The sequence below is a fragment of the Aedes aegypti genome, chromosome 1 (genome assembly GCF_002204515.2).
Source record: "Aedes aegypti strain LVP_AGWG chromosome 1, AaegL5.0 Primary Assembly, whole genome shotgun sequence".
Classification (NCBI taxonomy): Eukaryota; Metazoa; Arthropoda; class Insecta; order Diptera; family Culicidae; genus Aedes; species Aedes aegypti.
Window position 1 is genome coordinate 263,017,129 of NC_035107.1, and position 72,089 is coordinate 263,089,217.

At 37.0% G+C, this 72,089-nt stretch overlaps 1 protein-coding gene across 1 annotated transcript; it reads right to left on the reverse strand.

Annotated features, from left to right (window-relative positions):
• Nucleotides 1-11,584: 11,584 nt before the first annotated feature.
• On the reverse strand, nucleotides 11,585-59,662 carry LOC5564494. The gene is made up of 5 exons (XM_021838626.1): nucleotides 59,062-59,662; nucleotides 42,011-42,201; nucleotides 20,184-20,906; nucleotides 19,679-19,698; nucleotides 11,585-12,321 (listed from the first exon to the last, which is right to left on the reverse strand). The coding sequence occupies exons 1-5, from the start codon at nucleotides 59,349-59,351 to the stop codon at nucleotides 11,644-11,646; spliced, it is 1,902 nt and encodes a 633-aa protein (XP_021694318.1). The 5' UTR covers nucleotides 59,352-59,662; the 3' UTR covers nucleotides 11,585-11,643.
• Between the last annotated feature and the right edge of the window lie 12,427 nt (nucleotides 59,663-72,089).

A 72,089-nucleotide genomic window follows, 5' to 3' on the forward strand; every position in this document is an offset into this window, starting at 1 on the left:
AAAAAAGGTATATGCTGAATATTGGCAGGTTCTAAAGTAATTATCATTCTAACAACACATCTGGCATTGATAAAACAGCAAAATATAAAAATAAATAACATTCAGCTTTAAATAATAAAAAATCAAAACGGTATACATATAAAGAACAGCCTATTTTTAAAAGAAGGCAAAATTTATAATTAAACCAATAGAAGAATGAACGCCAAAAACTATTGCGGCATAATAAAACAAAAAGACATAAAAAGGGCGTTAAGAATCATCGAAGTGAATGTGTTACTTTTCCCCGAATGCCATTTCTCCGAATGACTGGTTTCCTCGAAAAGTGGTGAAGAGAAAGAACGATAAACAGTCAAAAGAAGGAAGTTTTCTGTCATTCTCGGCTATACACATGTTGGCAAAAATGCTGAGGACGGTAAAACTCGGAAGAACCGCCAATTAAATAAAGAAGGGTGTATAAAGTTACGACAATTATGAGTGCTAAAAACTTTTCGGGGAAGTTAGATTGTCGGGGAAACGGGATATTCGGGGAACTGGCGTTCGAGGAAACGACATTTGAGGAAAAGTAGCACAACCCATCGAAGTAACAGCAGTAATCGATTTCTCTTTTCGCTAATAATTTAAGCAGATCAATGTTATCGAGTGCCGCCCTTTTGTCAGTCAGAAACAAAAAAAATACTTTAAAAATATAGATCCAAAGAACAGCCTATGCATAAAAGAAATTTATTGAAATTTAAATCAACAGTTTTCATGCCTATAATTATGGTAGCATCATATTTAGAAAAAAATAGAACAATTAAAAGAAGGAAAAATTTGTGCTAAATATATAAAAATCTTCAGTGCAAAAAATTGTTCCAATAGCGAAACTCAAAAGAAGAATTAATATTTGAAAGAAGGGCAATTTCTGGATAAATAATAAAATACTATTGTCAATAACTTTCCTTATGTGCACAATTAAAAATATGTAGTAAATTTCAGTTTATTTTCATGCACATATTTGGAGCATCAAAATAAACTGTAATGTCAACGACAAATAGCTTATTTATCAATCGGATGGACTTTAGATTTACACGACCATGTAACATACACGTATCTTAAGTTGAAAATAAACCGTGATGCTGTAACAATAGATGAATTTGATTTACTTTTACTATACTGTTCTGTTTACGCTACATTCAAATTTAAATATTTTAATCTGTGTGCTTAAATTCATTCAAGAGCAAATGATTGTTGAATAAAGTGTCATTTTGTATCAATTGACTCCAAAACAAGCCGGATGTCATCAGAAATATTCAATAGAAACGTGAAACGGAGAATTGAGAAATTTTTGGTTTATTATGCCAAACGACTATTATGCCAAACGACTATTATGCCAAACGACCTTTATGCCAAACGACCATTATGCCAAACGACTTTACGCCAAATGACCATTATGCCAAACGACTTTATGCCAAACGGCTTTATGCCAAACGACTTTATGCCAAATGACCTACCACCGTGCTGCCAATCCCTTTGTCGAGTTGGCGTGAAATCCGTCATAGCCTTAATATCTGACACTAAACTTCGTATGAGAAATGTTTCACTAGAAATTTTTAAAACTTACAGCTAAAAGTGTCCACTTGAGAGGCACGTTTCAATAAATAAACTTCATAGATATCTATCAAAATTCGAGTTGAAAAAAATCATTTTACTCCCCATGATGTGTTCCAAAAGCTGTCCGAATATGAATCAAGTGTGCGGAGTTTGAAGCAAATGAAGAAGAATCATGAAAATACGCACATTACTTTCGATCTACGAAGATGATTAATGTTTCTGAATCAAAATCTTGCCCCATTTAGTGGGTAGGATAGGTAAGACATGTACTATGCACAAAAACACCTGGGTATGACAGTCAGAAGATTGTCCTACCCATGATACAAAAAAAACACTAGTTAATCGTTAAATTATAAAATTTATCATCTGTTCAATGTACAAACAAACTCGATCATACTAAACATCGTACTTATTCATATGAAGGATGAAAGACACGATAATGTTTTTCAAGGTATTCTTATGCCTTGTAAAGCGTGAAATGATTTGTGCATGACTCCTGGCTCATGAAAACGATTGAGAATATCTACAGTGAAAATCCTCGGAAACTAACTGTAATAATAGCTACCAGAAACATCTTTAATTGTTAGAAAAACAAATGGAGCAATCTACTATGGCAATTCTGCATGAATCAGTGAATAGTTTTTTAAAAATATCTACGGCCAACCCTGCATATGTTGTGGAACAAATTGTCGTGACCATTCCAGGAAGTAATTCTTGAGAAGTTTCTGGAGCATCCATGAAGAATTATCAAGAGATTATTGAAGAATCTTTGGATGAAGTGATGGACTAATCTAATAGTCAGTAACATCGTGTTACATACAACACGGGTGTGATGGTGCTAACGATTTCTCAACGTGCGATCACTCGTGATAAGATCTATCAAAGCATTGCTGTATTTCTTGACGATTTGAGGAGCCATTTATATAGAACTCTCACAGCACACTCTCTCTAGAAGCTCTTGGCTTATTCCGAATTGCCGTAGAAATTTCTGGAAGTAGTTCTAAGTTTATACCGGAAAAAAAAAAATAATCAATTTCTACTGGTATTTTAAGGCATCAATCATCAAAATATTTAGAGCAGATTATGGCGATTTTCTGATAGAGCGCGTGGATTATTTTTTTCATAATTTCACCCATAATTTGTCCGTCTCTACCACGCGTAATGAGTTAATTAATTTTGGTAATAAAAGGTGATCCAATGAATTCAGCTAGGGTCCAAGATAGACGAACTCGTTGACCCTTCGAACGTATCCCCGTCTATCGTAACACTGCTACCTAGATGATCCCTGTCGCGCTCGGCCAAACCAGCTAACATGTACTTCGTCTTGTTCGCATTTACCACCAGTCCAACTTTCGCTGCCTCGCGTTTCAGGCGAATGTACAGGTCTGCCACCTTTTCAAATGTTTGGCCGACAATGTCCATATCATCCGCGAAGCAAACAAATTGACTGGAATGGTAGTTTTTCGACTGGACAATTTTGCTATATTGTCAGTGCAGACAAAAGCAAGAACGAACACAAACTTCGCTCAACTCGCGATCAATACGTCGCTGGTCGCTGACGACCTTTTCATGTTAGTGCTCGAGCGAAACAGGCTATTTTAATGCGTCGCTGGAGCACTAAACTGCAAAGCGCTCAACAGTCCAGCGACGCGACAGTTGAGCGACGTTGCAGCGATTACTTGGATGCACAATATAAGGATATTTTTCGCCCTTAGCAGTCTTGAATAACGGCGAAAACAAGTTTGCCTTTTCATCCGACAGTTTCGGTTGTTTTATTCAACCTTTATCTAGGATTCTAAAAAGATTGAATAGTTTCTTATCTGTTTTTAACTCTACCCTACCATTACTTACAAAGACGTGTTTCGTTGTTAAGGAAGGGGTGGGGAAGGGGTGTTCTACATACGGTCCTCATCTAATGGCCACCCACTGTGGCTAGAAGTGGGAAAAATCACATTCACTTTTTATCTTATTCTTTGGATTTTGTCTCCTACTCACTGTGCTTGTATCAATATTTTGGGATTACACTGTAACCCAGTGCTTCCCAAACTTTTTCAACTTTCGCCCCCTTGAGGCCAATATTTATCTGGAATCGCCCCCCTGATACATGATTCAAATATTTAACAAGGACAAAAAATGTCTTCGCCATGCATATCCAAAGAATTATAATACAATAACTATTATGTAAATTTAAAAATTTTCTTAAATATCGGTAACCTGGACTGTAAATTTAAATAGCGATTTTAAAAAGATCTAAAAAATTACAGGCTACTGATTTTGTCGGTAAAAGTTTGGTCCAGTTTCAACTTAACAAATGTAAGGTATTCATAGGCGCCTTTTGACGTAGTTGGGGGGTAAAGTTCTCCAATACTGAACCAAATGCAATGTTTTCCAAGCAAACGCATTTATTTGTACATGTCATATTTGGGTGAACTGCAATGATTCTGTTCGCAATTGTTCGTTTTTGAAAGATCGCACCCCGTGAATTGTGATATATCTGCTTTTTCTAAAATTACTGCAATAAGTAACATGAGTAATAATTGCCTGATGTTTCTAACGCTTTTCTTTATCCAAACCAAAAACCCTGAAAAATATCTTAAAATCTAGAATGTTTTAACTTAATTATTTATCAAAAGGATGTTTTTCTAACACCAAGAAAAACTCAAATTGAAAGTTCTGGAGATATAACCCGAATAAAAACGCATCATTCGGTGAATGGAATAAACCATTAATGTAAAATATAACGTATTGGACACAATACAACGTATTGCTATTGAATGTCGAAGCAACATTATTCTTGATTAGATATACAATTCAAAAACAATATAATATATTGTAACAGAACACTGCATTGTTTTTAATTGGTTTTATACCTTACAATTTTGGTCAAATTCCTATTTTCGCGTAAAACAACTGTTGCTTTTTTCTATGTAGCTTTGCTGAAAGAAGTAAACAAAATAAGTTCAGAAAGCAAGAAATGTTGGGTGAAAATATTCAAAAAGTAAAAATAAGTAGTTTTGTAGAAGTCACTTGACATTAGCTGTAACGACGAATGCAACCATGATAAATATCTTTACTTCTATTAAAGTTAAAATTATTTTGCTACTTTTGGCACGAATATCCGGTTAGTTGGGGGACAATCCATACAAAATACAAATTCTATACTTCTTTCGGTGCAGACAAATGGCCAGCCTCTACGGGCCCATCTTTATGAGCTCAGCTCCGATACCACCCTTACCAGCAGCTTTATTGTTCTTGAGCTAGTGAATGGCATCCTTAACCTCCCTCAAAGTGGGGGCTGGTTGGTTTTCATCCTCCGCAGTACCGACGAAGGCATTTCCTCCGTTGTCCCGACCTTCAATGCCTGTGCTCTCAGCGCCACACTATGGGCGGTTTGCATACAGACTGGCGGCCAAAAATATTTTTTCCATCTCATGTCGTATTTATGAGTTTTATGATACAAATTTGATGTTTTATTTTCAAAAACAAGTTTTCGAGACTAACTATTGAATAGGGCCCATAGCGAAATATTAAACTTTGTTACTTATGATGCATATAAGCCATTAATGCGATTAACGTTGTACAAACCATTATAAATATTAAAACTTGCATAGAAATGATGATATGAATGATGTAACGAAATTCAGTTATTTTCTGAATTATAGTTTTAAGCTGTTTTCAATAGAAAATGGTTAAAAATATTGGAAGAATTCAAAAAGCCTTATATTAAAAAAGTGCAAATAGGTGCAGCTAAATTCTTCACGATCCTTTAGTTTAGATCACAAAGTACCCTTGGAAGTAAATTTAAGCCTGGAACAACTTGGGACAAAAAAGTACTCGATGTGTTAACTATAAGCTTATTCGATTTTTTAAACCGCTTTTTAAAAAATCATCATTAAAGCCACTATTTTGAAGGTTTTTTTTTATTTTTAATTGTTTCTAGGAAGCCTTTTTTGTAAGCTTTCAAATGGTGTAAAAACATTTTACGTAAGTATTATAGAAAAAAAAAAGTTATATTCATTTGACTAAACCATAGTTTTTGTTAATAAAAACAAGTGTTTCTCCATAGTCTCAACTTTGGCACCTCATATCTGAGTGTGCAATGCAAATCATGCCCTAATATTTTGGGGATTTCTTAGCAGACATGTTTACAATGAAATGGCGAACAAGAATTGAAATTTGGGGCACATCACTTTTTTTAATAATTGGCCACCTGATAAGCCATAGTGCGCCATTCAGATGTTCGTCGAAGTGCTGCTTCCACCTTTCGATCACCTCACGCTCGTCCGTCAAAATCCTTATCCCTGCACATCTCGGCTCGCGGCTCAAAGCCGTTGCGGGATGCGTTGAGCTTCTGATAGAACTTGCGTGTTTCTTGAGAACAGGCACAGCTGTTCCATCTCCTCGCACTCCGTCTCCTCCAGGCGGCGTTTTTTCTCTCGAAAGAGACGAGTCTGTAACGTTCCACGTTCTGCCGGGTCCCTTGCTGCAGCATGACCACCCACGCTGCGTTCTACTCCTCCAAAATCTGCCTACATTCCTCGTCGAACCAATCGTTCCGTCGACTCCGTCCCACGTGCCCGACCTTGCTCTCAGCTGCATTGTCGATGGCTGCTTTCACTGTCCTCCAGCATTCCTCAAGATGGGTTTCATCCAGCTCACCCTCTTCCGGTAATGCAGCCTCAAGGTGCCGCGCATATGCAGTTGCGACATCCGGTTGCTTATGCCGCTCTGAGTCATACAGGGGTGGCCGTCGATACCGTACGTTGTTAACGACGGAGAGTTTTGGGCGTAGTTTAACCTTCACCAGATAGTGGTCAGAGTCGATGTTAGCGCCACGATAGGTCCTGACATTAGAGTGATGCAAATTTTGAAATGTTTGCTCCCCTATGCTTAAACGATTATAATTATGATAAATAGCATGTTCCCAAAGTTTGAAGTGATTCGGAAGAAATTTGACTGTGCACACGCCATTTGAAGTTTATATGGAGATTACTATGGAAAACGCCAATCTTTTGTGTTCAGTCCTTTAACTGTTCGTCATAATTATCTATGGAAAAGTGAACACACTCATCTCATGTGAAATCCTCCCAGCTACAACTTTGCCGAAGACCACATTTTGATTGGACGTCAGGATAAATTGCTATTCATAATCATAAAGTGGGTTTGCATTTTGCATGCTTAATCAACTGCTCGGCAGTGGTGCTCCTGGCGGGTAGAATAGATCAAAGTAATCCAGACTACTATGTTCTACAGCAGAAAGCAGTGTTGCTCTGAAAGTAATTGAATGATAATCTCAGCATGATTTAGACTTTGCTATCAATAATAACAAATTATCCTTACGTCTCATCAAAATGTGGTCTTCGGCAAATTTGTAGCTGGGAAGTTTTCACATGAGATGAATGTGTTCACTTTTCCTTAGATAATTATAACGAGCAGTTAAAGGACTGAACACAAAAGGTTTGCCTATTCCATAGTAATTTCCATAGAAACTTCAAATAGCGTGTGCACAACCAAATTTCTTCCGAATCACTTCAAATTTCGGGAGGATCATTTTCATCATAATTGACATCGTTTAAGCATAGGGGAGCAAAAACTTCAAAATTTGCATCAGTCTATTTGTGATTCTGTCTGCTGTGGTGATCTCCAGGTGTATCGGTTTGGAAGACTGTGCTGGAAGTAGGTGATACGAATGGCCATATTCTTGGAAGCAACGAAATCAATTACTTTTAATCCGGTGGGCGCTGAACTTTCCAATAGTCGGTCTGAATTCCTCCTCCTGGTCCTACCTTCTTTGATAATTACACCAACCCCCTAGATTTACGGTGGACCATTCCCCCTAAACGTTCGGAGGGCCATAATGCACAGTTTAGCTTCGAGTCCTCCTTCGGACGACGATCAGCCGCTCCTGACATGGGGAACAGACGCTGTTGTGAGCCGCATGGAATACAGACGCTCCAGCATACAGCAAAAGCAATCCCCCCCCTTCCCTGTCAGCATACGACCAGAGTTCCCACCGGTTACCGGATCTTTCCTAAGGTTACTCGTACCCCGAACAGTACCACGGGGAGGTAGGAATAGGAGTTGCTGGGAAAGAGGCTAAGGACCACAAAAGGGTTTTTTTTTTATTCATACAGGTACGCGAGGTACCAATGGTACGTCATGTCCAGCCATTTACCGTGCCATCTTGGACATTGGTTTGGCATGTCAAAAATACATTGTCAATTTTTGACGTTGGATAACGTCTTACGGCAACATACTGGGGTACAATTTCGAAAAACTGAAAATCGCTCGCGTCACGAAAAGTGGTTAGATTTTGACTGTCAATAACTTATTACGCCCGCATAGATTTTCAAAATTATTGCACCAATCGATTGGAAATCTTTCTACCAATCGACTTCAATAATAAAAACTATTGATTTTCATGACTAAACTATTGAAAAATAGGTAAATATCGAGACATGTCTTATTTTTCAAAGAAAAGCACATTTTTCTTGCTGTTATAAGGTTTTCACGTTTAAATGTTTATATGTACCATAATTTCGGGTGAAATTGATCATTTTTCATGGTTTTTCTTGTCTGTTTTCAATAATGTTGAAAATGTCAAACAACTGAATGCAGAAAAACAAGTACGACGGTCAGCCTCTTTGGCTAATGTGCCAAAATTTTCTAACAAATGTGTTTTCGGTGCTAAAAATCATTCCTTTTATAAAAAATCGAGGAATCCCATTTCGGGATGAAATTTATCACTCGTCAATGCGATTGTTGTTATTTTTTGAAACGGCTATACATAATGAATAGAAGCTCCCTGAATCCGAATATGCTTGCTAAATTATTTAAGTATTTAAAGAAATAATAAATAGTTAATTTCAAGAATTGTGATGAAAACGCCTACATGTAGGCAATTTCCCAAGGAAATCCCTGATATCTAACAGAAATTTAATTATTTCAACCGTATGAGCTAATTGGTATGTACAATTTAGAAGATGAAATCGGGCTCGGGATATATTTTAAGCGTCCTTACAAACTTTATTTACTTTGAATAATGCCGTTATCGTCGTCGCTACCTGCATATAAATGCATGCTAGAGCGATCAGAGTATCAACTTGTCAGACAAAGAGGTAAAACTAATCAGCAACAGCTTTGTTGATGTTTTCATTTGATAAGAAATTGTCAATCGAATCGAAATACGCACACAGAGACGACAATGCAGTTCAATTTAAGCGCGTTCTCCACGGATACGACGAGTCAGCTGGATGTTCTTCGGCATGATGCTAACACGCTTGGCGTGGATCGCGCACAGGTTGGTATCCTCAAACAAACCGATCAGTTAGGCCACTCGCTTCCTGCAGGATCATGCCGGCCGAGCTCTAGAATCGCAGATTTGCCTCTACATTTCTCGGATACCACGACGAAGCAGAAGAAATTCTTCATGGTGCGGAACTTCTTCGAGTATCGTGACTGGCAACTTTAACATCGATTTGAGCAAAGAGGAGAACATGGAGCTCGCGGACTTCATGGAGAAATACCTTAGCAATCTTAGTGGATCATGCGTGGACCTAACGTTCGACCGGAATACTTGTTTGGGAAACAAGAGCTACCGCTCATGCTTCTTTTTCCATCGACCGATTCTATCGCTTTTGAAGTGTTAACCGAACCAACCAAATAATAACACACAATGTCCATAATAGGTCAGAATTGACATGCAACTAAGAGTAAGAAAATTGATTGAATTTTTATCAGTAGAAATCTTTTATAAGTTCGTGACGGTCTCAAGCCAGAAAAAAGAAGAAGCTAACGTTATCCAAGGACAACTTGGCGGATGTATCTCGGAAACAACCTCTTACTTTTTGAGTCATGTTGGCCTTACTCTTGAAGAAATTTCTGAACTTGCTGAAGGAATTTTTACAGCACTAAATAAAGGTTTGCCATTCCTAGACGTTGGAGGAATAATCTCTATTCTGGATTAATGTGAACCGATAACCGAGATAAAACTGCCATTATTGAAAGAATATTTTCTGTTCCTAGATTATTGTCAGCCTCCTTTAGAATTTTGATCATTTTAGAATGGAGTTGACAATCCCTAAAGAAATTTAGGTCATTCCTGCAGGAGAGAGAGGATTACCTTATAAATGTTGACACATTTTGAATATTCCAGGATAATCTAAGAATTATATTTGTTGCTTCATCTTTTCTTTCTTGAAGCTAGCATTCTTTTTTTGATATTGTTGTAGATTAAATACAAAGGTTCACTTTCCTTAGGGGAACAGCGGTCATTTATGAAGAAATGTAGACCATCTCAATATATAAAATAGCACTTTAATTCAACTTGCGTAATTATATAGTGGTATTGTACAGCGGATGCCCTAGATTAGCCGTATAATACCAATATAAGGCTAAAAGGATAATTAGCGGGCTAGTAGTTACCTAAGAAATGTTGATTATTCTAAGAAAAACCATTGGTTTTCTTGACAAAGGTTGAAAATTATGCTAGAATTCTTGGAGATCAAAGTTTTTTTTTTCAGTGAGTGCACAAACGAAAAGTAACGTATTCAGCTGCTTATAATTGTTGGGTAACGTGATGGGTAGAAATACGTTTAGAGAGCTACATAGCTATTGCGAAAGTCACCTTTTTCCATGCCTTAAAATAAATTTATCACTTTTTACCTGTTTAGTTTATTTCTCAATCTGATCCAATATTAAAATTCTATTACATTCAATCTTAATGTTTTAAATAGTTCCTGATAGTTCCCGCAAACTGAAGTACGCTTGCACTAATATTTATAAATAACGGCTTTAGGACATTTGGTCAAATGACGTTTGGTCGAATGACCATGGATCGAAAGTACATATGGTCGAAGGGACATTTAGTCGAATGGACATTTGGTCGAAAGGCTTCAAAACATTTTACAGAAAAAGTATTTTCTAATGGTTGATTCAAAAATCTTACGGTTCAACAGATATAAAATCGAGATAATTTTTTTGCACAACGGATGTACATTGAATCTAAAATTTATTTTGCGGAAAATAGTACTGAGCAATAATACTGTTGCTAAACTTTGGGAATATAATGTTCTGTTGAGTCTATTATTCTTTTGAAATATAATCATTCTTTTGAAAAATGCCTCTTAAATATTTTGGTTGCTCAGGTAATGAAATACTTGTTGTTGAATGTAAACATGTCGCTTTGATGACGGTGTTGATTGATAATAAGCTGATAATTAATTTAATCGAGAATAATCCAACCAAAAATTGTTTTTATTCTGCGTGTCGCGAGTAGTGAGAAAAGTTTACTAATGTGACAAAAGTTGAATTACTTCATCTGACTCGCAGAATAAATCTGAATAAGAAAAATGACATCCAGTAACATCAACATTTCAAGGGGTCAATCGATTTTGAGTATCCCAAACCTAATTTCTTGCACTCTATCATGTTGTTCTAGCACATGCTGCCTTCAGTAATAGCATGTACCATATATGCTCTCCCCGTTTCCAATGACCTAATCACCGTGTATTAACGTATAGAATTTAGTCCAATAGGGATTCTCAGATGATTTAACAGAGTGTCATTCTGTTAAATCATCTGAGAATCCCTATTCGACTAAATTGTATACTAAATGTCCTTATCCTTACCCGCTTAAAGCAATTAAATTCTTTTCGACCAAATGTCCATTCGACTAAACGTTATTCGACCAAATGTAATAGATTCGTAACTAACAGTTATATTTACACTTAATGAAATGCACGTTCAATTCCCACCACCCAGCCCCATCAAGCTCCGTCCAACGAGTAGTCGTAATCCGGGCGTCTTCTCCTGTATGGAACATTTTCGTCGTCATCCCACTGCCCACCACCTCCGGACGCCCCGCCCGTCTGCCGTTTCGGTTCAATACTTCGCTGCCAGCCGCTTCCCCCTACGCTGCCTGACCCGTGTCCAGAGTGCTCATAAACCACATGTTCTCCTCCTCCACTGGCGGCAGCCGCCTTTTTGAAGCCGTTCTGCAAAGAAAGTTCCAAAGAGCACTCGTCATTGATTCTGTTCGCACTCTCCCCTGGCTTACCACCAGCCGTGACTTTGCGACGATTTTATCGAACGAAATAGATAACCAAGGTTATTTACCAGCGTCGAGAACACCAGTGCAATCTTGGCCATGATCAGCGCAACCGCCGCCAGCAGCGCCACTTTCCCCAGAACCAGCTGAGCCATCATCGCCATAAAGGCCACTCCACCCATCATGTACATTCCGCCTTGATGTTTATGCTTGTGCTTCTTGCCACGAGCTTCCGCTCCGAACGGAATCAGGGATCGCCCATCCGGGGCCACTAGGCTTAGTTGAATGGATCGGGAATCCAGAAAGTCCCGCACCTTCGAAATTAGCGTATGCCAATCGGCTGGAGTACGTTCATCTGCTTCTGTAAGGACAAAGTCCGGATTCTTCCTGATCACCAGATATCGAGTCACTCGCACTACAGCGTTGCTGTTGATAGCATTGTTCAGCACTCGCACTAGAACGTTCTTCGCACAATCCACGAACCCAATGTCCGCAAAACAGCTTCGAAAACTGGTCACAATATCTAGTGCAGAACTCGGAATAGAACTTGTTACGTTTAGCACTTCTTCACCAGAGGAGTCAACAGCTTTGGAATACGCCAACCGAACCGAATTTGTCGCGGCGAGAACCGAAATCACGAGCAACCACTTCATGATGAAGGGGGCATGCTTTGCCGAACCGACCTGTCAATCGAGTATCCAAACGCTGCCGTGACATTCATCTTATATAGAGTTCAAAATGCAAAGACCTCCGCGGCGGATCGAGCGGTCTTGTTCTAGTAACTCGTATAATTACCAATTGCCCAAAATTTCCCGAAACCGAGATGTGACAGTATTTAGTGTTCGTGATGAACGAGGAAATCGAGCTACCGCACCTTCATTAGCCTAATGAAGAAACGCAAACGAGAGTGATACGACCTCGAAATCAGCAGACGGAAAATCGTCTTCTGTGCGGGGGACAAGGGCGGCGATACCAGTGTCTCTTTCTCTAACTTCCCGAATGAGTTCACTTGGTTCTGTGTGAGCTTTATGTGGCGCTTTAGAAATCGAAACCAACCGGGAAAGATGATACGCTTGCGATAGGGCCCAGAGCTGTGTTTGCTAGCTGCTAAAACTCACTCACTTGATCGTTCGGATAGCCAGAAAGGAAACGAATGAGATCTTACACTACTGTAGGGCTGAACGTCGAACGAGAGAGATAGAAGGCATTGAGGCTTGGGTGCAAGCTGAATTAATTATCCAGGTGAGTGATTATGCTTCGACTAGGTTTGACTGCGCACCGAGGAGAAAGGGAGAAGCTGGCCCTACTTTTGATTTCGATCGATGCAACTGGAGAACATGATGTGTTCATTGACTCTTCCACATGTTCGATGTTATGATCCATTCTACTTATTGCTATAATTATGTTAACTTTTTTGATACATAGTTTTTGTATAACGTTTTAATTCTTAATCAACTCTAATTTGACAACATTTCAACTAATTTTAATGCTTTTTGCTTCATTCGATCGAAAATGTCTAGTTCTTGTTTAGAGTGGCATTGCCAAAGTTTGGTTTGCAATGGTCTAACGGGTTTGGATTTATTCTTTATGTAGTTGCAGTAGTAGAATATTCCGATTTTTTTATTTTGTTTATCAATTGGCTTGTTTAGGGGTTTCCTGTTTATTACATATTCTGATTCTACGTTAAAAACTGAGCCAGAATCCAAAGTTAATAATTTTCCGTGCCCTGGAACTATTTTTAAAACTCGTTTGAATTTAGTATGGAAATCACGTTTGAATCAACCCTCGGCAAATTTAAGCCAGTTCGTTTCAATTCATAACGCTGAAAATGTCGTCGACGTATCTCTACCGTTCATCCGGTAATAGAACTCCTTGTTTCTTTAAATTTCCCTAAAAATACGACATGAATAGTCATGGGGGCTCCTTTCGTTTGCTTGTAGAAATTTCCTCGAAATTGAAAGTAGTACTCGTTTATGCACTTGCCAACCTCTTGTTTGTCCTGACCTTTCCGTTCCATGCTGCATCCGTCCTTTTGGGTAATAACCAGTCCTCAAGAAGATTTAGGGAATCATTTCCTGGAACGCTGGGGAAAAAAGCCGCTCCGTCGTCATCCTCGAAGTGTCCTCTAATAGTTTCTAGGAGAACTCCTGGGTGTTTTTAACTGACCTAGTTCCTCCAGGTGCCATCCGTGATCCACTGCTCTCTCTCTGGGTGCTCAGTTCGCCCAAATTATTCTCTGCGGTAGCGATGAAGGCATTCTTAATGGCGGTCCATTTATCTTCCACGTTGCTACCTTAGGGAATGTCCGCAGCGCGAGTCCACAAATCTTCGGCGAAGGACCTCTTTACTGCGACATCTTCCAGTTGACGTGTGTTGAATCGTTGCCCAATTTTCTCCTCCTGACGATGTGTCCGCGCGATACACAGTCGAATTCCGCCGACGAGAAGATGATGGTCGGACGCGAAGTCGGAGCTGCGTTTATTCCGCACATCAAGAAGGCTCCGTCTCCATTTACGGCTGATGCTGATGTGGTTGATTTTGTTCTCTGTAAATCCGTCAAAGACAAATAACTCGACAGTTAAAGTATGCCATAACCCTAGACACAAAATGAACGTATCATTTTTCCCCTGAGGAAGACGCCATACCTGCGTTGAAACGTTGGGTTAAATAATTAAACTCATTTTGACGTAGGATAACGTCTTTCTTCTCTATACAGGAGTGAAATTGGAATTTCAAAACCAAGAGCGTTACGTTGGCATGAAATATTTTAAACGTTTATAAATTTTTGCTGGCTTAACGAAATTCCTTGATTAGCACCTCAATCGAAAGGCAAGGCCTCAAAGGTTCATGTCGTTTAATTACTGAATCCCACATACCTGTTCAAATAGTTAAATAACTGTTTTGAAACAGAACGTTGATATCAGGCAAATCTATAAATAGGGGAGACAAAATGACGTCATTTGCTCTCCGCTTGGATCGCATCTCAGCAAGCAACCAATCGGCTTGCTCTGACCGGGCGTACTTCTCAGGCGCAGACATCGATAGCGAAGAACCCCCCGCTTGTCTTGCTTCACTCAAATCAAACTGATCGTCGACCAACCGAGAGAAGATGCCAACCGAAGCAAAAGCCATCATCGCTGCCGCCGCCAAGAGGAAGAAGAGGAAGCAGTCCACAGCAGTGTTGCCACATTTCTATCTGTACCGAAGGCTCAAAAATCTTTTTTATCTGTACCAGAGATTCTAAATATATGTACCCCAAGGGACCGTCCATAAATTACGTAGCATTTTTTCACTGATTTTTTACATCCCCCTCCCCCCTCGTAACATTTCGTCACAAATGCTGATACCCCGCCTTGGAAAATACGTAGCATATCAAGCAACCCCCCCTACAATTTTTTTCTTCGTTTTCCTTTGCAATTGGGTTAAAACAAAAAAAAAATGGAATTCGGAAGTTCAATACAGATTTTGATATATTTTTTGCTGACTGAACCGTAAGGATAATCAAACGAATAAATGTTTGATTTGCAGTAGCGCTCAAAAGTAATTTGGAAAACAATTTAAATTAACTTTTTCCTTTTTGTTGGCTAAATTGCATTACTGTTGCTGTTGTTACCATGAAAAAATAGTTTACAGCTGAAAATATAGAAAAAAAGGATTAATTGGATTGATGAAGCGAACAGTAACGAGTTAGGGTACAATAGCTTTTATTATATGTTGATAAGACATTTAGTTATATTAGAGGATTGTTTTTTTTAATTATTCGTTGTTAGGAAACAGATTTCAATGAAAATTTATTCGTCATTATTATCCAAATTCAAATCCATTTAGCAATCAGTTGCCAGATGTAAAAAAGATTACACATGTAATATTTGGAATGTTCAGAACATCTTATCGATTATTATTCAAGTTATTCAACTTTATTGATATTTCAGCTTAATTTCATTATCGTTCCCCATACTGAAATAATCTTACACAACCTATAACGAAACATTTAAATACTAAAAATAATCTTTCTTCAAATTACCGAGTTATTGAGAAAATTGAACGATAGAACAATTTCGATAACACTCTAATCTGTTGTCCAGGCTTTTCCATCAAGTTTTATTCAGGCATCAAGTTTTATTCAGAGCATTGATATATCAAAACAAATCGATGTGTTGATTGGGTGGAGATCTTCGGCAATATTGAGAGCATAATTCACGGAATGAAATCTTGTTTTAATGTAATATTTGCCAAAGCGAACATTTGTTTTTGAAAGATATAAGCTCTAACAGAAAATATGTATAAAACTGAAACAATGTTTTCCAAGTCGTTAAAGCCTTGATTTTCAATTAATTTATTTATCTTTCAATTTAAATATTTATAAATAAATTTATTAATACATGAATATAATGTTCACGAGGTGTGGCCTTCCTTAGCTGAGTGGTTAGAGTCCACGGCTACAAAGCAAAGCGATGCTGAAGGTGTCTGGGTTCGATTCCCGGTCGGTCCAGGATCTTTTCGTAATGGAAATTTCCTAGACTTCCCTGGGCATAGAGTATCATCGTACTTGTCACACGATATACGAATGAAAAAATGGCAACATTGGCAACGAAAGCTCTCAGTTAATAACTGTGGAAGTGCTCATAAGAACACTAAGCTGAGAAGCAGGCTCTGTCCCAGTAAGGACGTAATGTCAAGAAGAAGAAGAAGAATGTTCACATAATTATTTAAAACATTAAAAAATCAAAAATTTCATAGATTTTTTTTTCAATCTTGTCATATGAATGTTTTGAATCTGAATCATCATTTAGAACCCAACTTTAGAAGTCAAACAAAGAAAAATTAATTTGATAAAAAAATAATTGCATGTCATTTTTTTCAGCGCCTCACATTTTACCGACGTGATTCAAAATGCTACGTCCACTAGCTAGGACCCCTCCCTCCCCCTCGTCACACATCGTCACAAATTCGTGAAGACCCCCCTCCCCCCTAAAAAGCTACGTCATTTATGGACGACCCCCAAAATCTGTACCACATCCAATAAAAAAAATTTGAAAAAATCCTTTAAATCCTAATGAACTTGGAGATCTAACATAGTTTTTATTGAAATAATTTCACTAGTTATATAATTATTATTCAATTCTATGGAAAATGTATCTTTCAATTAAGGTTTTGTGTAAATTAGTTACAAATTTCATGTATCTTTTGGATTTTTTGTCTCAAAATTACCAATTCCAAAAATCTGTACCAATCTGTACTTTTTAGTAAAAATCTGTAATCTGTACCGTACAGAATCTGTACCAAAAACTATCAAAAAATCTGTACCTTTCCAGATAAATCTGTACTTGTGGCAACACTGGTCCACAGGAGAATGAGATGGTTGTGGCCGCCATCGCAGCCCTAATCGAACGGAACGGGTCCTCCCTGCAGGTGATCGAGAAATTCATCGGCGGAAACTAAAACTGCGATGTCAGCAAGATTGCGAGATTGGCAAGAGTGAAGTGAAATCTCGGGAAACTGTAGCTGTGGCTGGCATCCGAGAAGGAGGAGGAGTAAAAAAAGGCAGTTCCCAAGCAAAATTCCACCAAGTTTCAAAGACTGCCGCGATGAAGAAGACCCTGAAGAAGCCGCCATCACAAACCTCATCGGGCGAGGAGAATTTCAACCTGTGCGCCGTCAAAATGTGTCCGTGTTACTCGAATTCAACCAACCCTTTTCAGAGCCAACAAATATGCTCTAAAGAGTCATTTGAGCAAAATTCCCTAATGTATTTTCCACATACTTGCTATAATCTCTTAAGTGTTCTCGTAGAATCATACATTATCTGATTTATTACGAATAATTGACAAATTAAAATTTGAGGATGTTTCCCAATGGCCACGCTGCTGCAGTGCCGTTGGGATGCAATAACATCATAATGTTAATCTTGTACATCCCTTGCCAAGACATCAGTTTCATATAGCCTATTTCCCAGATCAGAAAGCGAAGAATACGAAAAGGAGGATCATCATCTGCTCATCATCTGCTATTCTAAGGGTATAAAGCATATCTCCGTCGTTGAATTCGGTTTCATTCTATTTTCGCTTTTGAGCTGATAAGAGCTCTTGATCATCGAGCTGCTGCAAATCCAGCATCCGGTTTGTGAAATCGCTCAAGATTTCTAAATTGACTCGCGCTTCCAGAATTGGCCCTGAAGGAATCGGTGCGCTAACGCAAGACTTGTACGAGATGGCTAAAGAAAATCGTCCTAAGCCGCTTGTTGAAGCCCCAATGTCATCGCCACCGCAATCCTTATCGGTAGAGGAGGATTTCAATCAGTGCGCCGTCAAAATGTGTCCGTGTTACTCGAATTCAACAATTCAATCGGCCCTTTTCTTCCAAATGTGTTTACCACATACTAGCTATAATCTCTTAATTCTTCTCGTAGTATCATACAATATCGGATTTGTTATGAATAATTGCAAATTGCCAATAGGGGCCTTCCTTAGCCGAGTGGTTAGAACCCGTGACTACAAAGCACAGCCATGCTGAAAGTGTCTGAGTTCAATTCCCGGTCGGACCTGGATCTCTTCGTAATTGGAATTTCCTTGACTTCCCTGGGCATAGAGTCTCATCGTACCTGCCACACGATGTACAAATGCGAAAATGGCAACTTTGGCAAAGAAAGCTCTCAATTAATAACTGTGGAAGTTTTCACACACTAAGCTGAGAAGCAGGCTCTGGGACAGTTAATGCCAAGGGCTCTGAGGACGTTAATGCCAAGAAGAAGATGAAAAATTGACAATACGACAAATTGAAATGTACAGTGACGATAACGATATCGATGACTGAGGCACTTCTCCGAACGGAGAGCTCCTCACTGTTCACAAACTATTACATTCTGAATTATAACTGAAGGAAGGTTGCAATTATGACAATTGACTTAAATTCAAATGCAGCAAATCACATGGCGTGGTTGTGTCTTATACACAACCCCCATGCAGTCGTGTCTTGTACATAACCTCCACTGATTTTTTAAAGTATATTACTTTGAAATCCGAAACACAGAAAAAGCTTCCAAACCAAATGACAGATCTCCCTTAAAACCATAATGTAATTAAATACTCACAATCACAGAACCTATCATCTATCATCAAACATTCTATCATCTGTAAAAAGCTACTGCAACACTGTTGTTAGAGTCTACAATTGATGAAGTTGTGTTCATAGTAGTCCTACGTCAACCCCACGGTAATGTAACAGACATTACACACCCCAATGTTTTCAGTGGTAGGATTATCAACCTTTCCTATTGGAATTATTTTTGCAACTTCCCAACTTGGCAGGAAACATGCAGTTTTTAATAAAAATTTCTACATGGGATAGGTAAACTTTTGTTTTTATTCAAAAACTTATAACTTTTCTAAAAGGAAATACATCTGGACGCATTTGACGTCAAATTTGGTATAGTTTAAATAACTTGCTTGACCATGCTTATTGGCCACTGGATACCGAAGATGTTTCGAATTTTTCGAGGAGATATCCAAAACTCATATTTTATTTCGCTTATCTTCATGTGTGTTGTGTGAGGTTTCATTGATGTTCATAATTATCCTAGAAACTGGAACCAGTTAAAATTTGAATGCCTGCGGACGCACTAAAATGTGTTTAAAAACTTCCGAAATATCGCCATAAAACAAGTTTCGGAGTGCATGATCAGTCATGTTCGCATTTGTAGTAATGTATATATTATTCGGAACCATATCAAACTGTACATCAAGTTTCAAGATTAGGGTTCTAGCAGAATATTCTGAATACTAAGAAGCACTGACTACTTTAAGACTTTTGAAGGAGAAGGTGTCGAAAGCAGTTTCACAACTACTAGATGGTTATACAGCTATGCCCCGGGAGAATTGTCCATTATTCGAAAAATTACCTCCGAATTCTTAAAAATTCTGACTGGGACCGTAGCATTCGTACTAGAATTCTGCGGAATCTAACCAACATTATAAAACACTTATTTTGAATATAAGGAATGTCAGGGATACAATCAGAATTTCTGGATTATGAGCAGAATACCAAGAATGCCACCGAAACAGCTAGAATACCATATTTATAATCGGAAATTAGAAAGGTATTGTAAAAATTCAGCCGGAATCTAGGAAGCCCCAAAGCTCTACTGTGATTTTAGCATAATTTTAGTATTTCTACTGAAATCTGCCCCGGTGGTTCCTAAAAATAAACAAAAATTCAGAGGGAGGCAAAGTCTGAAAAGAAAAATAAGTGGACAGTTTTCTGCTTCACGTATGTACTAATAGCTATACACTACATTTTCGAATGATTTTATATCCATACCAACAAAGTAGTAAACATTCTTTGAAAAGTTCAAACTCAAGATTTCTCCCCGTAGTGTCCTTCTCTATGGCTTCTCAACTTATTGTCAAAATTATGTTAAGGAAAATGCATTATCTTTATTGAAAGTACTTATGGTTAGGCCTTACAGCTAATGTTCATAACTTATGGTGTCGTTTGGTAATAAATATTTGGCCTAAATGCTACACTGTGAAATTCACTTCACCTTAACTCTCACTCCACGCAAAGCTCCTGTATCCACTTGACATTGGCAGTGATCGTTCGTTCCGCTCCTCATTGTCCCCTGTAACGAAAGTATAACCATCTCCCTTCACCCCCTTCCCATTTCCTCCCCCGCCGTCCTTCTCTTTTGCCTGTTCCGTTTCGTAGTATTTCCTCTCGAACAACCTCGACGTCCGATCCTTCATCATCTGCTGCTTTTCGTAATCGTAGAACTTATCCACCAGCGCCGACGACTGCGCCTCCAACCTTTCGTCCAAGTTCAAGAACTTGTCCTGCTTCTTATAATAGCCACTGCTCACGCTATCATCCGCTTGCGTTGACACAGTTGACGGCGAGCCCCCGCCGTAATAGCTCTGATGCAATGAATCACTTTGCGGTTTATAGTGATGATGATGCTGCTGCTGATGGCTTTCCCAATCCGGTTTATCGCTCAACGCATCGCCGTACCGAAACGGTTTATGATGGAAACCGCCATAGCTTCCGAGTCCACCGAACGTCGAAGCCGTTGGATAGCCAAGGCCATAACCGATTCCGGGCGTAAAGATGCTTCCGTAACCAAATAGGCCCGACACGAACAGAGCGATTTTTCCCAAGATGAGAGCTTTTTTGCTCAGCAGAATCAGCCCACCGAAGATGAGCGGGAGCAGCGTGGCCAGGTTGAACTTGAGACCGAGCAGGAACGGGACCACAAAGTTGCGCGTCAAGATGCGAGCTGTTGGGAGATAGAAAGGTGAAAGCGTTGGTGAGAGCTTGTGTGTGGGGAATATATTGTATGCAAGTTGACGAAGAAGCTTTCTTTGGAGAGAGTTTTTGGATATGATTGGTTGGGCTTTCTTTGCAGTGGTTAAACCATGTTTTATGAACTGGACCTAATCGTTTCTTTGTTCAAATTTTAATTATATAGCAAAACAATTCAGAAATTTGATTTTTCCTCTCCTATGAAAGCAAATATATTCCAATGACGATAGGCCTTTTCATGTGACAGGTTCGTGTTTGCATTTGTTTTGTGTTATTCTGCTTATTTCTGGCGTTAGGTCCCAACTGAGATTCGAACCCACGACTTACCTAGCTGAATAGCTTCGCGCTTATCCCCACGGCTATCTGGGCCCCTACCTTGAATGGATGTCGAAGATGGATTAGTGAATCCCATTTTCTATATAAGAAAGAATAAACTTAGGATTATAATAATCAATAAAATATCCTTTTTTTAATATTTCAATTCTACTTCTTAAATTTCAAAAACTTAAGTAATGTGTGGTGTTCTTGATCTAGTTACTTTTACTCGTTTGGCTAGTTCATCATTGAGCTCCTGATCGGGTTTTAATTTCAGGCCTTAACTTCCGTTCGATTGATTGTCGATATTGCAACTGATATTCGTAGATATGTATACTAGAAATAGAGCCATTTTCTGAATGGGTATGAAAAATGGCAAACAGCCCATGACTAACACAAAACACGTGTTAGGTTTTTGTTGCTGATTGCTCGGAATCATGATTCAAATGCCAAAAATGCTGAGTCGCGCATCCGTTTATGATGGACAAAATAAAAAAAAATAGCATACACTGAGAGTCGAGCCAAGAACCTTCCGATTGTTAGCCATATACTCTACCTCTCAACCACTTTGTCATATAAAAAAATATATGAGTGATCAATACGAATGAGTCGAAGTAAAGTGCACCGCTTAGTGTTTTAACACATCATGTTACGCTTATGAAGAATCATGATTATGACTCCAGGAACCATGATTTGTGATCCTGGTATTATGACCTAACCAATTGATGAATTTCATGATTTGTAAATCATGATTTGGGGATCAGATTTGTATCCGTGTGTTAATGAGATGGTCCAAATATCGCATTTGGCTTGTTGAAATCGGATAAAAGTGCTGAAATTTCGACTAACATATTTGTAGTTCAAATTTCTAGAACAGGAATAAGAAGAAGAATTGAGGAATCGATGCAACACATACTTTTTTGAATCACATCTTATGATTTCAAGGATTCATTTTTTTTTAATAAATCCGGATTAACAGTCGAAATTTATGCAAATAAACCCAAATAAAATTGCTAATTAAAAATGTGAATGTATTCGGAATGGGATTTTGTTGACTTTATCATTTATTTTTTTACATAACTAAGACTTTCAGAAAGCAAAAAAAAAAGAAAATTATGTAATCACGAGTGAAAAATTATCCAAAAACTTATCTATTTTACTCCGGATTACGGAATTTTTAATTTCAGTAACCTCATGATTCCCATTCGAAATCTTCACACAATTGCCACTCAGAATCCTCACAGAACTTCCCACACAGAGTTCCCATTCGAAATCATCTTAGGAATCAAAATAATAAAAGGATTTTTGTTCGGAGGTTTCTCAGGTTTCATATTTAGAATTCAAAAAGAGAATCTTTTTAAATCCTCTCGTGCACAGCGAAAAATTCTCAAATTTACATGGCACGTAATTTTTGATTATAATCATGTCAAACGAGTTGCAACTGAACATTCAACGATAATTAATGTAAACTGTCTCATTGCATTCGATAATGCTTGCAAACTTGAGTGAAACTGAAACATTTCATGATCTTCCATCCAACATTCGCCAATGTTGCATGCTTTCTTGCATCTTGAAAGTGAAATTGCAAACAAGAATTCTCGGTTTACATGATTCTACGCTGAATATTCTGTCAAAAATAATGCACATGGATGGATCGACGGCTTGTTATTCCATGTGCATTATTTATGATTGAATTTTCAGCGTGAAAATCATGTAAACCGTGCCGTTTTGCATACAACATTCTTCGAGAGAAGACGTTTCGCGTTCAATATTAAGGATTTTGGTAATAATGTTGTATATAATAGATGTGTTTATCGGTTTTATCATTGAATAATACATGAGAAATGGCTTTGCATGATTGAAGCTAATATTACGTTACGTGTAAATCTAAGATTTTTTTGGTGTGTGGTTGTCACTTGGAATATTATTGGAATTCTGATAAGAATCCTGACGGAATATCTGTTCAGAATCTTCTTGAGACTCCTGGAATTAATTGTAAAAAGATGTAAATCTCAACGGGACACTCCCTACACCCCAAAAAAATCTTAGATTTACACGTAACGTAATATTAGCCTCAATCATGCAAAGCCATTTCTCATGTATTATTCAATGATAAAACCTATAAACACATCTATTATATACAACATTGTTACCAAAATCCTTAATATTGAACGCGAAACGTCTTCTCTCGAAGAATGTTGAATGCAAAACGGCACGGTTTACATGATTTTCACGCTGAAAAATCAATCATAAATAATGCACATGAAATGACAAGCCGTCGATCCATCCATGTGCATTATTTTTGACAGAATATTCAGCGTAGAATCATGTAAACCGAGAATTCTTGTTTGCAATTTCACTTTCAAGATGCAAGAAAGTATGCAACATTGGCGAATGTTGGATGGAAGATCATGAAATGTTTCAGTTTCACTCAAGTTTGCAAGCATTATCGAATGCAATGAGACAGTTTACATTAATTATCGTTGAATGTTCAGTTGCAACTCGTTTTACATGATTATCATAAAAAAATACGTGCCATGTAAATTTGAGAATTTTTTGCTGTGTAGATATGTACCTAAGGGTGAGAAATAAGCTCTCTCAAAATATCAACTCGATTGGTTACTCCACCAGCTGGCGTATTCAATTCTATATTTGTATGGGATATTTGTTTAAAATATATTCACAATTGATTCTATTTCACTGTTTCGTTCCGTGAATTAGTTGATTGTGTTCAATTTAGCCCAGAATGATAAATTCACTACACAGCAAAAAAAATCTCAAATTTACATGGCACGTATTTTTTTATGATAATCGTGTAAAAGGAGTTGCAACTGAACATTCAACGATAATTAATGTAAACTGTCTCATTGCATTCGAAAATACTTGCAATCTTGAGTGAAACTGAAACATTTCATGATCTCCTATCCAAAATTCGCCAATATTGCATGCTTTCTTGCATCTTGAAAGTGAAATTGCAAACAAGAATGCGCGGTTTACATGATTCTACGCTGAATATTCTGCCAAAAATAATGCACATGAATGGATCGACGGCTTGTCATTCCATGTGCATTATTTGTGATTGAATTTTCAGCGTGAAAATCATGTAAACCGAGCCGTTTTGCATGCAACATTCTTCGAGAGAAGACGTTTTGCGTTCAGTATTAAGGATTTTGGTAACAATGTTGTATATAATAGATGTATTTATAGGGTTTATCATTGAATAATACATGAGAAATTACTTTGCATGATTGAGGCAAAAATTACGTAACGTGTAAATCTAAGATTTTTTTGGTGTGTAGTTAATAATCTAACGAATATAATTGCAGAAAGTTGTATCTGGATATAAGCTCATTTTCATAAGCATTTGAGTTGTTAAAAGTTATGCATAGATAGACATTACCGTACAATCACTTATACACACCAAAAAAATCTTAGATTTACACGTAACGTAATTTTAGCCTCAATCATGCAAAGCCATTTCTCATGTATTATTCAATGATAAACCCTATAAACACATCTATTATATACAACATTGTTACCAAAATCCTTAATATTGAACGCAAAACGTCTTCTCTCGAAGAATGTTCCACGCAAAACGGCTCGGTTTACATGATTTTCACGCTGAACATCAAATGACAAGCCGTCGATCCATCCATGTGCATTATTTTCTACAGGATATTTAGCGTAGAATCATGTAAACCGAGATTTCTTGTTTACAATTTCACTTTCAAGATGCAAGAAAGCATGCAAGATTGGCGAATGTTGGATGTAAGATCATGAAATTTTCCAGTTTCACTCAAGATTGCAAGCATTATATAATGCAATGAGACAGTTTACATTAATTATCGTTGAATGTTCAGTTGCAACTCCTTTTACATGATTTTCATAAAAAAATACGTGCCATGTAAATTACAGATTTTTTGCTGTGTATGTATGCGCCTTGTGCAGTAGACCTGTTCATATCTGAAAAAATGTCTGCAAATCTTCCGGTCAAGAAGTATTCTGAATTCTCATGCTAAGAACAACGTCTGGAAACTCATTTGATAATGTTTACGGTATGCCTCAAGTTAAACATGTGTTTTTGGGCTTATTTCAAGGTTCAGAAAATCATAACTAGCATGTGGGAAATCAAAACCACTTGCTATTACCACTATTTAAAAGCTAATTAAATAATGAATATATGAATTCATTGACCATCAACTGCTTACATGTTGCTTGAGGCAATAAATTACAAAAAATGCCCAAAGATCGAACACAGCATCGCAACCTGATTAAAGATTAATCGTGCATGTCACATGTACTAACGAATGAATTATTTGCTAACATGCATTGCTTTTGCTTTTGCTCAACGATCATCAACACACGAGCCATAATTTCATCCAATTTATCCGCCTGCATTAATACAACACGCATGACATTTATCGTTCGTGGAATATAACGAGCCATGAACGAAAATAAGACAGACACACACCACCCACTGTTTGGCGCCGATCACTGTGTGTCAACAATTGTAACATTCGCTGACCCAGTCTCATTCTGATCAAGAAACAGAGGCGAATATTTTTTTTATTTTCTTTGCTATGTTTGCAACCAAAGGGGTGTTCAATGGTCCAATAGATTGTAATGAAGCTGTTAAAGGCTGCATTACCAGAAAATATGAATGTTATTACCAATTTTATGCAAAACATAAACCACCCGAATGGTCGATACTGTTGCAGTCTGTGGGAGTTGCTGCTCTTGAACGTTCTCGTGCCACGTACCAAACGAGAGAGTGAATGTTTATATTCATAAGGCTCTCCGAATGCGATGTGCCACGAACTATTATGGTTCGCGAACTGTTCTTCTTCTTTTTGGCATTAACGTCCCCACTGGGACAGAGCCGGCTACTCAGCTTAGTGTTCTTATGAGCACTTCCACAGTTATTAACTGAGAGCTTTCTTTGCCTAAGTTGCCATTTACGCATTCGTATATCGTTTGGCAGGTACGATGATACTCTATGCCCAGGAAAGTCAAGGAAATTTCCACTACGAAAAGTTCCTGGACCGACTGGGAATCGAACCAAGACACCTTCAGCATGGCTTTGATTTGTAGCCGCGGACTCTAACCACTCGGCTAAGGAAGGCCCCGCGAACTGTTACACTCTCCGAATATGGTTCGATCGGCTTATTCGGATCAAAATCCAAACACTGCTTTTAGATATGCATAGTCATCATGTCTGGAAATTAAAAATCCGGAATTTTCATACAGTTATGCTTTTCAGAGAAAACACTCCCCGAAAAAAGATATTTTCAAGAACCTTGAGACACAAACCTTAACCAGACTAAGATAAAACTTGCTCCAACCATAAAATCCTATTCGAAAAAAGTTTGTAGAATTGGATAAACTACTTTGTAGAGGTATTTCCGATTAGTTTTGATATTCTTTCCGGTAGTTATGATTTTTTGAAGCTTGAAAATAGCCGCTAATTCATATCAGCTTTTGTTCGAATAAAAGCTGTTCATAGCCTCCTTATCTAATTCTGGCGCTTTTAAACATCTAATTCTGCCGATTTTATTCAGCCTTAAGCTGGATTGAAGCTATATGGAAGGCTGAATAAAGGATTAGCATGCTCTTATTCAAGTTATTTTCAATGACGATAGTTCTATTTTTAAAACAGATGGCAACCTTCAAAAGCTGAACAATCGCTCATTCATCCATTTTTCAACAATAAACCAAAAAAAAGTCAAAATATTTACAGGTTCATATATTTGGGTTTTATCAATGCCGCTAACCATTTCAAATACATAGTAGAGATGTGAGCTGGAATTTAAAGACGAAGATTATTAATAAGGATCAATTGAGAATTGAATTCAGATTCACTGATTTACAGCCACTTACCTTGACAACTACTACTACTACATGAGGCTGTGTGAACAACATTCAGAACAAGATAATAACTTGCCGACATGTCTGAATAAGAGATATGTTAAAGGTTGCATGGAGGCTGGAGAAGCGATATCAGTGCTATGTGAAAACATTTCAATTAGCTGTCAAAATGTGTTGTGATTTTTGTTTTAAAATCTTCAATCTGCTTAATTGTTGACAGTTAATTTTGTGATGATTATTGTGAAAAATATATTTTTTCTACCAGTTCGTTCAGTTAATGCAAAATATCTCCGTGATCGAGTGTAGTATTTCATCTTTTTGTTAGGTACCCAAGCTCATCGATGCCGAATTCAGGTGTTTTTTTTATCGAGAAAAGAAATACCTGTGTGCTTTTAAAGTATGTCCGCTCCGTGATGCAGGACGTACCTACATAAACGACCCAAACTTTGGTTGGTGTATTTTTGTTCCCGTCCGATATGACAATTTTTCGGCAGTGGATGTTGATTTGATTGAAGCTTTAAATAACCTTTAATCAGTGTCAATAATGCTTGCTGAACAAAAGTAAAAACTGTAGATGGAAGAAAGTTTGTTCAACTTGATATTCAGCTTTGAGTGTACTGCTGAATAAGACTGTTTAATAAGCTTCTCTTCAAATTATTGTTCAGCTGTCACAGTGTTCATCCTTGTACACCATTGTTCAGTCAATGTTCAGAAATAACTCTTGCTGTTCAGCTTTCATTGTTAGTTGGGTATTTATCAGAATGTTTTATAAATTTTAATTAAATTGGACGCAACTAGGGTTATCATGCCTATCACGGTTTAAACCAGCCGACGGTGTTATTATTTTTAAAAATCTGAAGTTCGTAGACACAAAAGTCAATTTGGACAAATTGAGATGTAAAATTGTGAAAAAATAATAAAATCGTTCTGGTGGACTTTGATCCCACGACTCCCAATGCGCTAGACTGGGCGCATTAACCCGCTACGGCACAGAACGGGTAACGATTCTGCAGCGCAATCGGCCAACCTGAAACCAAAGTCCGTCACGACCCTATATTCTGTTTCACAACCCTACATCCCCTTCGGCTCTCTTAGATGCCCAATTCGACTCTCGTAAGCGTGTGCCTACGAACAACAGTGAGAGATTTTGTTTTTAGCGTCGCACTGTTGCCTTGTTGTCACCACACTACTCATAACCAATGGCTCAATGAGATTAGTAAGGCCAAAAGGGGTCGGTTCGACGGAATACGACCAAGTCGAAAGCTGGACCCATACCCATTATCTAGCTAATCAAGCTCTTGAGGTACACATGATTATATAAAATGTGTTACAAGCAGGCATTGCAATCTCATCTGATGAATAAGATCATCTTCGGATAATGGAAAGATATTATCTTTAATCCAAGAGCGCTCTGGAATGATATCATCTTTCAATCCTGAGCATTAAAAGATAATCTTGACAGCTGCTTGGTGGTTTGGCCCAAATTACCTTCCTAACTAACTTTTCTTATTATGCTTCATTTTCCTGTTCATTTCCTTTACAGAATTAACAACGTATGACTGGAGAGCAGTTTTGGAAAATATCGTCGTGTTCGGAAATCAAGAGTGGCAAAAAATAGTCTTAGAATAATGAACAATTGTGGTCAGCCTTTGACTTTTCAAGCAGCGAAAACTGAAATTTCTGGAATTTATAGTTTGAACAACAATATCGGGCTTGCATTATTGTTCTTGTAAAATAATAGTATTTCAGAGAATAAAAGGCATAATGTTTTGGCATAGAGTTACTATGTAAGTTCTCTTGAATTTGTTTTTCTGAATACCTACTATTTAATTGGATTAACGAATGCCCACTTATAAGCGGTTTCTTCACCACCGCTTAGGCCTTAAACCTAGTTTGACCATATGAGAAAAGGTGTTTTATGGCGTAAACTGAGGTAAAGAAACCGGCCCTTAGTGATTGGTTGAGTTTTTAGTTGTTCAATAATCAGGGAAATCCAGATTGTATGACATTTGTTTCACGAACAGTTTGTTTACTTATCTTGCCATATATAGCGCACTTCACCTACGTGGTGTCCTTGTGGGATGGTTTCGAATCATTTCATGTTAGGCGGTAAACCGCGTTAATGAAAATTCGTAGCTTACGTCAATTTAGTTAAACAGCTATCAAACAAAATTTTCGTTTCGGTGGATATTGGAGTAAACGCATTGTAATTATTATCGGTAAGAACCATGTTTGAAATAATTGACCAGATTCCTAAATGCCACGGTTGTTCAGGGTACCTGAGCTGATGCGAGTCGTACATGGGGAAAGCTGAAGGTACATGCTTTATGAATAAATCACAAATATCAAAGTGCAATTATGAAGATGAATTGAAATAAAAAAAATGCAATTCTTCATATTATCAACAAAAGATATTTTTATTGATTCCAGCAACTGTATTACTTCATGTCATCACAATTTTATTTTTACTTCCGTCTTTTCTGCAGAGGTGAAAGAAAAATGTAGCAAACCCTAAAAAGTTAATGAAGATGAAAACGAGATCTCATTTTAATAAGTTTTCCTCACTAACCTTAGTTGTGATTGAAGGGTTCCGCTATAGCTAAGCATTTGCCCGGTTAGCCATTTCACTATCAATACCTTGTCAAACGGGTGTATTGATACAAAGTGTGTCCGTTTTCGCCAAGTAAATCAAATGCGTGGATTGCTGAGTTCAAGATGTTCATCTGAGCATAAGATACTGAAAGAAAATCGATCACAGAGCTCTATGATGATATCTCACAATTCGATCCATATCATGCTCAGATGATCGAAAGATGGGATGAAATGCAATGCAACTTACAAGCGCTTCGATTTGGAATTTTCTTACCCTTCCGTCAGGCGCTCAAACAAAAGTTACACCAGCGCGCTGTATTTCGATCGGTTGAAATCGTGAACTTAAATCTGTAGCACCTGGGGATCATATGGGGATAGGTATGGCTTGAAAATCATAAGTTTACCAGAAACTAACAAAGAGCAGTGAGAAAGTGCAAGTGTTGTCTATCAGCTGTATATTCCTCGTTATTAATTTTTGGAAAGTGAAAAATGTTTTTCCGAAGCTGTTGAAATGGACAAAGTTCAATATTACGAATACAATTCTTTATGCTGTAACCCCTTCGGACTGGACGGCCACAAATCAGTAAGGACAAATCTATGATCGATCAGCCAAGGCCTCATCAGTAAGCTTCATACGAATGGAGTTCGGTGGATTACGGAAAAGATGAAAATTTGCGTGAAGTTCGACAAGTCATGATGAGTCTTGAGTCATGATTTTTAAACGAAAAGGCATGTATGGCAAATCTTTGCATTTTTTACAAAATTGACCATAGATCAGGAACTAAAGAAAAGTACATCCTAAAAGTTACCAGAATTGAAGTTTATAAAGTTTCTTTCTTAAAAATATTTTATTAAAAAATTTCCGCGAGTTTGGGCATAGATTTTCCAGCTTTTCTTTATGAATTTCCCCAACGGTGGAAAATTTTGTGGAAAACTTTTTCCAGTTCATATTTTTTTTGGATTTCTGAGAAAATTTGCTTAAATTTTCATAAAAAAACTCTGTTTCTACAATGTATCGTTCTTGAGTTATGATTTTTCAAAGAAAAGTCTTATATGGCACATCTGGACATTTTTCACAAAATTGGCCATAACTCAAAAACGAAAAAAAAGTGCATTCCAAAAATTTCAGTGATTAAAGCTTATAAAATTACCTTCTCGAAAATATTTTTTTGAAAATTTTCCACGAGTTCGGGCATAGTTTTTCCGGCTTTTCTTTACGAATTTTCGCAACGGTTGAAAATTTTGTGGAAAACTTTTTCTAGTTCATATTTTTTTTGGATTTTTGAGAAAATTTGCTTAAATTTTCATATAAAAACTTTGTTTCTACGATGCTTCGTTCTTGAGTTATGATTTTTCAAAGTAAGTAGTGTCAAGGGAAAACAAAAAATTTCCGGAAAAATAGGCGACCCTGAATTTTTCTCAATTTTTTTTTATTCATATATCCATGAGCCCTGCCTGTGGAAAAAGTTTCATGAAAATCTGAGACCCTTCGGCCCAAACCCGTACGGTAATAAAAAAAAAATCCCCACCTTTAAACGTGATTTTTTCGGAATGGTGTCTTCGGACGAAAATTTTCTTTAACTATAGCGCATATATTGGTGGTGAATATAAGTTCGTAACTTTGCCACAGGCGGTGCTGCGAAAATATGTTTTTGAAATGACTTTCTTTAAATATGGTGTCTTCGGCAAAGTTGTAGATAATTCAAATACAAATAACTTTGCCAAAGACACCTAGTGTCTATTTAGCCGCATTACCAAAATATGGGAGTATTTTATGAACGATCCCCTAAAACTAGTTTTTCTCGAATATCTTGAAAATGCGAAGTTTTCGGTAGCAACAATGTTCTACAAAATTGTGTAATCGGTCAAAATGAATCAACTTCCTAGAAGACACTAAAGGTTCTACAGAATAAGGTTCATGATTTCGGCCGATCTAAATACTGTGGTACGAACCCTCGTGAAAAAACAGAATCGGGTGTACCCTGAAACCCATTACTCCGAATGCCATGACCCCGATTTCCATTTTCCCGAATGTACCAATACCCCTGTTGCGACCCCTCGGTCGGCGCGACTCATCTAGACTATTGTTCTTAGCTGTACCATGATCCTACTTACTGGCGTTTAACTGATAGGTAGAGAAAAAGATTTGAAGCCGTCAAAATAGATGATTCGACAAAAAGGCTGTCTATATATTGTTGTTCTCGATAATTACTACTAAATTTGAAGTATCTTACATTTAGTTTTTACATATATCTTATTACAAGGTAATTGAGTGAATCATAGTAAACCAAACAACTTACATTAATTTCTAAATTTCCTTAAAGAATTGAATTGAACTTACTATATTAGTCGAACCAAAGGGTCGTATGAAATCACTATTTTTAGTAATCGTAAGTTTACCAACTAATTACACTATGAACCCAATCATTGAATGTTTAAACTTAGTAGGAGCCGAGCTAGGATTAAACTACGTGCTTGAAGTAATTTCGGGACTAAGAAAGGAGGAAAAAAGAACACGAAAGAACTAAACGTAAGTGGATTTGAGGCCAAAGTGAATTGGAAGTAATATATTTGTTCTTTCAGGAATTTTTTAATGTGCGAAATATACATTAGGAAATCGGAATCCCGTGGTCTCCTTTTCTTATCCCTAATCGTTGGTTGGTAGATCAACAGTTTAAAAAATTCGTTTATCCGGTTCCAACTGGACAATGCTTGGACGAACACCGATTAAGACGAGAAGCAATTCCGCGCCCCGAGATGGGCGGTCGACAGATGGGCCACGCAACGTCATCGGTGGTAATGATGGCAATCATCACTGCAAAGCTTGCGCCGACGAAGACAACACACAAATGGTCCAGTGCGATAGATGCGATGACTGGTTTCATTTTGAGTGCGTCGAAGTGAGTCAAGGTGTCGCCTCTCGCGACTGGCAGTGCTCTAAGTGCCTGTCTGTCGCAAAGGGAGGTAGAAAGAAGGCTTCTACAAAGGAACCATCTTCCGATCCAGCCGTGAGTACGTCAGTTCAAACAAACCCAGCAATAAGAGTAACATCAGTACCGCTAAACGTCGTTCCCCAAATCCCGACAACTCTACCCGTCTTGCCCAACGTTACAACAAGTGGTGACGTCAACGAGTCGATGATATCACACGTTCCCTCTAATATGATGTTTCCGCCTAGGTCTACCCACTCTTCACATCCATCAAACACTCATGTTACCGTCAGTACGTGTACCGTGTCAATGCTGATACCGCCGAGCATATTCAAACTCGCTGGCATTTCAGTACCACCACATTCGCTCCATACGTTCACGTCATCGAATCCATTAAGCCAACCGGCTGTTTATGCAGCTCCCAATGCCTTTCCTGGAATGGCGGATATTAGACAATGCTTTCCACCATCTTCAGATCCTCAGATAGTTCCAGCAGCAACCAACATCCCCTTGGCATCCAGCACTATCATTCCAACTACCGGCCATTCAGCTAGACAAACTTCGAACGAGCCGCTGAAGTCAACGTCTAACGCACCTCGAAACAACGCGAAGCAGGTTTTGGGGGAGACATCAAGTCAGCACTCAGAAGCTTCGAAGAGATCAACCAAGCAGAAACAACTTGAGTTAGAGTTGAAGATGCTGGACGAAGAAAGAAAATTGCAAGAAGAGGAGAATTTGAGAAAGCGCGAATATCTTCAAAAGCGGTACGCCATTCTTCTGGAGATTGCCAGTGAATCATCATCGGTCGCTGAAGTTGAAGACGAGAGAGTTGATGATCGTATAGATGAATGGATCAACAATGGTATGAATGTTGGACGCGCATCAGTGAATCAGGAGCCACTGCCACTAGAAATACAAGGTATAAACGTGGCAATGCAGCCGCCTTCCAACAATGTGCATCCGAGCTATATCCAGCCCATTTCAACCAGGACGTTTACTGGTCAGCATGAGAATGTTCCTCTGCGGCAACCCAGGATGCTGCCAACATCTTCGATGGAACGATGTTTTCAAATCCCAAGTAATGCACCGGCAGAACCCTTCCACCGACCTCAAGTCACCCATGCTAATATAGATCGCCCGAACATACGTCAGCAGCCAAGCCAACAACCGAGAAATGCAAGTTCACTCAACCTAGGTCGATCTTCGCTAAGGCATAACATGTATGAAGATGAAGAGGGAAACAATCTAACTCGAAGTCAGGTGGTCGCTCGACAAGCCGTGTCCCGTGAATTGCCGACATTCAGTGGGACTCCTGAGGAATGGCCACTGTTTTTCTCATCGTTCACGACTACTACTAACATGTGTGGGTATACTGCAGAAGAAAATCTCGTGCGGTTGCAGAAATGTCTCACCGGGAAAGCTTTCGAGTCCGTTAAGTGCATGCTAATGCATCCGATGAATGTCACCCAAATAATCTCGACTTTGAAAATGCGCTTTGGAAATCCAGAGGTCATTGTGCATAATTTGATGGCCAAAATCAGCTCAACACCGGCTCCCAAAGCCGATAAACTTGATACGATAATTGAATTTGCTCTTGCCGTCCAAAATTTATGTGCGACAATCGAGGCGTGCCAGCTGAATGAATACTCTTATAACGTTGCGCTTCTCCGAGAACTCGTTGATAAGTTACCAGCGTCCATCAAGTTAGATTGGGCTAGGTATCGACGCAACTTTTCATCCGTGAATCTCTCCATCTTCTCCAGCTGGCTATACGAGCTTGCAGAAGATATCTGCCCGCTGGCAAGCCTTCCTAATGATGCTAAAGCTCAGCGGCTAACAAAAAACCATCCAGCTTTTTTGAATGCTCATGCCGACGACATTGACATTGCGCCAAAAAATTCATCCCATCCATCCGTGGCTTTCCAGTCTAAACCAACAGACGCAATGTGTGTTGTGTGCAAAAGCAATTGCCCAAGCGTTGACAAGTGCCAGCGGTTCGAAGAACTTGGTTATAATGCAAAATGGGCCGTTGTCAAGGAGTTTGGATTGTGTCGCAAATGCCTAAAACATCATAAGGGTATATGTAAATCGCAAAAAGCATGTGGTAAGAATGGGTGTGAATATAAACACCACCAACTCCTACACAATAGTCAACGAAACGCAACAGCTCCTGTAAAGCCTGAGGTTAAATCAGAAGCAACCGATGAGAGTCGTGAATTGGTAGCCCCAAAAACATCCGAGAGCGAATGTAACATTCATCATCAGTTCACCAACAAGACCTTATTCCGGGTTATCCCTGTGGTTCTGTATGGACCCAAGAAAGCTATAAGAACGTTTGCTTTTCTGGATGACGGGTCTTCCTATACCTTGATGGGTGCGGCTCTTGCTGTGGAGTTGGAGATTGAAGGAAAACGTGAACCTCTTTGTCTCAAATGGACAGGAAACATGGGTCGTTTAGAAAACGAGTCAATAAAATTGAATGTTCAAATTTCGGGAAGTGGAACAAATCAAAGAAAGTACTGGCTGCAAGGAGTCCATACGGTTTCTGCTTTAGATCTCTTTCATCAATCCCTAGACGCACAGGAACTAGCGAACCAGTACGAGCATCTACGAGGAATTCCAGTTGAGTCTTATCAGAATGCACAGCCACGTTTACTGATAGGAGTTAAAAACGCGAATCTCAGCTATCCTTTGAAGGGGCGTGAAGGGAAGCAGAATGAACCCATAGCCACAAAACTCGCCTAGGATGGGTTTTGCATGGAGGCTCTGACGAGGATGATCTACTGTTAGCATATCACGGCGTGCAAGCCTGTTCTTGCATCGAGCATCAAGACGACTTGTTGGAACAGGCACTTAAAGACTATCTCTCATTAGAAGGACTCGGTGTTACGAAACCTGATAAACCACTTTTATCTTGCGAAGATCAAAGAGCCCTAGAGATTTTGAACAAGGTAGTCAAAACTGACAGTGGACATTATGAAACTCGGTTGCTCTGGAAAAATGACCAATTCCGTCTACCAAACCGGAAACCTGTTGCCTTGCGTCGATATCATTGCTTGGAATCTAGAATGAGAAGAGATCCATATCTGGCGTTGGCTCTTCGAGAGAAAATCGAAGACTATAAAGAAAAGGGTTATATACGAAAACTCTCGGAATCGGATCTGCAGGAGAAGATGCAACGCTTTTGGTACGTCCCTATTTTTCCTGTATTCAACGCAAACAAGCCAGGAAAATTGCGTATTGTCTGGGATTGCGCTGCAAAGACCGGAAATGTATCTTTAAATTCGATGCTGATCAAGGGCCCCGATCAATTAGTTCCTCTCAATAATGTCCTGTACAGATTTCGCGAGTATAAAATTGGAATCAGCGGTGACATAAGAGAAATGTTTCTCCAAGTAAAAATCGCAAAGGAAGATCAGAACTGTCAACTATTTCTGTGGAAGGATACTCCAGACGATGAAGCACCAAGTACCTTCGTATCGCAAGTAATGACGTTTGGCGCATGTTGTTCCCCGAGCAGTGCTCAGTTTATTAAAAACTTGAACGCGGGGAAATTTGTGGAACAATTTCCGAGAGCAGTCGAAGCCATCACAAAACAGCACTACGAGGACGATATGTTGGCCAGCGTAGAAAGCGAAGAGGAAGCCATCCGGTTAGCAGAAAACGTCCGAACAATACACGCTAATGCTGGCTTTGAAATTAGAAATTGGATTTCAAATTCATCCACCGTTCTCCAAGCTTTACACCAGGGAAAAACGGAACACAAAAGCCTACACGTTGGGTCGGATTCCTCCACTGCGGAAAAGGTTCTGGGCATGTGGTGGTGTACGGACACAGACAGTTTCACCTACAAACTCTCGCCGAAACATGACTCTGAGCTTTTGAACGGTGAGCGAAAGCCCGCCAAAAGGGAGGTATTACGAACACTCATGTCCATTTTCGATCCATTGGGTTTACTATCCAATGTACTCGTCCACCTCAAAATACTTTTTCAAGAAATTTGGCGATCCGCTATAAATTGGGATGATGAAATACCAGATAATCTCGATGAGAAATGGGAGCAATGGCTTCGCATTATCCCTCATTTACAAAACATTAGCATTCCTCGCTGCTACCGTACCTTAACGACCTTTGGAGCAGATACGAATGTTCAGCTACATACATTTGTAGATGCTAGTGAGATGGGCTACGCGGCGGTAGTATACTTACGGTTTCAACAAGGTAACTCGGTAGACTGCGCCATTGTCGGAGCTAAGTCTCGAGTAGCGCCTTTGAAATTCGTCTCTATTCCACGTCTTGAGCTACAAAGTGCTGTTCTTGGCAGCAGACTTGCCAACACAATAACTGAGGCACTGTCCTTTAGTATAAATGAACGAGTGTTTTGGACCGATGCACGGGACGTTTTATGTTGGCTACGCTCCGATCACCGTCAGTATACACAGTTCGTGGGTTGGCGAGTTAGCGAAATACTGGAAACAACTGACATTGCTATCTGGAGATTAGACTGGCCCTTAAACAAAAAAGTTGTAAAACTCAACGGGGCACCCTCTGGATATGAGCCTTAGGGTAAGAAAAACGCTCTCTCAAAATTTCAACTCAATTGGTTGCTTCACCAGCTGGCGCATTCGATTTGAGGTTTGTATGGGATATTCGTCTCAAATATATTGAAAATTGATCCTATGTTACTGTTTCGTTCCGTATACTAATTGCTCGCGTTCAAATAAGCCCAGAATGACAAATCAACTAGTTGATACCCTAATGAACATAATTGCAGAAGGTTGTATCTGGATTTGATCTCATTTTCATTACTCTTTCAGTTGTTGAAAATTATGCTTAGATCAGCACTCCCGTACAGTCACTTATATGCATGCGACATGTGCCTCAGCTCGCCCACGGTCATAGGTGGCTATGATGCGCTTAGTGGCTACCTCCAAGCTATGTTGAAGAAATACAAGCAGTGTTGCATGATCAGAGGCGCGTCCACGTTCGAAACCATGGGTAGGACAAACGTTGGAAAATATGTTGTGCACATTGAAGCTAAGAAAAATTTTGACCCTATGGAATCCTACACTGGAAATTTCAAGTTACCGTATTCAAAGGGCCCATACGCAAAGGGGTGTAAGTGACATTTTGGTCGGTTTTGAGTTGAGGAAATTCTTCTGTTTCCAAGCGTTCTAAAGATATTTTCAAGTGACTTATCCGCTCAATAGACGAAATAACATGATTGTTAGAATACTGGTTTGTTTTTATTTTTTGGCTCTCATACAATTTGTATGGAATGAAAAATTTCAGTTAAAGTTCGAAGTAGATTTTCTTAAAACTGAGTAATTTTTCATTGACACCACTTTGCTTCTAACCCCCTCATTTTCACGCCAGACTACGCAAGTGGCTTAAAGTAGGAAATTAGAGACCTATTGCCTGAAAAAAGAGACTTTAAAAGATTCAGAAAGAGGCTGTGAAGAGTCGTAACAGGAACCAAGAAAACAAAACGAAACCTATTAGAAGCCAGGAGTTCAGGCAGTTCCTTCTTGAAGAGTTTGATTCTTCAAAGCATCAGAGTAGGCATTTCAAGATCCAAGAACCTTTTGGAATTACGTGATTTTCCCCAGGAATTTCATCTGCAATTTATTAAGATAAAATGTTTATATGTTACTCCGAAAGTTTCCTAATGAGTTTGACTAGGGCATTTTGTTTTGGATGCCTCAAGAATTCAACCTAGATTTACCGAAAGAAAACCACAGAAACAGAATTTCTTCAGAGACTCATCAGAATTCCTCCTGAAATTCTTTGTGAATTTTTTCAAGAAAGTATCAATTCCTCTAAGATTTTATCCAATGATTAATCAACCTTTCTAGGGATTTCCTATAATACTGTCTTTGAAAGTTTATTTAAAATTTCAACTAGATTTCTCTAAAGATACCTTCAGCAATTCCCTCGAAGATTTCTTCTAAAGTTTCTTCAGAAATTCTTCTTGTCATACTTATATTTTCTCCAGGAAAATGCCAATGAATTATTTTGGAAGAATAAATCCGTGAAGAACTTTTAAAGAAAATTCTGAAGTTATCTCATATAAAACTAGTGGAAGTATTAGAGTCACTATCAATCATCAATGATCTCTGAAATAACTCCTGAACTCTTGAGTAAGTTGCAGAGGATTTCCTAGATAATTTGCTAAGATAAACTTAAAAACAAAATCAATCGAGTCTCGGGATAACACTTTGCAAAATTTTCTAAAGGAATTCCTCTATAGAAGTTTGTGCAGGAATGATCGGAGGAATTATTGGGAAAATTGGTATAGTATTAGCTGGTGTGAAAACTTAAATAAACTTTCAAAAGTTGCATGAGAATTTTTGGGAAAACTTTTTTTTAAATGTTTGGAAAAACTGCAGGAGTAATACTCGGATGAAATGCTGAAGAAATTTTTAAGTAAATAAATGTTTTTTTTCCAAAGAACCTCTAAGAAATTTGGGGTTTCTGGGATAAATTGTGGATGTATTCTTGAAGAAATCTACATGAACAGAAGAAATTCTTGCAGGCTTTCTTGAAAAAAAAAAACACACAGCGATTTTTCTTTCAAAAATTCGAAGATAAACCTTTGATGATTTCCTCAATTTTGTAGAAACCTGTGGAAATCTTAGAGAGATCTCCTAGAAATACAACTAGAGAACTCAGTTGAAGAGATAGTGAAAAACATATCTGGTGAAAACTCAATGATAGGAAATTACTGGAGGTAGTCGCAAGGAAGCCTGGAGCATATTCTGAAGAAATTCTTCTAAGCATCCTTCGTAAAATAAAATTTCTGGGAAAGTTAGTAGATAAGTCTCCAAAACAATTTTGAAAGAGATCCCTGAAAGAGACCCTGGAAAAATCTTATTAAAAATACTATGATAATTCCTGAAGCTATTCTTAGGGGAATCTGAGATAGAATTCATGCAAGCCTGGAGGACCCTTTATAGTCTCTGAAATTTCTCTGAAGCATAGTTTAATTTATTTTACAAGCTTTCTGCTGATCTTTTTTTTTAGCTAAATCGTGAGTAGGACAATCCTTTGAGTGTCCTATCCAGGTGTTTTTGTGCGTAGTACATGTCCTACCTGTCCTACCCACTTCCCGCGCCACTGTGCATGATATACTTCAGATAGTTAAAACACCAACTTTATTAATTTTGATCATGGTACAATCTTCTACAATATTCTTCGCTATTACATCAAGTATTGTTTTTGACATTCTGGGTCCAATTGAACGCAATCATCAGTTTTCCTGAACCAAACAGTACATGATGTGCTGTTGCTCATATGTTTGAGCTGACAATCCCATATTAACTTCAATTCAAATGCGCCAGCTCATGGAACGACCAAATGAGCTGAATTTTTCAGAAAGGCTTCGTCTAACCCCAAGAAATAATCCTGGGGGGTGCCCCGTGGAATCATACAACTTTATTTTTCTCCCATACTGAGCTGGGCCAGTCTACTGGAGATGGATTGGAACAAAAGACAATGTTGCTGATGAAGCAACGAAATTGAGACGTCCGCTTGATTTGAGCCGCCAAAGCAGGTGGTTCAGGGGTCCGGAGTTCTTGTGGCAATCAAAGGAAGTATGGCCATGTGAACCATTCAGCATCAACTCAACAAAAGAAGAACTTCGTGCAAATCTTTTGTATCATGAGGCGGCCTCAAAACCGCTGTTCAAGGCGGAGAATTTTTCGGACTGGAATCGTTTGTTGCGCACGGCCGCCACAGTGATCAGGTTCATCAGGAATATCCGACAAAAATCAGCGTCCAACGAGCGCAATACAGGACCATTTTCCAAGGATGAGCTGGTATATGCTGCAAGTCTTCTATATCGGCAGGCTCAAAGTGCATCATTCGCTGAAGAAATTAGTCTTTTGACCAACTCCGATGCCAGTAGGACCATACCTAAATCAAGTTCAATTTTCACCTTAAACCCGTTCCTGGACGAACTGCAAGTTTTGCGAATGCATGGACGTAAAAGTGCCTGTGAATATGCTAGCACCGATGCGATGAATCCCATAATACTTCCCAAAGATCATTACATATCTAAGCTTGTCGTACAGAATTACCATAAGCGATACCATCATCGCAATCATGAGACGGTTTTAAACGAACTACGTCAAGTGTTCAGGATTCCGCAACTACGAAGATTGTTCAGGAAAGTTATTGTTACCATTTTTTGCACGAAAACAGATTTTAATCGATTGCTTGCTTGTTTTTAATAAAGTGTCATACAGCGCCATCCATATCAGTGATAGAGCATAAGTGTCTTCGGAAGAAATTTCAAAAATGTCTCAATGGTCAACTTTGCAGAAGAAGGTATTTTGCTAGGATGCTCCTAACAAAAGTAAAACTGATCTTGATCACATTGTCACTTGCTGTGTTCCTAGATAAACAAATTCTTCAACAATTGCAAACACATCCCCATTGAACATCACCTCAGCACCAAGCCTTCTATGCCTACCTTTTTCTCTACCTGCAACCATGAATTTCGTTCTAATAAAATTAATATTCACTCATATCTTCGCTGTCTCTCTCTATTCTAGATTAGTATTTTAAACATTTTCTGAAAGTAATCTTTGTGGATGTCTACATCGATACTTCCAGTGAGTTTTTATGAATCTTCACAGACATTTATGTACATTGTTATCCATTATTTGCATGCATAATTCCTTTTGTCTGGTTGATTTTTTTGTCTGGTATGGTTTCATTTTATTGTATTTAATTTGTGTCTGATGGTATAAACTAATGGAAATAATTTATATATAAAAAATCAGAATATCAACACAAATCAGAAGCTTTCTAGAAACAATTTCAACAATATTGCAATACAAATGCAATTTTAAAACAGATGCATGAAGTGAAAAGTGTTGAATTGATGAAATAGGTATATTTCTAAAACGCCTTCACCAATAATGTTAAATTAAATTAAATTAATCGCCAATAATGTCAGATGATTCCACCCCATAACCCTGAATTGCATTTCACCAAACAACACATAATCTCGAATTTCATAATCGCGGGGTAATGTTATTCAGAGCAAGGGTTATGGCACATTCGGGGTAGAGGCATTCGGGTTGATGCCATTTGGGGAGATCAGAAAAGTTATTTTGTGCCAGAAGCACCTTAGTTCTCAAATACAATTATTTTACTTTTCATTTTTCAAAATAATGGCATTCTTCCCCTCTCTCCCTTTATTTTATTTCTCCAAACGTAGCGTTCACATCCGAAAGCCTTTCTTTTGCTCAACTTTCCACAAGCCTTCAGGAAGCTTTTCGCCTCGCTCGCCCCACTGTAAAGCTTCACTGCATCGCACGCACAAAAGCACCGAACCCAATCCTACCCACCACCAGAAAAAAAAGCTCACCTGTTGATTTCTCCTCGAAGAAAGTTCGCTCATCGTTGTGTCCGTTGCTGGCGGGATCCATCACAAACTCCAACACCCCATTGGCTCCCAGCGTGGGTCCAATCTTCAGCTTCAACCCTGGATAGATGATGCCCATGTCCCACATGAGTTGCCGCTGGGAAATGACAGCGCCGGCGTTTTCCAGTATTCCTCTGAAAATAATCAAAGCGGGAAGGGAATAATTTTAACGCTTTGGTGTTGGGACTGATCAATTGTGATGATTATGATGATTATCGTCAGACTAACGAATCGTAATTGGTAGAGTGGTTTCTCGGTTGGGAAGCAGTTAATGAATCGACGACAAAATGGTGTGGAATAGGGTGCGGGTCATTTTTCGGAGGTTTTTTAAACTCAAATTTCGTAAACTCTATTGAAAGCAAATCACACAAAAAAATCTTCAAAGTTTGACCACAAATGCAGATTATAAACTATGATCTTAATTCAAATTCCCGTAACTATGTTATTTTCCAACAAAGTTCGGCACATTTTATCGACTTCAAAGCACTTGTTGATAAAAATTAGAAGAAAAATATGTAGGGTGCCGAAATAAACAAAGGGCAAAATGTATTTCTGCTTTTTTTCGTTCCCTTATTATTTTTCGGCATTTGAAGCAAAATGTTGCTCCATAAATTTATTTAAAACCAATTCTAAACTTATCCAATTAAATACTTTTATCGGACTGCCAACAAAAACAGTGGAGTTTTGCGAATAAAATAAAATTTTCATTAAATACAAACCAATTCATGCCAATCATATGCATTTAAAGTACAAGGTAAAAAGTGTCTCAAATACAAATTAAAAAGTTTCTCAATCTTCACACCTAGAATTTTAAAATTCAAACTTTATATCCAAAATCCAAAATCCAAAATCCAAAATCCAAAATCCAAAATCCAAAATCCAAAATCCAAAATCCAAAATCCAAAATCCAAAATCCAAATCCAAAATCCAAAATCCAAAATCCAAAATCCAAAATCCAAAATCCAAAATCCAAAAACCAATATCCAAAATCCAAAATCCAAAATCCAAAATCCAAAATCCAAATCCAAATCCAAAATCCAAAATCCAAAATCCAAAATCCAAAATCCAAAATCCAAAATCCAAATCCAAAATCCAAAATCCAAAATCCAAAATCCAAAATCCAAAATCCAAAATCCAAAATCCAAAATCCAAATCCAAAATCCAAAATCCAAAATCCAAAATCCAAAATCCAAAATCCAAAATCCAAAATCCAAAATCCAAAATCCAAAATCCAAAATCCAAAATCCAAAATCCAAAATCCAAAATCCAAAATCCAAAATCCAAAATCCAAAATCCAAAATCCAAAATCCAAAATCCAAAATCCAAAATCCAAAATCCAAAATCCAAAATCCAAAATCCAAAATCCAAAATCCAAAATCCAAAATCCAAAATCCAAAATCCAAAATCCAAAATCCAAAATCCAAAATCCAAAATCCAAAATCCAAAATCCAAAATCCAAAATCCAAAATCCAAAATCCAAAATCCAAAATCCAAAATCCAAAATCCAAAATCCAAAATCCAAAATCCAAAATCCAAAATCCAAAATCCAAAATCCAAAATCCAAAATCCAAAATCCAAAATCCAAAATCCAAAATCCAAAATCCAAAATCCAAAATCCAAAATCCAAAATCCAAAATCCAAAATCCAAAATCCAAAATCCAAAATCCAAAATCCAAAATCCAAAATCCAAAATCCAAAATCCAAAATCCAAAATCCAAAATCCAAAATCCAAAATCCAAAATCCAAAATCCAAAATCCAAAATCCAAAATCCAAAATCCAAAATCCAAAATCCAAAATCCAAAATCCAAAATCCAAAATCCAAAATCCAAAATCCAAAATCCAAAATCCAAAATCCAAAATCCAAAATCCAAAATCCAAAATCCAAAATCCAAATCCAAAATCCAAAATCCAAAATCCAAAATCCAAAATCCAAAATCCAAAATCCAAAATCCAAAATCCAAAATCCAAAATCCAAAATCCAAAATCCAAAATCCAAAATCCAAAATCCAAAATCCAAAATCCAAAATCCAAAATCCAAAATCCAAAATCCAAAATCCAAAATCCAAAATCCAAAATCCAAAATCCAAAATCCAAAATCCAAAATCCAATCCAAAATCCAAAATCCAAAATCCAAAATCCAAAATCCAAAATCCAAAATCCAGAATCGAAAATCGAAAATCCATTTATAAAAATTTTTTTTTTTTAGCTCAATTATGGGTTTTTTTTTCTTAATGAGATTTCAGCTCAGAAAAACACACAATTGTTTCATTTTGAGAACTTTAAAAAATAATAAGCCGTACCCTACTGCACGATGATGAAACTGAAATGTCGTCCGGTTACGGAACAATTACTTTCGCGAGTGACGAGGCGCTAATGGATCATAATCGTGTGACATAACTGTGACCGAGTTAATTTTGTGGGAAATCATAATGGAACCGAATCAATGATGGGTTTCCCGCTTTGTTGTGGTGGTAATCGTGTAATCGTAAAATGTATGGTCTTGACCTATCATAATGGAACGTGCCTTTTTTTTCTCTCTCGCGGTAGAAGAAAGCGGGATTCCTTTTTACCGCTCCAGCAACAATCGAATGTTGGCTTTTCCCATATCTAAGCAAGATTCGAGCAAACAACAGATGAGAAGGCAAGGGGAAGATAGCCAGCTGTGAGAATGGTTTTCTTGAGAAAATTGTCTGCTCAATTTTGTCGATGGGCTCGGAACGGAAAATAATTGTAACAATGTTCAGAGCTTTAGGTAAATGAGATGTGAACCATGTGATGAATCTTCCCCTAAAAGCTTATCATAATTTTTTTTTTTTTTGGCTCATCGTTCACTGCAGACTACACTCCTCTAATATTTAAAAACCCTTGTTTTTCAGAACCATTTGATGTAGGAATAAGCAAAAGCCGATAAACAATTCGGATTCTCTAATGAGGGGGAATCGCGTGCCGAAATTCGCGAGGTGGGTTATCCCGAGCGGAAATGTACAATGAATTTCGTAAACGATCTAATGATGAGAAAAATTGAGATCTGGGTTTCCATGCTGGTGGAGTCGGTATAGAAAAAGGAGAGTTTTTGTTTTGGAAATAATTTCATTCCTCCTCCACATCAATCTACTCATGGCTCATTTGAATAATTATTCTAAATGAAAGCATGCATTTTATAACCCAAATTCACTTCTTTTGCTTGAATCGTGTTGAAGCTAATTTAGGTAAATATTTTCGCCCAACGTTCATGTGGTCAACAGTACCCAAGTCACAGTTATTCCTTTAGTTATTCTACTAGAAGCTCAGTATATTCTGTGTTTGTTGTTAGTGAGCTGAGTTAGTTCGTCGGTCTACACCATCAAACCGAATTGAACAATGTGTACGTAAATTCTCATGAATGTACTGGTAGTTCAAATAGTAGATCAAAACGTATATAAGCTACAGCAGGGGTTCTCAACCGGTGGTCCGCGGACCCCTAGGGGGCCGTAAAGAGTTCTCAGGGGGTCCGCGAAGCCATTGATCTGTGAAGTATTTTTAAATTGAAACCTATTTTGTTTGTTTCAACTGTGAAAATACTGGGAAATATCTGCAATGTGATCCTGTCAGTTAAAAAAATATTGCATGCTTTCTTGCATCTTGAAAGTGAAATTGAAAACAAGATCGCTCAGCTTACATGATTCCACGCTGAATATTCTGCCAAAAATAATGCACATGGATGGATCGACGGCTTTCCGTGTGCATTTTTTATTATTGAATTTTCAGCGGGAAAATCATGTAAACCGAGCCGTTTTGCAAGCAACATTCTTTGAGAGAAGACGTTTCGCGTTCAATATTAAGGAATTTGGTAACAATGTTGGATATAATAGATGTGTTTATAGGTTTTATCATTGAAGAATACATGAGAGATGGCATTGCATGATTGAAACTAAAAAAACGTTACGTGTAAATCTAAGATTTTTTTTGGTGTGTATGTATTTTAAACGAATATCACACAAACTTCAAACTGAATGCGCCAGCTGGTGGAGCAACCAATCGAGTTCAAATTGATAGAGAGCTTCTTTCTTACCTAACACATATCTAAGGGGTGCCCCGTTGAGTTTTACAACTGTTTTAACCCGTTAACGCCCAAGGTATCTCACAATTGGAATTCTGCTCCGTTTTTGTTATTCATAGTCGTATTCCCATAAGTTAAACCTTATTTCACCAAATCTCAAGTCTATGGTGGGGATCCAAAAAAAATCTTGAAAGTGTGTCGTCCATATCTAGTTGTTCTATAAGTTTATATTTGAGATTAATCAAATATATTTTCATGCTCTTCGACCCATTACGATGTAAACAAGTTGAAAAAACTGCAGGTGAGGGGTAATTCATAAATTACGTCACGTACAGAAGAGGAAGGAGGAGGTTACAAGGAAGCGTGACTAGTAGTCACTGACTACCCATATAAAAATTGAAATCCATAAAAAAAGTGTGATATAGAGGAAAATTGAGGAGGATGAATATGGCAAAACATTGCGTGACGTAAGTTATGGACGTACCCTGATAAAGAAATTGCAGCATAAATAATGAAAATTCCAGAGGCGAAAGATGCATGCCAGAACTAAATCATTTAGTGACTTCAATTCAATTTTCTGCTCTACCACGTAAGTAAGATACAGACATACATACATTTCCATACATGTACATGTACAATTATGCACACTTACACCCTTTATACCAAAAAAAAAAAACAAAATAAAATTTTAAGTCAAATATTTTGATTATAAAAAAAACCTACAGATGTTTCAGAACAGTCTTCAAAAATATTCTATAAAACTTGCCAACTGATAATGAAAACAAAACTATCAAAATATTTTTTCTGGGTCAAGTTATTAGTATACAATGTGGATCGGATCTGACAACGATCGAAATATATATTTGGCAATATCAGAATTTCGTTAGTGCTAATCAAAAGTTAGTCCAAAGACAGTCAAATATTGGACACCAATTATTACATGCTTTACAGACGTGAATATTTGAAGCCAACATTATTCGTCTATAACGTTGAAGTTACTGTATCACTGATGCATATGGTCTCATCCACCGATAGAACCGAATCCACGCGGTGGTCCAAGGTTTTTGACACTAGAGCGGGCCAGAATACCTGGGGAGCATACGGAAGCGTGCCTGCTAAAATGTCACAATTCTTGGACCAAGTGAGTTCAGCAAGGGAGGCTCTTCACTGCTACCTCAATGTGTCGCTGGTTCTAAAAAGTAAACAACCATACAAAATTACGACCAACAATGGTCAAAGCATAACCAATTTTCTCCAAAACATTCATTTTGGAAATTTAGTAGAATTTTCTGATTTAATTGGCAACAACGCACTGCAGTATCGCGTAGTAAATAACTGCTCGCAAACAATATCTTTCAAGGACATTTATTACCAGTAATTTTGCGAATAATAATTTTTACTTTTCCACGTTAAGCCATAAAACTGGTTCTGGACTTAAGTTGGCGGCTATTCAATTTTACTCTCATTTGACAGCCGCCCTTCACCCTTGGAGTTCAGTTCATGGATGGTTAAGTCAATTTGCCGGTTTTTTCATTCTTCACTTCCTTCAAAAAATCATTTTCCTCATTCGACGGCTAGAAAACATGGGTTTTCATTTTTTAGCCTCCATTTATTGTCATGGTTCATCTAAAAATGTAAACAGCATTGTATCCGAAATAAGCGATTGTTGCTCGAATCAATAGTAAGTGTTGTTTTGATCTAGGCAGACCAATTTCTTATTGATTTTTTCCTTGATGTTTCGCACATAAAAGCAATTCCCAGCTAATATGTTTTTTTTTTGCGAAAATATCTCTTTTAGTTGATCATCGTTTTCGAAGATACCCAATTTTTCATCACTGGACTTCAATATAGGCGAATAAAATATTTGCCGACTAGCGCCATCATGAGAATGACTTCCGAACTAAGAAGGTTTAAGACGAATAGCTTTCTTTGGATTTTATCAGTGGACTGATATATATAAATGTGTGCCCATTAGTGCCATTTAGGTGATTTCCGAAGTGATAAGTTTCCAGGCCAATAGGTCTCATTTAGTTCTTCAACTTTGTCAAAAACACTAACTTTGTATCCAATCACTGGATTGAGATAGGGCGTCTGTACCAGTGATAGTGGCAATAGTAACGGGTTGAGGAATAAAAAATCGCCAGGCAATAACGGAAGCTCGTTTTCCATATCTGAATACGTCATACGAAAGCTTTTCGATTCTATTTTACGTAAAAAATAATCTTAGAAGGATAAAATCATTGAATCTTTCAAAAAAGCATTTCCTCCATTACTGGAACATGTTCCAGTAATAGTGGTATTTGATAACATCTGTTCCTATAATAGTGGTTTACATTGATTTCCCATTTAAACCCACTATTATAGGAACGTCCCACTATTATTGGTGCAAAGGAGCAAAAAAGTTAAGGTTTTTAATTGTTTTCTATAATTTTCTTATTAATTTTCAAACAAATTTTATACACATTCATATCAATTTCACAAGGGCCATGTTAGAAAAATACGCATAAAAATAAAAATTGCCAATAACACGCTTGAAACCGCACTACCACTATTATTAGTACACACACTACCACTGGATCAGCCACCCTATAAGCAAATAATATGTTTGTCTACTAGTGCCACCTTGGGAGAGTTTTCCAAACTACAATGTTTCTGGGCGAATAGATCCCATTTAGTTGAACACTTTTGTCGAAGACACCAAATTCGAATCTCATCGCTGGACTGAGATATAAAAATAAAATAAAATATTTGACCACTAGCGCCACCTTGTGAGTGTTTTGCGAACTAATAAGGTTTTAGGATTCATTTATTTGATCAACATTGTCCAAGACACACACTATGTATCTAATCACTTGACTGAGATATTAACAAATAAAATCTTTGCCCACTAGCACCATCTTGTGAGTGTTATAAGGTTAAGAATCATTCAGTTGTTCAATTTTGTCGAAGACACCAATTTTGTATCAACATTGCGGAAGACAGTTTTCTCCTAAACCTCTTTATTTTCAAGATATTTGCACTACAAGTACTGTCCTATTTATAGGACGCTGGGCGTTCGGGGCTTCTGTCCTATTTTTAGGACGCTGGGCGGATATGGGTTAAGGGCCAGTCTATTGCTTACATGTTGCATACATCTGGGCGTTTGTTCAATAATGATTTACATGCTAATGCGAAAAATGTACATTTGTAAGGTTCCAATGTGTGCGTAACTTCAATGTGGCATTACGTTAGGAAACGCTGTAGGCCTCGCCGATATCGGACGCGTTTTCATCTGAGAGAGACTCGCGAAGAGGAAAAATATCAACGTCATATGCAGCCCAGTTTCCCCTCTCACGAAACGTCAAATGCAGCCCACCGTTTTTATGGTTGAAAAAGTGAAAAGTATTGTGTTCAAAGTGAATTGTTATTAAAAACCTCAGTCAGCGGAGCAGTTTTTTCCAAAGTTGCTGATAAATCTAAGCAGAAGATTAATTATTTCTAATGTCTGCTACGTTTGCTGGCATGAAATTACACTCAAACGGCTATTTATGATTCGATGTGATGCAAACTCAATCATTTTTTGCTGGGAGGTTCATGTGAGGGTTTGAACGGCTTGCGCATAATTGTTATAAACAAAAAGTGGAATAAGAAAAAAACTCAGCAATCACAGAAAAAGAAGACCGTCTTCGCGAGTCTCGTCTGAGGTTTTCATGTGCTTGTCACGTTTTTCCGCTCTCGCGTGATATTTTCCCGCGATTTGGATTGTGAATTCTGTGAAGACTGGTTTCAAATACAGTCACCCCACAGTTATGGATCAGCTAAGGGTCATTTTTTAGAATAAAATTCGATTACAAATCATGGTGACCTAGTACAAAACAAAAATACCCGCCTGGTAATGCCGAATATGGTTGTTTTCCAGAATACACATAAAAATTCGCATTTATTTACGAAAAAGTGTCGATTTCGATAGAAATTTCAAACGTTGTCCATCCCACAGATGTGGATCAGTGGAACAGGAGAGTCCTTATTATGGATCAAATCGACTCATATTATGGATCAGAACACTATAAAAGCAATTTATCTGTGAAGTAAACGAATGGTGTGTTAGTGAAAGTATACGTTTCGGCGTTTCTTTCGGAATCGTCTTATTGCTGATTCATAACTGTGGTACGGGTTTCAATGCCCCACAGTTATGAATCAACGATTCTATGAATAGGGATAACATTTAATTTCATACGGACGAATAAAATATGCTAGAAGATATTGCGATTGATTGCAATGCTGTACAGATTTATAGTTCACGTAGATAAAATGTGTTCTGCGTAATTGCAAGTCTATTTGATGAGATATTCTCCGTTTAAGCCAACTTTGATCCATATCTGTGTGCTATCCATAACTGTGGGGTGACTGTACTTCTGTCAAATCTGAAATTTCCCGTTTGGGCTGTGTGTTACGAACATCGGATATGGTTTATGAAAATGATAGTGGAAGATATTTATTTGCATTTAGTGGAATGTTTTACTGGATTCTACCCCATTACCCCGAATGCCATTAAACTGAACGCCATTACCCCGAATTCCAAAACCCCGAACGTCCCATCACCCTGAATGACATTACCCCGAATTCCAATATCGCGGGGAAATGTCATCAATATCATCATGTCATGATAATTGTAAATTCGGGGAAATTACATTCGGGGTGATGGAATTCGGGGTAATGGTACATTCGGGGTAATGGAATTCGGGGTGATGGCAATCGGGGAAATGGCATTCGGGGTAATGGGGTAGAATCATTTTACTGGTGTTGTGATTGTGAGCAGGATTTTAACAAGTCTGAGAGGAAACATTTTTTTCCAGAGATAGCAAGCAGCAAATAATTTCAGAAAATCAATCCGGTGGGTCTGTTCCATTATAACAAGAACCGCATTTATTTTACTTTGTAGTTGTACTTTCTGTTTTTGCGTTAGCATAATGAAGGAAAACAATTGCTCCAACGAGAGATGGAATTGGTATGAATCAAGTTCGGTTTCGCGTGCATGATTCATCGGTTTTCTTGTCGGCTTGCATGTCGTGTGTTGTTTCAACCGGTCGTTTGTCGCGGAATGAGACGTTCGTAGTAGTCGATTTCTTTTTTTCGGTTTGTGCGTTTTTTTTTCGGTTTGTGCGTTCGTTGCTCCTACGGGGGCTAGTTCCGCCGCTAGCTCCGTCAATGATCAATCGGTCGCTTGTCGCGGAGTTGGCCATGCAGAGTGGCATTTTTTCCTAAGCGTTCGGTTCATTCGTTGTAGGCAGTTTTTTTCCTGCCGCTTGTGTAGCGTTTTTTTATTTTTGAAATTGATGACCATGGAGCGATCGGTTCTGCTTTTTACCGAACAGAATGTCACTACCGTTGGTCGCGCGCTCATATCTTTAATTTATTTATTTATTTTTTTACGGGAAACACTATTGTTCATACTGTAAATAACGCATTATTGCATTCTTTTGTTTGCCGTCATTCAATAGATAAAATCAAAAACAGTTAAACATCAAATGCTCTGTGTCCATCGCCAGCTTTTCAGGCGAATCCTCACCTGACACCTTTTTCAACCCCAAAACTCCGTTGCACTTAGGAGGGCGTCGCTTAGACGGTGGCCTCTCATTAAGTAAGTGTAACATCAACATTTCCTTCCCCTATCTATCATTCTAGATGAAACTATTAACGAAAAAAACATGATATTGCTAGTATTCAATCTACGAAGTATACCGTATCTACACTAACGCTAACTTCAACGAGGCATTACGTTAGGTAGAATTTAAATTCAAACGGCTGTTTTGGTGTTTTGAAATAAGAGTGGGCGTTTTGCCACCACGGGTTGATTTCTAGAAACCTCTTTGAAACCCGAGCAAGTGAAAAGAGCTTAATAATAGCAAATTTTCATATGGATAACTAAAAGTGATATTGACTTGATAAGTATGTACAGTGGCTCAATTTCATTTTCGTACGGGGCACTGTTTTCATATCAAGTTGGTATAAAACTATTAAATGGTGCATGGACTTCGATATACTTTATCAATAATTAAGGTTATAGGTGTCATCTATTGTTTGGCAATGACAAACTGTATTCATTTGCTTAAATCTTTGGAATAATGGAAAAGTATTGAGATTGTGTCTATAATTGACCCAATTCCATATTCGTACACCTAACAAAAAAGAAACATACAGCATTCAAATCTAATTTTTAATGAACTAGATGAATACTTAAGCTCTTCGTTGTGTTGTTCAGATGCAGTAGAATACATTTGGAAAATTTATAAACGGATATATTTGAAACTTAAGTAAATTTAAGAAAAATACCAGTTTTCCCATGTTTTTTGCTAAAATATTCGGTAAGTCGAACAATAAATTGCATTTTTTTCATCATCACTTCCTTAAGAATGATAATTGCGAATATTGCACAAGTTTCAAAAAATTATAATCAGTTTTAGAGTAGCTAAGAGTGGATATCGACAACTTATACTTTTGAATCTTAGGTAATAAAATATTTATAACAAATCCAAAACCAAAAATTTTAGTCAATTCCTTTATGTTTGGCTCCTAAATGTATATACATGATCCATAGTTAATGTTCCTATCAAAACATTGCGTAATTATCATTTTTAATTTACATTTTACTACCAAACATGATTATAGAGATTTATAGAATAAATATTATTGCCATAACCGCAACACAAACGTGTTTTTAAAATGATGAAAACAACAGGATATATTCTATTAAATAGTGTATCGATGCTTTCTGCTCATTCAAGTTATTTTGTATTTTTCTTATAAAATCAATAAATTGCAAAATAGGGAGCTATTTTGAATATAATTTAAATATTATTTCAAAGATAATTGAATATTACGATGACATCAATTATGTGGAGGTATGTACAGCGTAGTTTAGGGTACTTTATTGTAAAACGAAGTTCGTAGTTCAAATTATTTTTACAGTCAAATTCGAAATTAACATTTACCTGTTGTTTAGAATGAAAATTTGGTTTACATTGATTAAAAATATCATTTTAGAAGAGTTTTGAACTTATGGCACAACAATTTTCTGAACTCAAAAGGGATAAAAACTGTTTATGATTTCTGTAAAGTGTATAGGGTAAATTATGTATTTTGGACAGGCTAAGGATATGTCTGGAAACGGCGATCGATTAACTGCCTTAGATACTAATATTTTATTACGTTATGATACTTATATGCTTAATGTATCATTGTCTTTTGAGTTTCTGGAGAGAAAAAGCTTACAAACTGTAGCAATAGGTGCCAAAATAACGTTTTTTAATTGCCTGTCTGTTATACATTTCGGTCATCAAATATACATTTTGGACATCCTCATGTGAATATAATTTGGACAGGGGCGTTATCTCACTATCTATTCAATGGTTTCTTAAGAGGACGATCATATCATAATGTTTGAAGAGTTTACATGTGACTTATGCATTTTTTCGCTTATTGGATGTGTATATTGATGATAATCAATAATTTCATTTAATGCAAGCAAACATCATCAGATCCACGAAATACGCCTGCAAGTATGCATGCATGCGACATTCCAGTGCGTTTCATCAGATGGCCAAATTATATCAACTGAACAAAAACCGTAATCTATTTTGGACACCACCTGATTTATGCCTTATATACTAATGTTAAGATTTTAGATGAACTTAGCTTCAATTTTAGACATATTTTATCATATTGCCGCCTTTAAACTTTCTATGAATGCCTATTCTGAGCGCTATTATTGCGTTTAAAGTATGTTCTTGAAACATACATTCTCTTGCATTCGTAGGTTTCACAGGTGTTTTTTTGATACAATTTACAATTTAGGTATTTTTGAAGCTAATTTGTAATTGTTATGAAACTGGCCATCATTAATAAGTAGCATAGTTTATTAATAATGCAATACATGATTTTCCGTACATAAATTCCTCATCATCTCATTGTAAATGAGCATAGAACAAGCAGCCTGTCCAAATTATATGCATGTCCAAATTATATACGTTACCCTATATTTCAACTAAATTTCTATCAGAGCTTACGAGTATAATCTATAGATTGGATCCAATGACAAAAATAAACGTTATTGTTCGAATTATTGGATTTTATAGCAAAAATCATTGGAAAACTGGCATTTCTCATAATTTTACCTAAATTTTATATATGTCCACTAATAAATTGTCCAAATGTATATCACTACATCTGAACATCATAATAAAGCACTTCAGTAATCAAATAGAGCTTCTAAATTTAGTTTTGAACGTTGTGCGTTTGAATTTTGGTAGGTGTACGAATATGGAATTGGGTGAATTTTAGACATCAATTCAATACTTTTCTATTAATCCAAAGATGAATGTAAATGGAAACATTTCGTGATTGGCAAACAATAGATGACACCTATTACCTTCAATGTGGATAAAGTATTTGTAGCTCAATACTTCATTTAATAGTTTTTTACTAACTTGATGTGGAATCAGTATCCTGCACGAATATGAAATTGAGCCACTGTATAAGAAATAAATCTAAAACTTATATCATAAATCTATCCTGGTCTGGAATACCATTACACACCAAAAAAATCTTAGATTTACACGTAACGTAATATTAGCCTCAATCATGCAAAGCCATTTCTCATGTATTATTCAAGGATAAAACCTATAAACACATCTATTATATACAACATTGTTACCAAAATCCTTAATATTGAACGCGAAACGTCTTCTCTCGAAGAATGTTGCATGCAAAACGCCTCGGTTTACATAATTTTCCCACTGAAAATTCAATCAAAAATAATGCACATGGAATGACAAGCCGTCGATCCATCCATGTGCATTATTTTTGACAGAATATTCAGCGTAGAATCATGTAAACCCAGAATTCTTGTTTGCAATTTCACTTTCAAGATGCAAGAAAGCATGCAACATTGGCGAATGTTGGATGGAAGATCATGAAATGTTTCAGTTTCACTCAAGTTTGCAAGCATTATCGAATGCAATGAGACAGTTTACATTAATTATCGTTGAATGTTCAGTTGCAACTCGTTTTACATGGTTATCATAAAAAAATACGAGCCATGTAAATTTGAGAATTTTTTGCTGTGTAGCACATCATGTTTAGCTATATTTTAGATCTACCCAATAGCAGTACCAATTTATTAGATCTGTGAATATTAAATTTTGCTATAGTTCAGAAGTGCCAGGAACAAAGTTTTGATATTATTTTTAAATCTTTTTTCTTGGATGTCACGCTGAACTTCGATTTTTTTCGTTTTTTTTTCCTCTTTGTCACGCTTTTTGTATGACTCCTCCAACATTTTTGTAAGACTTGTCACGCTATGACTGACACCTCCCTTGGAGCGTGACATAATATGTGTATGACTCTTATGTCAATCAAATCAAAATCATGTTTCGAATGTGGGCCTTCCTTAGCCGAGTGGTTAGAGTCCACGGCTACAAAGCAAAGCCATGCTGAAGGTGTCTGGGTTCGAATCCCGGTCGGTCACGGATCTTATCGTAATGGAAATTTCCTTGACTTCCCTGGGCATAAAGTATAATCGTACTTGTCACATGATATACGAGTGTGAAAATGGCAACTCTGGCGAAGAAAGCTCTCAGTTAATAACTGTGGCAGTGCTTATAATAACACTTAGCTGAGAAGCAGGCTCTGTCCCAGTGAGGACGTAATGCTTAGAAGAAAAAGAAATTTCGACTGATAGCAATACTTTGCTTCTGCTTAGGATGATGATTTTACAGCTAGAGTTGTACATGTATCTAATGAAGCTTACCGAGTTGGATAATTATGACGAGTGCTGTAAAATCGAGTACTGCAACGAGTTGCGTGTAACATTTTTTGCAATTTCGTTAAAGGCCACATAGGGATATCAGAATTCAAATCCAGATGCGTTCACCATAATTTATCAATTTCTGAAAATGGTTGTGAATCATCACACGACTAAAAACAGTTACAGTAAAACGGGGTAACTTTGATAGTTTTTTCGAAGAAAACTTCAATATTTATGCATGCTATTTCAAAGAATTAAAACTTATATTCTTAAAACAAGAACTGGCATCCTAGCTATTGATTGCACTTGAAAGATTGCCAAAAGATTTATTTTGAATGGATATATTATTTTTGATATAATCGAAAGTCGGTTTTCTGTTTTGGGGTAACTTGACTTAGATTACGGAATGGAAATTTTTGACTAAGATTACGAAAGTGGTCACAGTTTGTAAAAATGGTTTTCGCTAAGAGATTTGAAACTGATCTCATGTTCTACTATAACTGGGCTGTCATGGATAAGTGACGAACTCATTATGACTTTAACAAATAGTGATCGTAGAGCAGATTGTTTTTAAGCGTTGCAAAAATGCTAAAATCTTGTAAATTTTTAATATTTGCATATAAACCTTCAAATGCACTTGATTCCAGCGAAAATATCTTTGACATGAAGTGTTATACTAATACTCTTTACTTTTGTATTCGTTTCTCTTAACTGATTAACAAAAACTTCGTTATTTCGTTTAATATGTTGTGGGTCTCGCACTATCAAAGTTACCCGTATTATCAAAGTTACCCCGTTTTACGGTAAGTAAAAAAAGCATTGCGCAATAGTCGTTACAGCACTATAATCAGTTTCGTAATGACTCTTACGATACTGCATAATTCAGTGCAGGAAAGCAGGCCGTTTCATGACTGACTGGCGTGATCAAAAACACTTGATGAGGTGATAAATTGGCTAAAACATAATTTGAGCAATTTAGAATAAAATCCTGAAGAAAATAAAAAGTGATCTTTAGGAAAAATATAGCAAGCCGAAGACATGAAAACACTCAAACAAAGGCAACTATAAATAACAATTCCCTTTACAATTTTGTTTTCGCATCATTACAGCAAACTAATCCTCTTTTGAGAACATGTTTTCGTGCTGTATAATAAAAGATAACTAAATCTTGTTACTTGATAAGTGAAGAACGTTCCAGAGTTTTTTTTAGTTATTAGCAAAGGATGGTGAAGAGAAATCGATCATGTATCGATTTGTCATTATTCGCAATTAAATGATGGCTTCCAACCTAATGCTGAAATTGTTGGTCGAACAATGGAACCTCAAAAAACAACGGAAGCCACTGAGAGAAGTTTTATCCAAGCCACACCTTCTCATTAGCTTACATCTCCGATTCAATGCGTCAGCGGAACTCAAGCCAACTGATTGCATGATTCTCGCCACGATCTACCCTGCCCTGTAATTGCTTTACATCGAATCAATTAAAAAACGGGGCAATCGGCTCCGACAGTTAGCACTTGTGTCTTGAAAACTGTTTCTACTTTCGTCGATCACCGCCCAAAGAAATAACAAACAATCCGCAGTGAAGACGTGCGACCGCAAAAACACTGTTTTCATGCACTGAAAACATCTCTTCGTATTTTATCCAAAATCCATTTCGTAAAACAAGATTTCGTACATATAACGCTATTTTCATTCATTGTACGAATTATTTGTACTTGACAGAATTTCGCGATTCAGTGACTTTACGAAATAATCGTAAGATGTACGATATACAATTCGTAGATGTGCGTTATCGTGTTGTTCGTATTACGAATTATTTAGTATTACGAAACTGATCTTTTAATCTACGAAATCATTCGTTGTTTTCTGCAACGAAAGGTTTTGTAGACACATTTCGTAAAATACAACATGACACGACCGCAGCCGAGGGAGGTAAGAAGAAGCGCGTATAAATGTTCGTTCTGAATACGAAACAAACGAATTTCGATTACGAAATGTTTTGTACATTATAACAATCATTGTTTGTTTTGATTTCGAACTTGAATCATATTACGAAGCTGGTTGCATACATTTTACGAAACTGTTTCGTTGCAGAAAACAACGAATAATTTCGTAGTTCAAACGAACGGTTTCGTAATATAAAACAATATATATTTTCAGTGTGTTCTTGCAATTAGGTTCTTATTAGGACAGTGCTTTTTCCTCATCTTGTGCTCTATGAGCACTTTCACAGTTATTAAATTAATGATTTCTTTGCAAATTTCGCCAGTTTTGTAATTTACAGGAAACGTTCAATACGAAAAGATTCTGGATCGACCTGAAATCGAAGCCAGACAACTTCTGCTTGGTCTTGCTTTGTAGCCGCGGACTTCACCACTAGGCCAAAGAAGACCCCAAGTCATTGTTTTGTGCACTCCAATTCTTATCAACCCATACTGACTAACAAGCCAAAACATATCCACAGCCAGAAACGAAAATATATAGGCAGCCGATAGAAGCAAAACCCACTGAAGTGGAGGGTAGCGGATTCTTGGGAGGTTGTTTTTTCACTTCATTTCTATCTTGGCCACGAGCCAATTTAATGAGTGAGGCTTCCGTGCTGAATTCCAATGCAATTGGACGTACGGCACAAGCCACATGCTCGCAATGGGCGTGCTATTTAATTTGTACGCTCGTGGATTGGGTTGTAGTAACGAGCATACACACGATTTCTGGCACACAGTAGTGGCTGGAGGTTCTTGGGGATGGACGACGGAATGATACGTGTTTCGGGCGTACAAGTGGTGAATCAGCGGATTCCCCGCGGAATAGTGAAACACTTACGGGAAGCTTTTTGGACCACCTTTCGTTAAAGTTTCAAGTGTTTTATTTTGATTTTTTGGAGCTAGAAATGAGCCTCTAGGGGAAAGTGTATGGCAGAAGGTATGGTGGAATCGCAAGCATCGATATGATGTTGTTTGCGTTTATAGGATAATGCTTTATAATAAGAAAGAACATCATAACGTAATGAAGTTTGAACAATTAGTTTACTCTAAAGCTAAAAACTTAAAATTAGCATAGGGGAAAGCTTTAATAGTTATGCTATAAGTCACCGTGTAATGGTTTTCCAGGTGATCGGAAAACCAATTCAACACATCATTTAAAGTACAGTTCAACAGTTCACTTACCGAAAATCCATCGGATCATGATCCAGAAAATTGGGCAATATCCGCGCTGCCGGATTACTCTCATCCTTAATCATCAGTATCCCACTCCCGAGGGTCAAATTGTTGGCCTCCTCGAGAAACTGCAACGAAGCCAACGCTTGCTGTCCGGCACACTGCAACAACCCTACGGAAGGACTCGTCCTGATACAGTAGTCGAAAGTTTCAAGCTCGGAACTTGTCACATGAAGAATACAGTGTATCACCAGCCAAGAACTGGCCAGCCCCAGGACATTCATCTGTGTCAGAATCATTCTGCAACCCGGGTGTCAACGATGGCACTCAATTAATATTAAATCACACTTTTTTTCACACCACTAGTGTTTAAAGCACGAGTTCACTTTTCCCTAACATCACGAAAAGGGTTCGTTCGGAAGGAATCTACGGTGCAAACACTGATTGTTTTTTATCCTTTGGGGGTTTTCCACTTTCCTTCTGATGATTCAAAATTAATAGCTTCGGGGGCCGGTTGGGTTCAGACGGAATCTCAGAAGACCGTTCAGGTCAAACTTTCCGAGGTAACTTTTAGCAACTTCGGACGGATTCACTTGCTCGCGGGCACGGATTGCGGTCGGAACTGAAAATCCTGTCACGATCTCGTCTTGTATATATAACCGTCACTTTGGTTAACTCCGAGGGAGAGAAAAAAAAATCCAAGGTGCCACACTTCGACGTAGCTTTAAAACCGAAAATCGCAAAGAACGAAAACAATGGACTTTTCTTGGAGCCATGGGAAAATGTCCGTCAACCGGAACGGGGTGGGTTTTGGACAGAGTCGTAGCGTGATCTGAGGGCGCCCTTGGCGAAGTCTATGTGTTTTTTTTTTCTTTTTTATTATCCTAATTTGGTAAAACTTAATTTAGCATTAATTAACATTTTGTTAACAACATATTACATTTCATTTGCCGTCGCAGGACAGAATTTTTACAGGTGAGTGGATTTCACTTGCTTATGCGAGGAAAAAAAGTTTCAATTTACTTAAACTAACGTATCCTAGATATATTACACATTGATCGTGGCAATAGATGATCGCAACGATTTGTGTCTGAAATGCTTAATTATTTTATTCGATATTTGTTCCAATGGGTCGACATTGGATATTCTACACACCAAAAAAAATCTTAGATTTACACGTAACGTAATATTAGCCTCAATCATGCAAAGCCATTTCTCATGTATTATTCAATGATAAAACCTATAAACACATCTATTATATACAACATTGTTACCAAAATCCTTAATATTGAACGCGAAACGTCTTCTCTCGAAGAATGTTGCATGCAAACAGCCCTGTCGTCGTAAAAATTTCTTAGTCGTCCCTTCTTGAAGGGGGGGGGGGGGGTTGGAGGTGGTCGTTGCAATATCACAAGTACTTTAATATAAATTGCAAATAAACGAAAGCCAATTGGTTATGTATATTACAAACTATATGTAAAAAATATAAAATTATTTAGAATTATCCCACGAACAAAATAAAAAGCCTGCTCGATCTTTTTTCTTGTGACGTAACGTTTCTCCAAGGACAAGGACAGAGCCAAGTTTTCGCGGGGTTTGTGCCTAGATTCATCTTGAAATTAAACTCACCTTAAATCAATCCTCTATCAGCAGCATCATTTTTCACCACAGAAAGTTGTTTGAATTACGATAACTTCTTTGTTTTTCGATATTTTTGTACCATTTTTTACAAGTTCTCAAAAATCTCTTCTATTTTTATAAAATGCGTCAATTTTAAGCATTGATTGACTTGTTCCGGAGATATTTCAAATTCCTCTGATTGACGCTTAGTCATAAATCACTTAAATATCTGAAATTACAAAAGTTATCTCATGTTCGGCATTTCGCTTTTAAAACATTATATTGATGGGAGTAAATTGTGAAAAATTAATTGATTGCAAAAGATAATTGAATAAAGATAATTGATGAAAAAGCTTTCGAGCAATGACCATTTATGCTTCTGGTATTATTCTGGCCGTATAAAGCTCTTAAGGGGCAGGATCCGTCATTGATTTTGGAATTTTCAATAGCAGTTTTTTTTGTTCAAAACCAATAAAAATTACAGGAAAATGTGTTCACTGTATTCTATTCTCCAACCGGAACACAGTGAACACATTTTCATCGAAATATTTTTAGTTTTGAACAGAAAAACTGCTTTTGAAGTTTCGATGATGACGATGATTACGGTGACGGAGCGTTGAACGTTAAAAAATCAAAAACATAATAAGATATTTATATTAACTCTAAAAGAAGACGAGGCAATAGAATGATCGGGCACATTGATTTCAACCATTTTTTTTTGACCTTTAGTACGCTCACAGTGCAATCGAAAAACTTAGAATATTCTGCATTTTTTATATAACTAAACATCAAATTTAACAACACCTTTGTCACACTGAAAATGCTAATTATTTGCAATTAATCGTAGTAGCCGAGGTCACAATGGGCCAATGAACGAGTTCACTCGTTGACGTGTCAGCTGTGAAAAAATAAGAACAAGTAATAACATGTATTTTATGGTAAAAAACTAATAATAATAGAGAGTAAAATATATTTCACTTAAAAAAACTGTTTTCGGTCTACGAGATGTAAAACTTTGAAAAATAATGGAATCGTTCTGGTGGGCTTCGATCCCACGTCTTCCAATATGCTAGACTGACGTTATCTAACTACCAACTACGAGATCGAAGCCCACCAGAACGATTCCATTATTTTTCACAGTTCAACATCTCAATTTGTCTAAAATGACTTTTGTATTTACGAACTTCAGTGTTTTTGTTCAAAAACACCGTCGGCTGTTTTAAAGCGTAATAGACATGCAACCCTAGTTGCGTAATATTTTGTTTGTTAAACACAATTCCTCTCACGTTTCAAGCATTATGTTTTTGTACCTGGAAAAGTGAACATTTGTTTTGAAATCACTGACACATGAGAAAACTACCTAGTAAATACTCAAAAGTGGTTTTAATAATGAAAAAAACACTATTTTTTAGATGGAATACGGAATTCATCGTCATAGTTATTTGGATTTAGGATATAATAAATACTATAATATCCCAAAGTTATTGATTGCACTGTGAGCATAAGTACAAAATGTCAACAAGCTATTTGAGGTCAAAATACGAAGCTCGTCAAACAATGGTTTATACTAATGTGCCCTGAGAGACCCGATTATTATATTGCCATGAAGCTTTAGCTGATATAATGAAACAATTGTGGGCTTCGTGGCCATATGGTTAGTGTTACCAAGCATTTAGCCGCATCGCGTCAAGAAGTGTGTGTTCGATTCCGGCTTGAGTCTGGAAAACTTTTCATCAGGAATGTATTCCGACTGGGCTTGCTTCCTTCAGAGGACAAATCATTGGACGTGCCGATGTCCTAAAAACAGAGTATATGATGCAGAGCTACTTGGGCACTTCCATGATTCACTTTGGCATGGGGTTTTTTATCGGTCGAATTGCTAAAAACTTTGCAATGAGCAGCACTTCAATACAACGCATATTGTGGCCAAATATGAGCCCAGTAGCTTTTGAAAAAACCCACTGCCGAAATGAATCTAAAAAACCAAGAATAGGATCCGGCTCCCTACTAAGTATGGCTGCCGAAAATTGGCGATTGAAGATACACTTTGATAGGAAAATGGTCGAAAATAATATAAATTCTACCCTAAATGTTCTAGGTTATTTCTCTTAGTCTGTTATTCTCAAAAACGATTGTTATGGTTTCAACTGGCATACTTCATCCGGAACGAACTCACTTTTATAATAAATATATTATTTGAAATACGCTAAACGCTAACTTGATCTATATTGCATCGGCGTTGATACAGATTCAAAATATTTATAGATTTTTTTACAAGTCATTAAGATCTACTTCATCCATGTGGTCTAAGGTTCAATTATTGCAGAGTGTTGATAAAGCTTGGAATATTAAATTAATGTCCTACAAGGCGTTGAGGTATTCCTAATCTAGATAGGGTAAGATCAAATTACTACAGGGCGTTGATATTGCTCAGAATGCGCAATTTATGTCCTTCGAGGCGTAAAGATGACACACAAGATCAATTATTTCAGGGCGTTAATATGGCTGAAATTTACGATTCATGTCATACAGGGCGCTAAGTTTTACCTGATCGGCATAGGATAAAGTCAAATAAATCCAACGCGTTGTAAAAAAACATTTAATTACCAATTGATACCTTTTAGGGCGCTAAGATACACCTGCTCTACGTAGAAAATTACTTCAGGGCATTGGTACATCTTGACAATTTCGTTTGATGCCATACAAAGTATCAAGATGCACTTGATCTACATAGTATATTTTTCAGGGATGAACCAGCCTCGGGCTGAATTTCCCCTTAATAAAGAGTCAATCAATCAATCTACATTGTATACGTTCAAATTACTCCAAAATATTGATACATCTTGATAATTGCTATTAATGTCATACAGGGCGTTAAGATATACCTGAATTACATAATATAAATTTAAATTACTACAGGGCATTGATACAGCCAGCAAATTTCGATTGATTTCCAACAGAGTGCAAATACGCTCCATATCTCGCAAAGATCAATGTGGAAAAAAGTCAAACTACTTCAGGTAGTTGATAAAGATTGATCGATTGATGGCATACAAAGCGTTAAGATGGCATAAAAATGCATCAGATCGATATAGGATAAGATCAATTTACTCTCAGGGCGCTGATACAGTTTATAATTTTAGATAGTACAGGGCGTTGAGATGCATCTGATCAACTTAAAGAAAGGTCAAATTACTCCAGGCGTTGGTATTGCTTGAATTATTCAATTTATGTCAAACAGGGCGTTAAGATGCAGCTGATCTATATTAGCCGAGGTCAAATTACTCCAAGGCATCAATACAGCTTTTAATCAATACGGGGCATTAAGGTGCACCTGATGTACGTAAGATACTCTCAAATTAGTCTAGGGCGTTTACTCCAGGACTGTAAAAAGCTTGAATTTTTAAATGGCCCCTACCGGGCGTTAACATGCAACAGATATATGTACATGGGAAAACGTAAAATTACCCCAGGGGATTGATACAGCTTGGATTTTTTAATGAATGTCTTATAGGGCGTTAACATGCACCTGATTGTCATAGAACTAGGTCAAATTACTCCAGGGCGTTGATATAGCTTAGAGTTATTATCAATGCCATACAGGGCGTTACGATGCATGTGATTTACATAGAATGAGGTCAAGTTAATCCGGGCCGTTTATACGGCTTGAAATTCATAAATGATGTCCTAATGCAATTGAACTATATGAGACAAGTTAAAATGACTATATGGCATCGATACAACTTGGAATTTTTAGTCGATACAGGGCATTAAGGTACATCTGATCTGCGCTATACAAGGTCAAATTAGTCTAGGGCGTTTATACATCATTGCAATCTATTCTGATGTTTCACAAGGCGTTAAGTTGTACCTACATGGAAGTAGGTCAAATCACTCCAGGGCATTGGTAAATCGGGAAATATTAAATTGATGTTTTACAGGGCGGCGTAAGGACGCACTTGGTCTACATAAGACGCAGTCAAATTATTCCAAGGCGATGATATAGCTTGACATTACCGATTAATATCATACGGGGCGTTTATGTGTACCTGAAGTACGTGGAAAAAGGTCAAATTACTGCAGGGCGTTGTGAAGCCTGTGATTTGATTGATGCCCTACAGGTCGTTAAGATACAGTGGCCCAATTTCATATTCGTACAGGATACTGTTTCCACATCAAGTTAGTAAAAAACTATTAAATTAAGTATTGAGCTACAAATACTTTATCCACATTGAAGGTAACAGGTGTTATCTATTGTTCGCCAATCACAAAATGTTTCCATTTACATTCATCTTTGGATTAATAGAAAAGTATTGAATTGATGTCTAAAATTCACCCAATTCCATATTCGTACACCTACCAAAATTTATACGTACAACGTTCAAAACTAAATTTAGAAGCTCTTTTTGATTACTGAAATGCTTTATTATGATGTTCAGATGTTGTGAAATACATTTGGACAATTTATTAGTGGATATATATGAAACTTAGGTAAAGTTATGAGAAATGCCAGTTTTCCAATGATTTTTGCTATTAAACCCTATAATTCGAACAATAACGTTTATTTTTGTTACTGGATCCAATCTATAGATTACACTCGTAAGCTTTGATAGAAATTTAGTTGAAATATATATAGTTTACAGAAATCATAAACAGGTTTTATCCCTTTTGAGTTCAGAAAATTGTTGTGCCATAAGTTCAAAACTCTTCTAAAATGATATTTTAATCAATGTAAACCAAATTTTCATTCTAAACAACAGGTAAATGTTAATTTTGAATTTGTATGTAAAAATAATTTGAACTACGAACTTCGTTTTACAATAAAGTATCCTAAACTACGCTGTACATACCTCCACATAATTGATGTCATCGTAATATTCAAATATCTTTGAAATAATATTCAAATTATATTGAAAATAGTACCCTATTTTGCAATTAATGGATTTTATAAGAAAAATACAAAATAACTTGAATGAGCAGAGAGCATTGATATACTATTTAATAGAATATATCCTGTTGTTTTCATCATTTTAAAAAACGTTTGTGTTGCGGTTATGGCAATAATATGTATTCTTTAAATCTCTGTAATAATGTTTGGTAGTGAACTGTAAATTAAAAATGATAATTGCGCAATGTTTCGATAGGAACATTAACTATGGATTATGTATATACATTTAGGAGCCAAACATAAAGAAATTGACTAAAATATTTTGTTTTGGATTTGTTATAAATGTTATACTACCTAAAATTCAAAAGTATAAGTTGTCGATATCCACTCCTAGCTACTCTAAAACTGATTATAATTTTTTGAAACTTGTGCAATATTCGCAGTTATCACTCTTAAGGAAGTGATGTTGAAAAAAATGCAATTTATTGTTCGACTTACCGAATATTTTAGCAAAAAACATGGGAAAACTGGTATTTTTCTTAAATTTACTTAAGATTCAAATATGTCCGCTTTTAAATTTTCCAAATGTATTCTACTGCATCTGAACATCACAACGAAGAGCTTAAGTGATCATCTAGTCCATTAAAATTAGTTTTGAATGCTGTATATTTATTTTTTGTTAGGTGTACGAATATGAAATTGGGTCAATTATAGACACAATCTCAATTCTTTTTCCATTATTCCAAAGATTTAAGCAAATGAATACAGTTTGTCATTGCCAAACAATAGATGACACCTATAACCTTCATTATTGATAAAGTATATCGAAGTCCATGCACCATTTAATAGATTTATACCAACTTGATATGAAACCAGTGCCCCGTACGAAAATGAGAATGAGTCACTGTACACCTGATCTAAATAGGATAAGATCAAATTACTCCTAGGCGTTTATATAGCTCGTAAATATCGATTGATTTTCTACAGGGCGGTAAAATGCTCCTGATCTCACAAAGTTCTTTATGAAATTTCAATTGATATCTTATGAGGCGTTAGATTGTTGTTGACCTTGCCATATTACCTACCTTTTTTCATCACTTCTAGTGAGAATTTCAAAAAAAAAAAAGGGAAAAAGCTTCTTAGTCGTTGACTGAGCGCGACTAAGCAGGACGACATGGCTGCATGCAAAACGGCTCGGTTTACATGATTTTCACGCTGAAAATTCAATCATAAATAATGCACATCAAATGACAAGCCGTCGATCTATCCATGTGCATTATTTTTGACAGAACATTCAGCGTAGAATCATGTAAACCGAGATTTCTTGTTTGCAATTTCACTTTTAAGATGCAAGAAAGCATGCAACATTGGCGAATGTTGGATGGAAGATCATGAAATGTTTCAGTTTCACTCAAGTTTGCAAGCATTATCGAATGCAATGAGATAGTTTACATTAATTATCGTTAAATGTTCAGTTGCAACTCGTTTTACATGATTATCATAAAAAATTACGTGCCATGTAAATTTGAGAATTTTTTGCTGTGTATGTAACTCATTAGTACTACACAGCAAAAAATTCTCAAATTACATGGCACGTAATTTTTTATGATAATCATGTAAAACGAGTTGCAATTGAACATTCAACGATAATTTATGTAAACTGTCTCATTGCATTCGATAATGCTTGCAAACTTGAGTGAAACTGAAACATTTCATGATCTTCCATCCAACATTCGCCAATGTTGCATGCTTTCTTGCATCTTGAAAGTGAAATTGCAAACAAGAATTCTCGGTTTACATGATTCTACGCTGAATATTGTGTCAAAAATAATGCACATGGATGGATCGACGGCTTGTCATTCCATTTGCATTATTTATGATTGAATTTTCAGCGTGAAAATCATGTAAACCGTGCCGTTTTGCATGCAACATTCTTCGAGAGAAGACGTTTCGCGTTCAATATTTAGGATTTTGGTAACAATGTTGTATATAATAGATGTGTTTAAAGGTTTTATCATTGACTAATACATATGAAATGGCTTTGCATGATTGAGGCTAATATTACGTTACGTGTAAATCTAAGATTTTTTTGGTGTGTATACCAGGGATGGAGCTTTAAAATCATTTCCAAAATTTTATTTTGAACTCCCTGCAGAGCTTTCTTCTTGGTATTACAATAGTTTGTCCATATAGATACAACATGGCTGGCCTGGAAATTTGTTTGAAGATCAAAAGCTTGTTCTAAAGACATAATATCGATTTTCTGTTAACCCTCTAATACCCAAATTTTTATTTTCGATTTAAGTATTATTTTTCGTTATCTAAAATCGTTCTAAACACGTTTTGGGCATTTATTTATTTTTATTCGCAAATTTTTAAATTTTGGTTTTTGATTTTTATAATTTTTATTTTTGAACATCCCTAGCTTTTTTCATTTTTTCTTGAAGCCTTTTCTAGTTGTTGATTTTTTACAATAATAAAATTTTTAATTGTTACGGTATTTTGAAAAATATTAAATTTTTAATTTTTTTTCGGAGCGTATATTATTTTCCGTGTAACTAAAAGAAAAACAGGTTTGAAATGATTTTAATACCACCAGGCTCTTCGTTTGTGATAGTTTAATCGTAAAAAAATATAAAAGGTACGATTTTTTATATTACACGTTAAATTAATCCCAGGCATTTGTAGGTTATATAAGAATGCAATTTTCCAAACAATTTCTAAAAATACAAAAAAGTTTCAAAAGTTATAAAAAACTTTTCTTATATGCGTATTATGAGTCAAGGTATAAGCCAAAAATAAAATCATTTTGATTTCCGAGCTACGAAAAAATACACAAAATTCCAAAGTGTACCCCGTCTAAAGGCGGGGTTGGGTATTAGAGGGTTAATAAGTGGATGGATTACAATGGGCTTGAACGCCTTCAATGTAAAATTTGAATGTTTATTTTTTATCTAGCAGACCTAGATACTTAACTTCATCTGACAAACTTATTGGAAACCCTCTCATCGTGATAAGGTTTCAAATAAATAGCTTTTGGTTTATGTGAGAATATCATAAGTTGAGCTTAAGAAGCATTTGGAGAAATTTCCATGTTTGCAAATATGGAGAAAAAAACCTAACGTTTTTTTTGTTTCGTTCAAACTCTTACGAAGTGCATCACACATTTTGCCGCCCCCTGAAGCCTGGTGCCCTTGGTAGGGGCCAACCTAACAAGCCGCACGCTACGGCACTGGGTTTGGATGGGTTGCTGCCCCCAAGGCGGTGCTTTACTTGTACCATGGAACAAGACCATAGTGCGAAGCAAAACGAGGTGAACCGATCTTAAAATCACATCATCACTTGTTACGTACGGCAGCTCAAGTATTGGATTGTAACAATGACAGTTCGCGAACATTAGCTGGCGCAAAAGTAGCGGGTGGTCAACAGGAACTGGGTGAGTGGTTTCGTATGCTTTGCGAATTTACGAGTTTGGGCAGTGATGCCAACATTACATGGGTGTTTGAGATAGTAACAAAGCTTGGTGTAAATTTGACCCAGAAATAGTAAGAGTTTGTGCTCAATACATCCACTATTAGAGGATCGCAGTACTGCGTCGTTACGAGTTTGTACAATTCGTAATTACTACTCTGTGATTTACCAGAACAATCGAAGTTGCTCAGTAATTTACGTTTTTCATTATTTTCAACAAGTTTTGACAGTTCTCAACTACCATTCTTCCTTTCCCTTTGTTGGAAGTTTGAAAAATTTGAGAATCCAGCGTAGTGCGATCAGTGAGTGGAACACAAACATCAGTGTCGCCACTTGGCGGCCAGTGAGAGAAACTAAATGTTCGAACGGTTTTTGTCTTTACTATTTGCCGCTGGCGCCAACTGTTAGCGATAACGAAAGAATTAAACAGTTTTTACCCTATTGTCAACATCATTTTTTTTATTAATATATCCCTTTCGGGACGGACCATATTTGAGTGATTATTTCCAAATTTACCTTATAAACTCATCATCTCGTAGAACAAAACTTTCTTTATTTTGGCTATTTTATCAATCCAGGAACTTTTTAGGGTCAAATTCAGACCAGCACAATTGTGCTGGTCCGTCCCCAAAGCGTTCAATGCTCGAAAAAAAAAAATTTTTTTTTCTTAAATTGTTCCAGTCACGCCTTTTAAAAAAATTTGGACCCGTTTTTTTTTTATTTCGTCATTAGGGTGCTCTTTCGTGGAATAGAGTGATCCACAATTCAGAAATAATTTTGTTTTTTTTTTTAATTAAAAAAATACTTTTATTACATATAATTAATACACACTTAGTTTTTATTTCGTTATTTGGTAGACATTCTTACCGAAAACGCCCTGTTAATGAAAAACGAACTGAAGTTTCGGTATCGCTAACGGGCTTTACCTAAAAAACTTGAAAAAATAGGAAAATCATAAGCATATTTATCTTTGTATACCGACATCGTCATTACATCTACCGAAAAACTGTATATCGTTCAAATTTACTTTGAATTTATTTATCGGCATATCGGTTTATTTTGCTCGAAGTAAGAGGGAGCATGGAGAAGAAAGCAATGAATACTAGATGGATAGGTACCGTAAGGGAACGGCGAGAGAAATTGGATTAGATGTTGAGGAGGGCATACCATATGAAACAGTATTACTTGAAACGTCACTTCCTTGTGGCTAACGTCCCCTATGGGAACGGCTTGGGTGTGTTTTGAGAATGACACTATCAAGACAGCTGTACCTATCCATCTAGTATTCATTGCTTTTTTCTCCATGCTCCCTCTTACTTCGAGCAAAATAAACCGATGTGCCGATAAATAAATTCAAAATAAAATTATCACGGTCGATACCTTTGTATGTAAAATAGTTCAAATTTACTGAAGACTGTAAACTCTTACCGTACTTCAGTACTAGCGCAACAATGGTTTGCCGAACAAATTGTAATTTGTTCCAAACACCAAGCATGCCGCCATATTTGTTTCAAAGTGCAAAACGACGCGTTTTGATTGTGTCCGATGATTTTTAAATGATGTGCTCGAGATCATTTCTTAAAATCTAAGTAAGATGAACAAGAAGAGCGTTTGGTTCTTATACGTAAGTATGATAAGAATGTTTTCTTGGTAATTTAATTAAAGAGCTGTATTTTAGGCTAGAATTTGCTATTTCGTTGTGGAATTCGGAAACATGAAGTCAATCCTGCTCTACGAAGTTTTATTGTACTTGTGAACTTCAGGATGTAGAATAATGTATTAAATGTCTATTATTTTATACATGAAGTAAAGACGAATATGAATACCCAAGATAATCATCAGTAAACTTTTTGAAAAGGTTATTTTGAACAGAATGATGGCCCACATCAACGAAAATTCAATTTTTGCCAATGAACAGTTCGGATTCCGCCATGGACATTCGACCACTCATCAACTTTTACGTGTAACAAATTTGATCCGTTCCAACAAATCTGAAGGTTATTCTACTGGTCTTGCTCTTCTAGACATAGAAAAAGCATTCGACAGTGTTTGTCATGAAGGTTTTATTGTAAAATTAAAAAACTTTAATTTTCCAACATACATTGTTAGAATAATTCAAAGTTATCTGTCAAATCGTACACTTCAGGTTAATTATCAGAACTCCAGATCTGAAAGACTTCCTGTAAGAGCTGGTGTTCCTCAAGGCAGCATTTTGGGACCAATATTATACAATATTTTCACATCTGACTTACCTGAGTTACCTCAGGGATGTCAAAAATCTTTGTTTGCGGATGACACAGGCCTCTCCGCCAAAGGTCGAAGCCTGCGTGTCATCTGTAGTCGATTGCAAAAAAGTTTGGATATTTTTTCTTCATACTTGCAAAAATGGAAGATTTCTCCTAATGCTTCCAAAACTCAACTAATAATATTCCCACATAAACCAAAAGCTCTTTATTTGAAACCTTCAAGTAGACATGTTGTCACGACGAGAGGGATTCCAATAAATTGGTCAGATGAAGTTAAGTATCTAGAGCTCATGCTTGATAAGAATTTAACTTTAAAAAATCACATTGAGGGCATTCAAGCCAAATGTAATAAATATGTAAAATATCTCTATCCCCTTATTAATAGAAAATCAAAACATTGTCTTAAGAACAAGCTTTTGATATTCAAACAAATTTTCAGGCCAGCCATGTTGTATGCTGTACCAATATGGACTAGCTGTTGTAATACCAGGAAAAAAGCTCTGCAGAGAATTCTAAATAAAATTTTGAAAATGATTCTGAAGCTTCCTCCCTGGTATAGTACCAATGAGTTACATAGAATATCCAATGTTGAAACATTGGAACAAATGTCAAATAAAATAATAAATAATTTCAGGCAAAAATCGTTACAATCTTTAGGTTAATGAAATGTTATATGTTGTTAACATAATGTTAATAAAATCTTAAATTTGTTTTACCAAATAAGGATGATAGTGTTGTCTAATAACACAGAACACCTAGATATAAGAAATGAATGTAATGTTTGGAATAATGCTAATAAAGAAATTAAAAAA

What these genes read in the sequence shown, in the direction of transcription:
- LOC5564494 (XM_021838626.1), bottom strand. Translation starts at nt 59,351, where the DNA reads ATGATTCTGACACAGATGAATGTCCTGGGGCTGGCCAGTTCTTGGCTG. An exon ending in GAGCTTTGCGTGGAGTGAGA is followed by an intron (nt 19,699 to 20,183) that starts GTTAAGGTGAAG and finishes ATGGTATTCTAG; the next exon opens with CTGTTTCGGTGGCATTCTTG. An exon ending in CTGTTTCGGTGGCATTCTTG is followed by an intron (nt 12,322 to 19,678) that starts GTATTCTGCTCA and finishes CTCGATTGACAG; the next exon opens with GTCGGTTCGGCAAAGCATGC.